The sequence below is a fragment of the Lepisosteus platostomus genome, chromosome 3 (assembly GCF_059453375.1).
Source record: "Lepisosteus platostomus isolate fLepPlt1 chromosome 3, fLepPlt1.hap1, whole genome shotgun sequence".
In the NCBI taxonomy this organism is placed as follows: domain Eukaryota; kingdom Metazoa; phylum Chordata; class Actinopteri; order Semionotiformes; family Lepisosteidae; genus Lepisosteus; species Lepisosteus platostomus.
In genome coordinates, this window is record NC_142613.1 from 8,709,590 (window position 1) to 8,779,910 (window position 70,321).

Consider the following 70,321-nt stretch of genomic DNA (forward strand, 5'->3'; position numbering starts at 1 on the left):
TGTGCAAGAGGCCCTGCTCCGTGAAGTGGCTGATGACCTGCTGTGCGAGGGAAAAAGATCGCAAGAACTTGAGAGGTGCAAATCAGAAGCAGCTTTTCATGAAATCTGCCTAGCTTCAATTAATGTGGTGCAGAGGAAGTTCCCAAGACAGAGGCAACTGAAACTGGGACAGCAAAATGGCAATCGTGCAGGCTTCTGGGTACGTGCAGGAATTACGAAGTGTCAAATGGTCAAGGTATTTCCACCAGAATGATGCTGAGCACGTTTGGAGGTAATTGGTTAAGTGGTTTTCAAACAGCAGGAGCTGGTATAATGGGCAGCATATGAACAGTGGCCATTTTGGTCTTCACAGAAGCCCCACATTCACATACATTATAGACAGTTTCTCGTGTGAACTTAAAAATGCTTTGGTCTCTGATGTTTCGATTCGATTGGTGCAGTGCTTTGGAAGAAGGACATTTTGAGAAGGCTTTGGTTTTCCAAACTAGACCTGCGCTTTGGTTGCTGCAGGACCAGCAGTACATGCCTCGTGAAAAACGGTGGGCTCCCTGCTCTCTGAACACGAGCACTTTGAAAACTGAGACGAGAAAAACCTCCTGATCAGAACAGGCTTCCACTACTGTCCTTGGAAGTCGAATACGGAAGGAACGCAGCTCGGTTTCAGGTTACGTCCTCTTGGTAAGTCACAGGACTACCGTGTATGTTATAAATCAAACAAGGCGTCAATGAAAGTCAATACTTGCATAATTTCCTTGGCAAAAACACGTTGGGCGAGCTTGGAAGCCAATGGGATCAAGGCGAAAAGGAGGCGTGAGGGAGGTGTGGTGTGAGGGGTGGGGAAACCTGTGTATTTGTACTTAACCAGTTCTTTGCACACGCGAGATGCTGAAATCTATCTGTGTGAGTGGGGTTTGGGTGGGGGGGACATCCAAAGCATATATGAACATTTCCGCTAATCACAATCACGGAAAAAACCTGGAATAATGTTGTGTAACACCAAGAGGAATTTGGAAAAAGCACTCTCCCCTCGTATGGTGTAGAGTCAGCGATTGTGTGCTCCGTGTTAATTCAATTAATTAATCTCTTGTGGATGTCTCAATCAGCAGTTTTCTAAGCCTGGGTTCAGACAGCCTTTTGTTCTGTTTCGCTGTGTGTTTCATGAATGAGACTTTTGGGGTGCTGTTTGATAGGTCATAGTTAAATTGTTCCAGATCTTTAAAGGTTACGTCTAGCTCTAAATCCTGCGGCACTGGGGCTGCACAGGACCAGGGACAGGCCTGCTTTAGGTGGTTCTGGTTCCTATAGCATCGTGAAAAGGGCAAGCTAGCCATCCATTCATTTTCTAACTGCCTACTCCTGTATAGGGTTACAGGGGAGCAGAAGCCTATCCCAGAAAGCAACGGGCACAAGGCAGGATACACCCTGGACAGGAGGCGACAGTCCATAGCAGGGCACAGACAGACACACACACTTACACAAGGGCCGATTTTCCCAGAAGCCCATTAACCTACCAGTATATCTTTGCACTGAAAGAAAACGGAGCACCCAGAAAAACCCCACACAAACACTGGGAGAACATACGAACTCCACACAGTTATTAGCAATGATATCTGCTTGTAGTCAAACAGCAACTTTGTCAGCATGTCTGCATGCAATACAGGAGATTGTCTGACAAGAATCTGATACAAATCATATAAACATGTATCAGGTATTTTAAATGTCTGTCTCTGCTTCAGGTTAAATTTGTAAATGAGGTGGGTTTGTAAAAAGCTGTTATGCTATTGCTTTTCCTACTAAAAATTACATCTTGTATTGTCATGTAACTGCTAGCTGTTTTACTAGGAATAAATTGACAAGCACACCTTACAAAAAATTGTAAATTCATCATAAGTAACTACTGCTGGAAAGAGTTTCTGGCAATAACAAAAACACACTAACAGATGAAGAAAAGCTGCATGAAATGTGTCATGCAAGGCCATACTTGAGAATACCTCTTCATGTCTAACAGCTGATTTTTGTAATTCCATTATTTTACCAGATAAGTCAATTGAGAAGAAATTCTCATCGACAGGATATGTTATGTCCTGCCTGATTGAAGCTTTCCGATATGTAGCAAGACACTCCTTTAAAGACATTCTAAGCATTGAACAGTGCCCTCTGCTGGACAAATACTATCATGACATCTGATTTTATACAGTAAATGTAAAGCAGCCTGTTGTATAAATTTCTGTCAATACTCCCCACACAGTGAATGGGCAGTAGCACATTGGTTGCAATACAGCTATCAGGAGAACTATTGCTTTTACACAGCAAGACAAAACTGTGCATGTTCATCTCAGATCAAAGTGGAAATTGCCACTAAAACAATACTAACATTACGGCATGTTCCATAGTATGCTATGAGTTCAGTATGCTAGGAAAGATAATGTTGTTTTCTTAATATTTATACATTTACCTTGCACTTTTTGTATATGGGCCTTGCTTGTATGCTGAGGCACTTATCTGTAGATTTCTGACAATGCTCCCATAAAGAAATGCTCAGTTTTTAAAGAATATAAATGTGGGCTTCAAAAACATATTGTATGACTATTCATGGTCTGCTTGCTTTTCAGTTGGCAATATAAGAATTGAGGCTTCAGGTAGACTGAATATTTTTTTAATATCTTTAAATAAAACTGAATAAAACTTTAAAGCAAAACTACTTCTGGACATAAAGAGATTTTCAACTTCAAAATGAAACATAAGAAAATAGTTCTTTCCTTGAATAATGCTGCTTACAAATACTGGCAACATATTCAAAGAATACCGGCTACCTAAAGCACAAAATTGTTTCTGTTAAACACATCCTAACACAGAATTACACATATCAACGGAAGCGTCTTAGCATTTGTAGAAACCATTGCAGAGTTCCTTCTCTAGATGGCGAAGGAAATGTACGTTACATCATGCTGTTATGGACCATCACATGGCATAAAAGGCATGTATTTTTCAACAGAGAATAAAAAGGAACTGTCAACAAAGACAATGACTTTCTAGGATCCTTTTTATCACTGGGGGGTTAATTTGAAAGAGCTCAAAAGGAAGAACTGCCAATGAGAAGCACATGAAAAAAGTCCCATTAAATTAAATGACTTCCTAAATGTTTCTCTTCACGTTGGCTGAAAGATCTCCACCATCGCACTCAAGAAAGATAAGCAGCAGTATCCCATATCTGTATGTACTCACATTTTAACAGAATTACATTCTTCTCCTTTAGAACAACAAAGCTCTGAACATTAGTAGCTTATCTGGATGATGTGCTGTTTCTTTCCGTTTGTTGTTCCTGTGTGCTTCATTCACATCACACCCTAACAAATTTATTTTCTCACTTGTTACTTTTTATTGTCCATTTTAATCTAGAATTCCAGGCCGAATAAAATAAAGATACTGAATTGACCAAAACAAAATAACGCAATAATGACACAAGGAATGCATGAAACAACAAACCTGAGTTTGTGGTCAGGCTTATCCATTGACGGCAAACCTGCTGCAATTGGAGAAACTGTTAGGTGTAATGGATTAGTCACCTTATGATGACAGTTTAGCAGCACAGCAAGTTATAGCAAAAGAACTCTATGTCCCAAGATACAATACTGAGGAACTATCGCTGTACCAGCATTCCACACATCCTGTCTGCCAGTATTGATATTTTTTAAGGGAAGTGGGTCTTGGCACAAAGGCAGCTAAACCCGATCATCCTCCTGTTCCAGATCTCTTGTTGAAGTTCTGAGATGCTTTATTTTTATTGCACTCTCACCTTTAAGAGATCTCCGTTTCCTAGAACTCGAATTCCTAGAATGTAACTGTTCTGATCGGAGGACAGTCAACAGTTTACTCACAGGATCTGTGAGCCGCCATCCTCTTTTGACAGGTATAGTCTGGGGAAGGGTTCCATTTGCATGCCTGACATGCTGAAGACGGAGGCTCGGGGGTGCTGTGAACTGGCTCAGGTAGGGATGGTGCCTCCCCCCAAACTCCCCCCTCCCTCCCCTTCTCCTTCCCTTAGATGCTGCAGTGGATATTCCAGGCCCCGGCCCTCCCCCCGCCGCTGGCCCGGCTCAGCGCTTGTCCCGGCGCTTGTCCATCTCCTCCTGCACGCGTGCCCTCAGCGCCGCCCGCATGGCCGCATCCAGTGCGTTCGCGGCCGCCACCTTCTCCACCACCCTGTCGGGCTCGTCCTCCTGCAGGAGCAGACACACGGGCACGTCCGTCACCCACCCGGCCAACAGAGATCCAAAGTCACAGCCGACACCCGAAGAGGGCTCCGCAGCCGAAACGTCGTGTTTCTTTTCAGCAGGGAATACGCCTTTACTTGTTCCTTTGCAGCCTATGCGTGCTGACCTGCTTGAACGACTTGAAAGTCACATGACTGTTCTAAGGGTGCTGTTAGCCTAGCAAGGGAAATCTCTGATGGCTTCTAAAAAACAAAAAGTGTGCATTCGCATCAATCAAGCCAACCTAGGAGGTGAAAAAGTCCCAAAGGAAACATTTAATAGATAAGATAAGATCACTTTATTGGCCAGATACAATTTCTTGCTTTAGGAATTTGTCTTGTCGTATACCCCAACTTGCTCTCCATAAAACACACAGACAGGGAGAGAGGCTTGGGGTCAGAGCGCAGGGTCAGCCATTTATACGGCGCCCCTGGAGCAGTTGGGGTAAAGGGCCTTGCTCAGGGGCCCAACAGAGTAGGATTCCTCTGTGGGCTGCGGGATACGAACTGGCAACCTTCCAGCCACAGGCGCAGATCCTTAGCCACAGAGCCACTGCACCGCCCAAATTTAATGTTTGGCACTGAAGAACTGCTGGACCTGCTACACATCCCTCATCATCATTATAAAATCCCCATCTATAAAATTGGCTTCATTACTCTCTGCTCTCCTCCCCACTAATAGCTCATGTGTGGTGAGCGTTCTGGCGCACTATGGCTGCCGTCACATCATCCAGGTGGGGCTGCACATTGGTGGTGGTGGAGGGGAGTCCCCATTACCTGTAAAGCGCTTTGAGTGGAGTGTCCAGAAAAGCGCTATATAAGTGTAAGCAATTAATAATAATAATAATAATAATAATATTATTATTATTATCATTAATAAAACCTCCTTAATACTGAACTCCCAGCTCCAACCCATTATTCAGCTTATGTGTGGGTACAGCAGAAGCTGTGAATGACACCCTTCTGGGTTACCAGCTTGTATGAAGTCACAGCAGGGAGACTGTCCAATAGCCCGCATGCCTACAATAAGGGATACTGATGAGATGAGACCCGTGACTTGGCTTCACCTTGTAGACGACGAAGGAAGTGATCTGGCCGCTGTCGGCTTCGTATTCCAGGCAGAACAGCTCCGTGCCCTGGTGCTCCGGTTCCGTACTGGAGCTGCTGTCGTTCGATTCCTCGTTCTCCGGCCCCGCGTTCTGCTCCGAGGCACCTGGGGGGAACAGCACAGAAGATTCGGCTCGACGCTGCCCCCCACCCAAACACTTCAGATCAGAGCAGGGGGACAAGGAGAAATGCTTCTGGCTTTAACTTTACAGCCCCTCTGAACCTGCTAATAACTGGCACAACGTGTTTTTTTTCTCTGCTCATAACCAAGAAGAAAGAATATCTATTTCAAAAAGTCCGTGCTTGATTTTTGAAGAGATTCCATTCAGATTTTCAGTTCATTCCCTTAAGTGTGGGCTTGATGGATGGGGCTCTCTTGCTGTTCTTAAAAGCGAAGTCTGAGAGCACGTTTGTGCAAGGTCTTACTCCTGCGTCGAGGGTGATACACCTGGATGTCCGGGCGACGCGGGCGGCTGGGCGTGTTGCTGTGTCTGCGTTTCTGCTTCTCCTTCGCCTGCTTCACCTCCTTATCATAATCGTCTCTGGGGGAGAGACAGAAACACCATGTCACCTTTGCAGGGGCAGCAACCGGCTTTTACCCATTCTGAATGAACCCATTATTACAGAAACCTTTTCATTTCACTTCTGAAAGCAGACTCCATCTGCAGATAAAGAAATAAACAGGGCTGGTTAGTTCATAGTTTTTGTGTACCATTTCATTTTTGGATGCCAACAAAAATATAGCATGCAACAAGGTTCACATTCCAATTATACCAACAATTTACTTTTTTTTCCTGTAGAGTTTTTAAAGAATAACTTAAATGTGATTTGGAAAATGGTAGATATAAGAAATGCATGGAGGGTAATTATTACAGTAGTACTTGACTTTATTATTTAGCAGACAACTTACAGTGAAATTACTTTCTGGACCGCAGAGACTTAAAAAAGCAAAACAAGCCCTTTTGCCCAATAATTTGAGTGAATTAAGAGCAGTTTATCGATTTTTTTCGTCTTACTCAGGGAGAAACAATTTAGCGGAGCGAGATGCGCATGTGCAAAACGGCTTTAGCAGAAGGCGTAACCTCTTAAGGAATAATTATTATGCTTAATGATACACATGTTATCAGTTTAACTAAAAGGCCAACAAAATTTCGATCCCTTCTACAGTACGTATGTGGCTTTTAAACTATGTTCGTCAAACCTGGCTATCTGGTTCCTGCGAATGTGGTGTAAAAAACCGTGGTTCATGTCTAAACGGCCTCCAGGCTTGCATTTGGTATGCGGGTCGAACCCCGAGCCCACCGATGCTTCTTCTTCTCGCAGCACCTCCATTTTATTTGTACTAGCAAACAGTGTAAAAAATAGCAACCGATAAAAAAATTACGCCAACTTTAGCTGGAGTCCTGGCACTCGTACATCACTAGACGTTCTCATAAAACTGAATGAAAAGACCAGGGCCACTAGCCTGTTGACCAACACAAATATTATCCGGAGTTGCGCAATTGTTAGAGCCTTCTCCCTTCTAAAAGTTGAACTCTTAATTAAATCATGAAATCACTCTGTTTCACATTGATCATTTCTGTACTTTATACCCGTACATATGTTTAGAGTTTTATCGCCTTTGGACGTGTAAGGTATTTTCAGCATGTTGTACCAGATTCTTTTTCGGTTGCGTTATTTTCCTCTTTCCCTCTTGTAGTTAAATAATCCCGCGATACGTATAGTACAAAATTCAGCTTTTTAAATAATAGTTAACAGATACCAGAGGTGAAATAAAGACAATGTTGACAGAACTGGAGCTTTTCACTTCGAAATGAATCAATGTTTCACAATGTTTACGAGCACCCCAGAGTTCAGCGCGGAACTCTGGGTTAGGCTTTAGTTGGCCTTCATGTTGAGTCGTGGTGTGCGAGAGAGTGGTCATTGAATGGTTTCAAACAACCGGGAGTTTTATCAATACATTATTATTTTCAAAAACGTTATCACAGTTATTCATTCATCAGTGTAGTTTTGTGAAGGAACATGGTGTCATTGAAGCGGGAGAGGAATCCGGAGCTGGAAGATGGGGAGGATGATGGTAAGCATATTGAATAAACTACAAGAGGTATACGGAAAGCTGTTGAACGACTGTAGATTTTTCATATGCACTTCTGTATCTAAAACAGAAGAGCTTTTCATACTTTGCAGTTTCTATCAAATAAAGTACTCGGAAGCGTAGGCTGGAAAATCGGCTGTGGAAATGAGGTGAACGATGTTGTAAAGTTTTACAAAATCCCACTTTCCCGACGTTTCGCTGAGGGCTAAAGCCATGGTGCAGTCTGTTTGCAGAGAAACCGACGTTTTGAATTCATTGTCAACTGATAACACTTTTCTAGACCGTGTCTGTTTTGTGTTGCTTTTGAGCAATTTGCTTATGTATGAGAAATTTGGACCACAATCAGACGACTTTATTCTGCTTGTTGGTACTATATTTTAATACCGGTATACATGAGTGTAGCTGACAATACTGTTTTCACTGTGTTTCAACCAGTCCCAGCCAAAGCCGGACGCTCACAGGATGTTGCTGAAGATCACAGGAGTCGACATTGCCCGTATTTGGACACTATCAACAGGTGAGTTAAGAGAAATGCTGACCGAACTATTCATTGGTTTGTGTTATTAATTTGTTTTCAGAGGCATGTGTGGAGGAAATGGTCTGCAATTTTTGTCGAGACTCACTTTTCCTAAACCTTGGAGGTCGCTGAATGGTTTGAGCAACTTTTTTCTCCACTGAAGACCGTTCAGACTGTGCGAATCTGTAAATGGGTAGAGTTCAGAACTCGTAAATGCAGAAAAGGTTAAAATTCCAGATGGGGCACTGCAGTTGAGCAATACACTTCACCCGAGTTTCTCTAGTAAAATACCCAGCTGGGTAAATGGCTGCAGAGACATGTACCTTTGGATAAAACTCCAACCAGATAAATGTAGGGTTTCTTTACACATTGGATCATAGTGATGATCATTAGAGCTGAATACACCACAATACAGAAAAGCTATTGCTGATCTGAAATCAGTCCAGAGAAGTGCATAAAATGGGTATCTTACACTGTTTGTTAAAAGAACTGAACTTTTTCTAGTCTTGAACGGAGAAGACTACGAGGAATCTGCTTCAAGTGTTTAAAATCCTCAGAGCCGTTCTGAAGAATCAAGAGACAAATTCCTAATGCAAGAAATTGTATATGGCTAATAAAGTGATCTTAAAGTCTAACATAAAACAGAGGATACAAGTGGAAATTACAGGGAAGTGCAAATAAAATTGAGAGGTACGGGTCTTACCATGTTCGTCTGGGTCACTTCTGATTAGACGTATGTCCAGCTTTCTGATGTGAGCTACTCTGCTATTTGAGTTGTTGAGCATTCAACCCCATAGCCTCTGCAGTTTGTTCCAGATAGAAGCAGATATTAAGGACACATTTGTCATTCCACATTTTAATGTTGGGACTTTTTATTGTCTTTTGGAAGATGCCGTGGGAGGCAAGCAAAGGAAAGGAGCAGGCACAGTGCCTCCTAAGAGAAAGATAAAGAATGTGGCAGAAATGCTGTTGTAAAGCTTGGTGGAGAATGACAACATACTCTTTCTTTATTTTGTCCTCCTAGGAGTGTGTTGGACTTCGATTTTGAAAAGCTGTGCTCCATTTCCCTCTCTCACATTAACGTCTACGCCTGCCTCATTTGTGGGAAATATTTCCAAGGTGAGTGCAGAGGATCTTGTGTGCCTTTCACATCTCCTCTGTGGACTTGTGATCGTCACAGGATATGCCAGGCTTTGCCTCCTGTGTCTGCCTGGTTGGGCTCTGGTTCACTGCAATCTTCCTCAGGGTGAAGTACTTACTGAAAATGGAAGGATACAGTATAATAACACCATTTTCAAGTCAGTGCCATAAATGACCTCTTAGAACCAATCCTTCTGACTCACGTCTAGGTGATTTTTGCCCGTTTGGGTGGAGATTTTACTATACGTTTAAGCAACAGTTAGATCTGACCGAATCATTCCCGGTTTCACTGGTAAGAGAGAGTGGTCCGCCTTGATTTTAGGAAGTATTCAAGCTTTGCAGTGACTTAGCGAACTTACCCCTGAGCATATGGTGGACACCTCTGTGCGTGTGAAGTGTTCTTGCTGGACGATAATCCTGTGCTTTGGCTGCGCTGTGCAGGTCGTGGACTGAAGTCCCATGCCTACACCCACAGCGTGCAGTTCACCCATCATGTCTTCCTCAACCTGCACACCCTCAAGTTCTACTGCCTGCCGGACAACTATGAGATCATCGACTCGTCCCTGGAGGATATCACGGTGAGGAGTGGGAACTCGCAGCCCCTCTTTTACTTTGGATTTACTGTTCGATTACAAGTTGTCTTCACTTTTGAGAACATAATGTGGTGGTAGATCAGTCAAAAAAAATCAAATAGTATTTTTTTACTGTATATGTGATTATTGTGTAATTTTGTAACCTGCAATGGAATGATATCCTGTCCAGGGTGTATCCCCCCCCTTGTGCCCTTTGCTTGCTGGGATAGGCTCCGACTCCCCTTCGACCCTGTATTGGATGAAGTGGTTAGAAAATGGATACATGTGACAATATGCTCAATTGGCGACAATGTTGATCATGTTTAGGAATGTGCAGGAAGGCAGATGTAGGCAGGATGTATCCTTGCTGCCTTCTTTATTCATTACTGTTTGCCTGGCCAGCAGTGAAGAGTAGTTGTTAAGCTTCTAAACTTGTAAAATGTCTACAGGTGTCTAGAATAAAAACTATATGATTAATGATGGCTGACTAGCAATTAACATCATCTCCTCTTCAGAGCAGAAAATGTATTAACATGAAAAAGAATCTGGATTTCTCTGCGGTACATTGCAACAGAGACCACCAGTGTTGACCCTCTCCGTGTTAAGCAGGCCTGCATGTTATTCTTTTGTTTCCAGTACGTCTTGAAGCCCACTTTCACCAAGCAGCACATCGCAAACCTGGACAAGCAAGGCAAGCTGTACCGTGCCTACGACGGCACCACGTACCTGCCAGGCATCGTGGGGCTCAACAACATCAAGGCCAACGACTATGCCAATGTGGTCCTGCAGGTGAGCCTCGCTTATGAAGGCAGGGAAACATCTGCTAATATTAATAACGTGCATGTTGCTTTGCATGGCTTCTTCCCTGTTATTCTGTGAGCAGCTGCTCACAGGTTATTTTTCTTTCTCTACGTCTGACACAAGCTGGATTGATCAATCTCCACTTGGAGGGTTCCCTCCTTGCCTTTTTAAGCCATTTGTTTATTTAATTTAGCTATTAAATGTATTTAATTAATAGAAAAAAATGCACAAAAGAACTGGTAGCTTCTGTAAGATGCATCTGTAAATCTGGAATCGGGTATAAAAATGTGGGCAGTTTGGAATTCTGGAATGGGGAATAAACATGTTTTGCTCAGATCTTAGAATGTAAAAGTGGTTACAAACCAAAGGAGGTCATTTAGGCCATCTAACTCATTTGGTAGAGCCACAGGTGTGTTTATATGTATCTTGACTACAACATGAAGGTACCAGTGAGACGTTTCTAACGGGTCATCTTTGCATTTTCTCCTTTAATGAGATGAAGCAAAATGTCTGAAGACGTGAATGAGACATATCTGTGTTCTGCACCAGATGTTTTGGCAGTGCTTTTAACTGCTGAACAGGAGTGAGTGCTCATTGATGGTGCAACCAGGCTCTGAGTCAGTTGGTATGGTTGCAGAATTAGAAGGTCCTCATGGTCCCTGTGTTGTGTTGCAATGCTTCTGCAGGCTCTGTCCAATGTGCCCCCATTGAGGAACTACTTTTTGGAGGAGGAGAACTACAAGTCCATCAAGAGGCCCCCTGGGGATATCATGTTCCTGTTGGTGCAGAGATTTGGGGAGCTGATGAGGAAACTGTGGAACCCACGCAACTTCAAGGCTCATGTCTCTCCCCATGAGATGCTACAGGCTGTGGTGTTGTGCAGTAAGAAGAACTTCCAGATCACCAAACAGGGTAAAAACATATTATTATACTTCTCGGTAAACATTGCTCCTGTCCATTAATGTGTTGAGAGCTAAATTGAATGTTTTGTTTTGTTGTAAATCAAGGTAATAGGTTTACTTTGTAGAATCTAGAAGATCAATATCTGCTTCCGATTGTCTGTAAAATAAGTCAGATTAGAATGCATGGTCATTGCCTAAATTACAGATTTACAACTGTGTTAATCAACGACTGAGGTCTCTCCTTGGGGAGGGAACGCACAGTGCACAAGATGAGATCACCCTGGGCAGAACACCAGTCTGTCTCAGAACATGTACACAGAAATGCCCTGTGTAATAAAGCTAGCATGTCTTTGAGAGGTGGGAGATGCAGGTTGAACACGGAAACTGTACATAAAAAGTACCCAACGCTGGAATTGAGACCAGGTCCCAAGAGCTGAGAGCCATGAGGCGGCAGTGCCATCCTCCACACCACTCTGCTGACCAGGAGAGATGATCAAAGTGCTTTCCTAGGGCTGCTCCTATTCCCGGTGTAGGCATGTGACGCTGACGTGGGGTTGTGTGTTTTCTGTCTGCAGGAGATGCTGTGGATTTCCTGTCCTGGTTCCTGAACGCCCTGCATGGTGCTCTTGGTGGAACAAAGAAGAAACCTTGTGAGTTGCACTGGCTCAGAACAGTTGTGTATTGCACCAGGGCATACACTGTGAAACAGGTTAAATCTGAACATCAGTTAGTGGTCTGCATTGTTGTAAAACAGGCAGTTTCTCAAACCTGACACCTTCTGCGTCTTTTAAGTGATGTCATGCATGTGGGTAATTCTACTCACACTAGCTATTAAAGTGTTGATTTTCCCAAATGTCTCCCAATTTACTCTGATGACTTTACCATTCATCACAGTTGAGTCTTACAGCTAATGTTTAGTGTAATGTTGATATGTTCAGTAGGGTTTCAACATTCCCTAGTGTTCTGTGCAGAGAACTGTTGCGAATAGGCAAATTCTCATATACTTGTATAAGAAAGTCCACTGCTCTACTGTTGCATAATGTACTACAGTATTTAGTATGTGTGGTTAAAAGACACAAGTAACCCTCATTATTAAAATAACATTTAATCAACCAGAAGACACAACAGTGATCACAAACTTCTAATAATCATTTAAAACAACATGAATCCCTCCTCAGGCAGGCCTACACTTTCTCTCTATGCCTCCATGATTAGCACGCCCCACTGTAATGAGATGGACAATAAGACTGTCAATGAGCCTGTAAAGTCATCTCCAGCCTGTCATTCTACACACTGCTGACACAGAACCTGGAGTGTTTGTTGATATTGAGATGCTGTGGAGTGGGTGCTTGGGCAGGGAGAGATTCCCTCATGAGCTGATCTGTTCCGCCACTTATTTTACAGTTGTAGTTAACAGCCTTCAGCTAAGTTTCATTCCACTCTGCTCTTCCGACACATGACTTGACCTGTCGACCTGACAGAACTGCAAATAAGTGAATTTGCGAATGTTAAATTTGCAGATGTCGAGATCCTACTGTACTGTTTTGTTTTTAATATGGGCAATACGTTCTATAAATGAAGAGTACTAAGTAGATTTTTTAAATCCCAATTGAATATGTTTTTACACCAAAGAACAAGGTGCTAGACATTGAACAGCAGGTGATGCCATTCTTCTTCATTGCAGCAATAATAACCCAGGCTTTCCAGGGCTCCATGCGCATCTTCTCCAAGAAACTGCCCCACCCTGACTTGGTGAGTTCGACCCCCAGCCACAACACGCAGTGTGTTCCTGGTGGGCAAAATATTGACTCTGTTTGACCTGCCCGATAACTCCAAAATCAACAGAAGGGACTGCAGACATTTCCCTAGTTTTTTTATGTGTCCATGATTACAGTTGTAGTTCTACAGATTGATGCATTTGGGTATTTCTAAAGCTTTAAAACTTGTTAGTTTTAATGCTTGTTTTCCATACGCTGACTGTTAAAAACACCATTGGTGGATCTGGGTAAATGATGATGAACTGTCCAAAAACGAGTGTTCTTTTTTTGGTTTCTCGCTCTGTCTCTCCCTCCCCCAGCCGGCGGAGGAGAAGGAGGCTCTGCTGGCCAACGAGGAGTACCAAGAGAAGATGTCCGAGTCCACCTTCCTGTACCTGACCCTTGACCTGCCCACCGCCCCTCTCTACAAGGACGAGAAAGAGCAGCTCATCATCCCCCAGGTCCCCCTCTTCAACATCCTGGGCAAGTTCAACGGCATCACTGAGAAGGTACGGCGCTGCTCTCCCGCGTGTCCTGGGCGATGGTCCCATAACTCCCAAAATCCGAGCAAACAGTGAAATTGTGCTGACACCTCTTTCTAACAGCCTCCCCAATTTGCAAAATGTGTTTCATGACCTGTGAAGTGCTAAGCACGAGGAGCAAAGTGCTGCCCTCTTTAGCAAGGCTCGTGTTTTATGAAGGTCTATAACAAAAGCTGTTAGTTTTTGTGGGGCTTTTTGTAGGGTTTATGGATTTTGCCACACACAAAAAGGTTCCATAGGCTTCAGCAGCCCCAGTGATAAAGCAGTAAGAAGATGGATGAACAAAATCAAAAACCTTGTGTAAATTTGGAATATAAACCATACTGACCTTAAAATGAGTCTTGGTATTTACATTTGACCATTCTAAGACCAGGGGGATGCAGGTGGGTAGCAGGTTGCCCTCTCCCAAGCACATGTTCTCTGGGTCTTATTGGCAGCTGCAAGTTATCCCTTTATCGGTGGGCCCATGATGCACTGGGGACCCATTCAGGGTGAAGCAGGTTTGTGGGTTCCTGTTCCTCACTGAGCCCTGTGCTTTTTACTAGGGCAGACTCTGGCTTTCTGATAACAGGTGAGTGTGTAATAGGGTTGAGATACTTACAGGTGCAGAGGCAGTGTAGCACAGTACCGGGCTGGTTGTGGGTTCAAGTCGCTGCTGGAGACTCTTGCTGGTACTGCACACAAGGTGCGCCTGTCCACTCAGCTCTATAATTGCTTGGGGGTCATCCCCACAGTGGACCACCATTCCATCCTGGGTGAGGGGAGGGGGCATGTGCTCTCTAGTCCATTTAACTCTACAGAAACCAGGATGAGCTCTGTCCTGATGAGCTGCAGTTCACCTGGTACAGACATTACCTTTCTTTACTTACTGGAGCAAAGTGTGAAACTGCACTTGTGTGCTGTGCATCTAATATGTTCTTTGTTGTGCTCAAGAGGCAGTCGGAATAGGTTTTATCAGTCCAGCCCAGTGCAGTGGCTTTCAGTGATGTCTATTTTCTCCCTTCCAGGAGTACAAGACCTACAAAGAAAACTTCCTGAAGAAGTTCCACTTGACCAAACTACCTCCGTATCTCATCTTCTGCATCAAGAGATTCACCAAAAACAACTTCTTTGTGGAAAAGAACCCCACCATCGTCAATTTCCCTATCACGTGAGTACCTGTCACCTCCGGCCGCTTGGGCACTGCACTTTCCACGGAGATAAGGTCGTTCGCAGTTGAACACCCTGTAGCCTGTTTCATTCCGGGCAGGGCAGAGATGAACTTAAACCTGGAGAGCATCTGAACATCATTATACCTGCGAGAGATAAATCATATGAACAGGGTATTGCATCATGTAGCCCCCCCCATAAAAAACCCTCTTTTTATTGAAATAAAATCCTTTTTAAGAATTTTTTTTAAACAATTCAAAACATGAACATTTCCGTAACTGCATCAGTTTTGCAGAGTATCGTAATGGTTATTTTGGAACTGCACGAAACCGAAATGTCTCTTGGGACCTTCTGAGAACTGTTGAGGGGCTGACTGGCCGGCATGTGTTTGTTAGGAACGTGGACCTGCGGGAGTACCTGACCGAGGAAGCCCAGGTCACGGAGAAGCACACGACCTATGACCTGGTGGCCAACGTGGTGCATGATGGGAAGCCCAACGAGGGAGCGTACCGTATCCACGTGCTGCATCATGTGAGAGCTGCTCTGTCTTGTGAACCGCTCGCAGTGAGGCCTTCTCAGTCTTGAGCCGAGTGTATTTGGTTGCAGAGAGATGTGAAAGATTCTGTACTTCCATCATTCCCCACTGCAGTCCTTTCGTGTTGTCAAATGGAACAGAATACTTCTGAAATGTTGGTGGTAGGGTTAAAAGTTATTACTGAAAAATCATTTAGGAGTCATCATAACCGCCCCCCCACAATGCAGAAGTGTGTACTGTCTCTCAAGCTGATCTGTGCAATGGAAGTGCGTCAGGCAGGTTAGTAACAGCGTGCTGTGGTCTCTTTCACAGGGGACTGGGAAGTGGTACGAACTGCAGGATCTGCAGGTGACTGACATACTGCCACAGATGATCACTCTTTCAGAGGCGTATATTCAGGTAAAACGCCAGACTGGATATGTTTGTGTTAGAATAAAGCTTTTGTGTTTGGGTGTTTGTCTGTGGTTATGTATAAAGTAGTGCTCTGTGCTGTAGAGACTGTGCTGGAGTGGGGGGGTGGCTTGTATCACATGTTGTGACCTGTCTCTTATTTTCCCTCCCCGACAGTATGTGCAGTATACTTGCTGTAATGCACATTTATCTTTTCTGCCAAATGCAATTTCTTGCAAACATGAAAATGTTCTTTTCAATATTCAGATACACATTAAAACATCCAAGTATTTTTCCAGGGCAATATGACTGTTTATCAGTTCCCTGTTTAATTTAACTATCTATCTCGCCCATGTATTTTTTATATAATTACAGTAACCTATCTTGTGCTTTTACTATGCCTAACACTCATTATTAAAATCAACCTTAACTGATTCTGAGCTTGTTCCACTGAGAAGCTCTAATTCATGTGCTGTGACCAGACGTCATTATAAAGTGTCTGTTGCCTTTGCAGATCTGGAAGAGACAAGAGAGCGAAGAGGAAAACAGCCACATGGGGGCGTGAGAGCAGCGCTGCTCAGGTCCACACAGGGAGCCGGGTCTCGGCAGAGCGAGGTCTTTTAGTTTTGTTTTAATGTCATCTATACAAACGATACATTTCTCCACTGCTGGCTTTATAAAACCACACACATGGGTGCTTACAACAGTGGACTGTGAAAGTCACCTAGAGCAATTGTTTTTCCATTTGTTTTTCTCTCTAAAACAATCTTCTTTTAAGGTTCTTACAATTCGGTGCGTCATCTCCACCACCAGTCTGACAGTTGCCAACCGTGTCAGGTGCCCTTTTGTATTTTGTCTTGTCATTATATTTAATAAGGAGAACTCCCCAAAATCTGTAAATAAATTTTGGTAAAAAAAGATGTTTGAATGCCATTTTGTTCTGGGGTATTGATCGAAAGGGGTATTTCACCTTTGACCTTTGTATTGAAGAGGAACTGTCCAGTGGTCATTCTGGTGCTAAAAAACTTCTAGTGATTTATGTAGTGTTTACTCTTTTATGTTAAACTGTGATTTATTGTTTTTTTTTATAAATATCAGTCCATGTGTAAGCCCTGGTTTTGAGCGAGCAGTGGGCTTTCCATTCTGGGTCTTGTTCATCTTGAAAAAATGATGGGATCTGTTTGTGTAGATAGAGTGCAGGACTGATGGACTCACAGGTTCACAGACAGTCCAGTCCCCCCGGGAGTCAGGAATAATATAGCCAAGACTGGACACTTGGGGTCACTTCGCTGTTACAGGGTTCCCTTCCACTTCAGATAAGGGTTCTCCCCACAGAGGACCTTTTTAGATTTCCATCTCGTGGAGAGTTGAGTGATGGTTTTCAAGCTGGGCGGATCCTGACGCTGGGATCTGACGGCTGAGGTTGCGTGTCCTGACGACAGAATGAGATGGCACTTCACTTGGATAACTCAGACGACATGCCCAGGAGGCTAGGAATCCTACCTTGGGCTTGGAAGAGACGGCTCATGATGGCTCATGATGTTTAAAAACATGATTGCCTGGACCAGGACAACCATCAGGCCTTGTTGGTGTTTTCTTCTCCTCTGTGCCCACATGGTCTTGTTGCTATAAATTTATTTACTATAAAAAAATCTTGCAAAGGGCAGCACAGCAGATAACAAATTTGAGTTTGGATTAAAAAAGCTTTGTAAACCGCGTGTAGAAGAATAAAGATGTTTTGTGGATTTTAGAGTTTATTGTAATTGATTAGTTTTACCAGGTTTCCAGGATCATTGTCAGGTCTGTCGATAACTGGTTTTGTTTAAGAGTTTGACATCCTGAAACCTGATTGTGCCAATCAGGATTATAATCAGGCACAAGCATCTCCACTTATTTTTGCTTGTTTCTTTGAAAAGATTTAGAGAAATACCTGGATTCATGTTCTGCCCTCTGTGGTGAAAGAAGAATGTTCTGTTATTAGTGTCACTGTAGATTTTGGTAAGGGGAGTAAAAGCTGTATTGTAAGAAGTGATTTACCATGAAAATCATATATTTTTTAAAATTTCAACACGTTTGAAGCTGACAGCCTTTCAAAGTGCTGCTCAGGTTCATGCTAAAATAAATTTTAAAAACACGTTTGATTTTATTCAACGTAAAACATGTTCCAAACTTTTTTTTCTGTGGGTGCTTAAGTATTTCATTGTGCTCGGAGGATATATTTAAAAGTTCCCTTTAGTACATTGAGGAGGGTGGGTCATGCAATTTGAACTCCGCACAGAAACACCAAGCTTCTCTTTTTCTTTGCTGCTTTCTTCATTAGACAATTACGTGTTATATAGACTGGAAGGTAGAGCTCATTTGAATACTCTACCACAGCAGATTAGAGCTGGTTGGTGAATGTACAGTAAATGCACCACTGCCAAATATAGGCTTCAGTTATTTTCCTGAATACAGAAACAACATGACAACATGTCTGGTTTTCCAGTGGATGAGCACGTATACATTAATTGCAGAACACCGATGCATGCCACAAATTATTTTTAATTGAGCACAAAGAAATAGATCAAATAAACATGAGTTGGCTGCACTTGATTTGAAACCCCGTTTCCCTTTTCCATTAGAATTCTTTACCTTAAAAGAATAAAATCAAAATTAATGTATAACTGGCACATAATTAAAGATAGTACATTTTGACATAGAGCAGTACTGTTTAAAGCATTGCAACTAACTAGCCATCTTAGAAAATATTTTTCTGCCCACATTAAAGTTAAAGAAGTGACTTTGAGCATCTTCCTGGTGAGAGGCATGAGGATTTAGATACTGTGGCAGACTGTAGGATATTGTGATAATTGTCCAGATCTTCAGGATAAGTTAAAGCAACCAAACACTTCCCTCCTCTGCTATGCTGGAGGGTGCAGTTTCTCCTGTTAGCTTTAGGAGGTCCTGGGAAGGATTATACAAAGTCCCAAAGCAAAAAGGGTTTTTTTTTCTAAAGGGACCAGCAGTTGCTGTTATCTAAAAAGTGAAGGACTCATGGTGAGACTGGGTCCCGGGCCTGGACTGTACCCAGGCTCTCACAGGGGGCACTGTGCAGCTGGCTGAGGGCTGGGAGGGGTCGGGTACGGTTCTCTGGGCTGTGACCGCCTGCAGTCAGCGCTGCGTCTCCCTGGGTCAAATGACGCTTTGTGGTGGGCTTGTTGGGGGAAGTACCTCTAAGCTTCATCTCTTGATTGAGTACTAAAGTCCTACTCAATCAGAGTCCTTTCCAAAGTGGGTGGGTGTACAATTAAGACAAAAGAACCATATATCTGTAACCTCCAAACCAACCCCATACAGAATCAGACAGACCCTGTGGATCAGATCCCTGCAGACACAGTTCACTCTTCTCAGAAGTGGGAATAGGAACTCTACTCATCTGTATTACACTGCAGTTTATCATGAGTAGATCCCTGTATTGTACCATGATATTTTAATGCCTACCTGAGGGATATGGAACCTGGCTGTCAACAAAGGTTGATTAAAGCACAGTGGTTCATGCCAGGGGCAGTTTGCGTGCTGTAGTGTCCCTCTTCTGCTCTGTCATACACCGGTTTTTGGTGGGGAGGGGCTTCTATTAGGCATATGTATAAAGTAGAAGACTCTCAGGTTAATTAGCTGGAACAGTGGGCTACAAATCTGGAAAGGACTCTGAGTGAGTTTGGTTTAAAGTCTTTGCATCTTTGCATTGTGCGTTTGTGGGATTATCTGTCTGGCAGAGAATAGCACTAAAACACCTTCATACAAACAAGATATGAAATAGGGTAATAAAGGGTCTTTCCAGTTTGTTTTCACATTCTGAAGACAATTCCAGATGAAAAGATCTATTACTAGTTGAAGTGTCTTAAAGATCTGAAGCTCTGTTTTCGACAGTAGAGACAGTAGACTGGGAGTGTAACTGGTCTGCACAGTTAGAATTGCATCGCTTTATTGTATACTGCTATCCTTTACAAAATGCCCTGTACTTTCATTATTGTATAAATCTGAAGGTTTAAGGCCAGGAAATAGGGACTGTAAATTCCCGCTTTAAAGAATAACAAAGTTATTCTTAATCTGGACATTTTCAGTAATTCACATTTATACTTAAACTCTTATAGGAGGCCAAAACATATATTGGGTCTGGTTTTACATAGTGTGTCCAGCTTATTTTACTTTTCATTCTAAATTTTGCTGTCAGTGGAGAACTAATGATTATTTTTAAATCCTCTCAGTATTTATTTGACAAAAAAAACATCTTGATTAAGTAGGAGCTAGGATTAATTAGATACAGGCAACGGTGATTTCCTCAAACTCGCAATCTGATAGGCCACACTAAAATCCTAAAAGCGTTCTATAATGTCACAGATCCATTGGCAAGACACATTTTGATTTGGTCATCGCTTGTTGCTGTGACGCTTGGCCACAGTGACAGCTGAGGCCAGAGCAGGCGGAAGCTGATTGAAGCCTGGGATCGCCCAAAACCTGCTGGTGCCATCCTGGCGCTGCCAACTCTCCTGGCACTGCCACTGTGAAGGGGCGAGATGTCTAGATCCACACATGAGCCTTGCAGTGGTCCACCGCCTGAAACACAAATCCAGGAGACTGTTGCACACGGCAAAGGGATTTCGGAGCAGATAAAAAAAAAATGCATGAAATCCTGAAGTCCTAACTCTCCCGTGGCGGGAGCGCTACTCACATTGCAGGCCAAGGCTCTCTGCATGTCGGCGCACCAGTAGGACGGTCCCCGGGCACAAGGCTGGTCTCCCAGCAGGGGGGTGGGCTCTGCCTTGGCGCAGGCCTGGACTTCCTGTGTTTGTGAACATGTGACACGCTGTGTGCTTACGGCATCGTAGGCCCATTGAAACACAGACTCACCACTTTCTCTGCTGCAAAATCAGTAGGAACAAACTAACACTGCTGATGGCATTTTTACTTCCTGAATTTGTAGAATGGTAGACATATATTTCATTCTTAAATTTAAACAGCTGTTCTTATCAACTGCCAGCTACAAATACAGTAAGTGGAGCAGACTGGGAGAACAACAGACTCTGTTTCCTTCCTTGCGTTCGGTGCTGGAAGACAGGCCAACAGGTTTACATGTTGTCCTGATGGGGGCTGAGGAGACGTGTGGGATGTTGCAGTTTCTCTGTGAACTGACCACTCACCTGGCACATGGTGTGAGTGTCCCATGGCTTGGTCAGGACTTTCTGCAGCTTGGGTTTGTAGGCCTCAGTGAAGTTCTTGCACTGCAATGAGCAAACACACCACATATGTTATCTCCCTGTCCTAGGGCAGCACTGTCGAATTAAAGGGGGTACTTTCATTTTTTGTGATTTCTTTACTTGTGTTTGAGGTGTCGGTTTCAGCAATACACTTTCACAAATTGGCAGACTCAAAGGACTTGTTTTATTTGTTAATAAGCTGTTTTTGAAATGTACTTTCAGCAGGCATTAAATGAGCACTCTGCATTAACATGTGCAAGCTGTAATGGATATAGATAGATAGATAATACTGTATTAATCCCGTAGGGAAATTGATGTGTTACAGCAGTCCAGCCCAAGACAAGCAAAACAGACATCAGAATAGTTCTAAAACAAAAGACAAACAAGATAAATAAAAATAAATACATGGGTGTGTGCAAAATGTGCTGATCATAGTCACTGTAAAAACAATAAAATATGTGCAAAATGTGCAGAGGTTTATACAGACAGATTGTCCAAAAAGTACAATGGAGTAAACATGCTGTCCATAGAGGAGCAAATGAAGGGCTAACAGTCCTAGCCTAGGGCAGCGTTATACACCCTGACAGCCGCCGGGAGGAAAGACCTGCGGAAACGTTCCCTTGAACACCGTAGCTGGAGCATATGGGATTATGGTTAAGTTCAGGACGTGCTTCTAGTCATGGGAGAGCACTCCTCTATACTGTACATGAATGTCCTCAGCTGATTCACTTTACATCATGTGAAGCAGGCTTAATGCAGGGTTTAATCGTGGCCGTGGTGACTGTGCAGACTGACCGTGGGGATGGAGGACGGATAGTAGCGGCATACGGTGTCCAAAACCAAAGCCGTCTGGTCTTCGGTGGCGTTGGAGCCCAACGTTAGCTGCGTCAAGGCAGTCACACCCAGACAGGCCTCGCAGCTGGGCTCACTGGCGGCAGCTGCTTCAACCAAGAACGGCATTGAGTCCAGATCGGGAGCATTTCTGTCTGCAGACTTTAATTCTACTTTACTTTATTGTCCCAGATGGGAAGTTTGCTTGGGAGGCAGGTAAAAGACACAACACATTGCACAGCATATTTAACACACCATGACCCCATTAACAAATAATAGACATGCAGTACATGTATGATGTGAAAGAAAATAAATATACAGTATATAAAGTAAAATATACAGTCAATCAACATGCCAAAGTAGCCACCCAAGCCCTTCTAATACAAAAATCCTTCGGTGTGACAACAGAAGAGTTGTCGTTTTTATTTCAGATTTGATATATGCTATATTAAGGGCAAGCAGCCGGAGACTCGTGCAAAGTTGTCAAAAGCATTTTGTTCCAGGAAGCAACGAAAAAGTATATTTTGGACTGACAGTCAAGATCCCTCCCTGACCATAGGACGGGTCATGTTGCATACTGTATGCACAGTGCTGGTAAAAGCAGAGCAGGGAAGCCTCCTTGAGTGAAAATGTGGACTCACCTAGCACAGCCGGGCTCTCCTCCCCAATGCAGAGGTAGACCAGGGAGCAGATGGTGTGCGGGGCCAGGTACGACAGCAGGAAATCAATCACCTTGACGCCATACATCTTCACAAACACACTGCACTGCATGGAGAGCAGCATGGGCAGGTGGGAGCAGACTTTTCCCAGCAAGTCGGCGATCTGCTCCTGGAGGACGGGAGGCGCAGAGCAGAGGGGGCAATCAGACGGGGGGGGGGTCATGTGACAAAGATGCTTTGAAAATCATGCAAGGATAAGGTTGTCCGGAAGCACACATCAGGATATTGGAGAGTATTAAATCACTTTCAAAATGCTGAATATCCCTTTGAGCAGGGTGAAATCGATCATTAAGGAGTGCAAGGTGTGTTGTATCCCCCCCAGACAACCTAGATCCAGCTGTAAGTGTTGATCTAAATAGAGAAAAATGTTGAGTCAACCAGCTGCAAGCAGCGCAGAATGTGAATCAATTGCAATCCTAGAGGAGCTTGTCACCAGTCTAACAGTGATGTAAGTGTGTGGGCTTGTCTGAAAAGACTCTGAGATTAAACCTAAGATGCCACTTACAGTTTTGTGTCACGTTTGTGAAATAAATGCACGGTCTGAAATCTGTAAACCGATTTGTCTTCAGAGCTACTGTCAAACCTGTCACCATTCACAGACCGTAAAAACACTTTGCATTTTATACGTTCTTAGAAGCTGGACATTCTTAGAAGCTTTGTAAGCGCCCTCACTCAAATGCATGTTTCTGTTTTGTTTACGAAACAGCACCTTAGGTAAGATCTATCCTACCTTAGTTCTCACCTTAGGCAACACTTCCTCCACTTTCTTAATGAGAAGGACACAGATGGAACACAGAGGCGTAATCTGAACCTGGAAGACAGAGGGGGACAGGCAGTCATGGGGCAGTCTACACCACTCACTGTGGCAGTGGGGCATAGGCTAATTTCCCTGGCGTTCTCTGGGGAGAAGGCCCAGTAGTCTGAACTCCCATAGTTATATCAGTTGGGGTGGACATAACTGAACAGAAGAACAAGAGGGTGCTTGTATTTTAAGCATGAAAAACAAGGCAAGGGAGAGGGTTACGGTTATAAAAGCCTCTGAGGTCAGTTTGGAGTTAAACATGTGAATGAAAATCTTTAGGGACACTTTTAAAAGCACGGCATTATGTATTCTTAATTTCATTGCTCATGCAATGCTGCAATTCAGTGATTCAGTGTTCACATGCTTATTAAAGTATGTGTGCAGCATGCTCACTATCAGGCTGCTGCTCTGGCAGCAGGTGTGGGGTCTCTAGGCTGCTGTTAGATGCAGAAATGCCACTAGATGTGCTATCATTGCACCAGGGTTTGGAGAGAGAAAGGAACAGTGAGCCTCTGTGAGATGCAAGGGATAACTCACATTCCACGACTCACACCTGAAGTTTAAAAGCATCTGAGGATTTAAATATTAAAAAGCTAAGCACATAGTTGTAGCACACCGTGGTGATGATGCAACACAATATACAGTATGTTTGGATCACCAGCACTTGCTGGTGGCTCTTCAATAGGCAGGTCTAGGGGGGTGGTCCCCAGACTGCTCCCCTAGTTTGACCAGACCAGGTCCTGCAACATGGCATTGGCCTCTGGGCTCTCACCTGGGGGTTTGTGCCCTTTGGCATTGGACTGTGGCGCAGTTCATCCACCTTGACGTGACTGAACAGAGACTCCAGTTTTCCTGTGGTTGATTGGCCCTTGCAAATTCCCAGCATCAAACATACATTTCCAGGGTTCTGGCAAACAGGACAAAAGGAGAGAGTGACAACAGCTTTGTGAAAAAATGGTATAAATTCCAAATCTGATCTGAAGAAAGAACTGAAAACATTCCATATATTGTACATATTTTTGAATGATAAAAGATGTAATATCCAGGCAAGCAAAGATAACACCTGACACATACCACGCTATTGATCAGGAAGTTGATGATAAAGGGCAGTTTGACATCCACCTCTTCAATGCACTCCTTCTGAGTTTCTCCTGTGGGCAGGCGCTTACAGAACCAATCTGCTGTTCTTTTCATCAGTTCCTGGAGAGAGGCCATGAAAGGCGGGCATAGAGAGGAAAGACAGGAAGGCAAATAAGATCTGAGCACCTTAGTGTCACACTTTACCCAGGAGGCAATGACCCAGCCAAGTTCTTAAACCCTGGCTTCTTTCAAGAAATGTCTGGATAGCTATGTGGGCTGAATGTTTGTAACCATTCTTATGGTCTGAAAGGAGTTTTCTCCATTGCTCTGTACTTTTGGATAAGAAAAAGAGGTCCTGCTCAAATAATTTTTAGTAGGTGCATCAGTCCCCATTCTCTTTCACTTTGGACGAAAACATCTGCTAATTAACTGTTTTCATTATTATTTAATGTAAATCTTATTATTGAATATTTATTGAATCGTATTGAATTATTATTCAATGGTGATACTGTGAGAAATAGAAAGTTATGACATTTCATTTATTGAGGGCTGGCTGAGCACTGTCTCCATCAGGGATCTCCAGCGCTGGTCCAAGAGAAACTCTTGTACATCACTCACATTTACCTGTCATCGAAAGATCAGCAACACTAATCAGTAAAGTTTCAATGGAGGGAACACTGGTCCTTGAGAGCTGAAGGATATTCTGTTTTTGGTTTCTGAATGATCTCTAAATGGCTTAAATGAACACCTCACCTGTTTAATTTTAGTTTAATTTTAATTTTTGTTAAATTATTCCAGGCCTTTAGAAACTGATGATTTAAAGGATGACTGTGAGGGCTGCTGGACAGGAGCTGTACAGGACCAGGGTTGGAGACTATACATTAATAAAATAAACTGGACAGCAACTGTATGTGAAAGGTGAGAAAACGAATATATAAGAACACTTTTATATTGGAAAAAGCTGCATCAACTTCACACTCCTAATAATACAAAGGTGTATTCAGACAGATGTTTTAGTGGGCTTTACTGTTTATATTACAGTTTCATAGCAACATGCTCAAACCTGCTTAAATCATGGCTTTATTACTCACAAAGCAATGCAGGGTAAGTGCCAGTTTTATCACAAAATCAAAGAAAGAAATGGCACAACAATGTTTAAATAAACTATACATTAGTTCAAAGGAACAAAAGCTGAAAATGTAGCAAGCAAGTCAAATATCTTCATTGCAAAAGACCACTACACAAACAGGCCCAGTGAAAGGAATGCAGGAAAGTATCAGTTTTATCACAAAACCCCAATATGGCTCAATGTTTAAATAAACTATACATTGGTACAAGAGAACAAAAGCTAGAAAAGTACATAAGATCATTGCAAAACTCAAGCCTCACAAATCCTGTTAAAACCAAAAAGTGATGTACAGTAGCTCCTTCAAAAACATGCAGCAGGCAGTAACCTCTCTGTACAGGCGTTTCTAGCTGATAACATTTGGTAACCCTGGCATTTGCAGGCTTATGTAGAAACCAAAAAGACAATACAGTTTGGCCGTAGTTTTACAATCGATGCTGCCCTGCCCAGGTGTGCTCTCAGAGCCAGTTACACCATCTCCCGGGTCACTTACGTTCTGCGGTTAATTTTTCTTTAAAGATTAGAACGCGCATACAGGCGTGTACCTGCCAGAACGCCGCCTTGCTAACTGAAGCGCATGAGCCTGAAATTCATCCCTGCGTTCTGCTGGGAGAGTGTAGCGGTTTCAGTCAGGCCAGAACAGACCCATAGGAGGAACCAAGCAACTCCCTGGCCTGGAGTTAATCCCATGGGATTACATGGTTGGAGCCCAGTAAACTCTGGTAGTCAGGTACAGCACATGGAATTTAGAGGTGTTTTTTTCACCTCAGGGGACCGGAGCGATTGGGGAGCATGGCTCCCAGTTCAAGGGTACAGGTGTCCATGGTGGGGGGTGGGACTGAGCCCCTAGATCTCTGCTCATTACTCTGCACCTCACCACACAGCACCCCAGCAACCCCACTCCTGAGCAGCAGCACTGTGGAAGACACATCACTGGTATAAAAAGGGGAAGGAAGAGGAGAGGAAGAAAGAAGATCAGCGCAGGTGTGTATTACTGTTCCAGATCAGAACAGAAGTGAAACCCTGGGTCGGGCTGTGCATTCTGAGCACCACAGGAGAGACGGGTGAGGAGTAAATCTGAGACACCAAAGAGGGGTCCCAACTGCTTCAGCAATGAAAAAAAAAGCAGTTCTGCTTTTTCTTCAGCCCTGCGCCTGCGAGTCTCAGAGTCACTCATTTGGAAAAACACGCCATAGCTGAAGCCCAGCTGTTTGGCTTGGGTGTTGCTACTCTTCCACTACACACCAAAACAGGACTCTGACACAACAGACACTTTGTTTGCTCAGTTCTGCCTTAGTTACTTGATTGACCCTACACATTTCGATTTCGATATTATGGGTTATCTGGGATGCACATTTTGAACAAAGTAGAGAACCTGAGGTTGGCACATTCCTCCTCACTTGTCCCAAACTACACCAGCGATCCCCCGATTAAACTAGTGTTTGCTCAGTGATGGGCCATGGTCCATATCTGGACAAATCAACAGTTCCAAATGGTTCTTGTGGAAACTGTACATTTTGGAAAGCCCAATGCCATTGATTTCATGAAAAATGTCAGTATTGTACTGAAAACTGCTGGTGTCATTGGTTTATCTAGATATTCTTCCTCCTGTCCCTGGTCAACCACAGAGTTTTCTGTTTCCAAGTCTTTAATCACTGAGAAGCGTGAGTTTCCTATACAACCTGCACGACACTGGCTGTCCGGGGCCAGGGATGAGGATCAGTGCTTTAAACTAAAGGTAAGTAGCCCTTGTTGAAGAAAGTTTCATCTGTCTCAAAGTAAAGCAGACTAATCAGAAACTACAGGTAGGAAAGGGGATGAAATTACTGGATTGCCCAGGGATTTCCATGAGAGGAACAGTCACTGGCCAGGACTGTAACACACAATGCTGCTACATTCACAGTGAATGGGCAGAATGGAATGGGACAAGGATATTCTAATGTACACATGTGCACAAGCATGATTCGTTCTGGGAATTAAGCTTCATGGTCAATCACCAACCTCAATGTCATCGTTAGACAGCATGTCCTGCAAGAGCTCGAAGATCCGGGTGCAGTCCTTACAGCTGTCACTCTCCTGCAGGAACCAGAGGAAACAAACCCCGTCACGATGACATCAGGACTTTTTCTCCATTGCAAGAAAACAAAACTCTACCTTTTCTCAGGAGATTTCCTTATTTTAGTATGAAAGGAAAAACCAACGTACTCATCTCTCTTCGTACCTACACTCTCTCCATTTTTCTTTTTCTATTACTTTCAGAGAAAACAGAGACAATTTTACCCCAGAGCAAAAAGTGTAGAAAACTGGCCTCCCATTTGCAGTGTGAAGAAATGCCTAAAGGATATATGATAGTTTATAAAGGCTCTGATTGGACACTTCCTCAGCCAAACAAAATTCCACATTCACTCACAAATAAACATTTAAGTCTCGTATCTTGCAGCACTATTGTTTTAAAAAACAACTTATAAAAGCGCTCAAGAATCAGGAGACAAAAGCAGAAGTGGAAGAGTTGTCAGACAGCTGTGTTATGAAACCAGATGAAGTGATAGGGCTGGTGATGGGTTCGTTTTGAGTGTATTTCGGAAGGATGCTGTCAGTAAAATAAGAAGGCCATATCCTGAGAACAGCTCGGAGATTTATCTAAATTTCTGAAGTTCCTTTCTCAGCCTCCTAAGCCTTGTAACAGTTCTGCACGATGTCACCAGCAAGGGATGGGCATAAAACATAACTGGCAATTGTAACACGATTTGTTTATTCTTTTTTTTATTTAGAGAGAATTTGTGGATCATAACATGGTCAGAAAGATGTTCCTTTTGCTTTTTGTTTCTGAAGTTGCTGTAAGGTTCTTTTTAACTTTTTAAAGAAAATAATATGATGTGTCTTAATACAAAGAGTTGTGGGTGTAGGACACAATGTGTCAACCCATGTTGTAGACATTGATTTTTCAGAAAGGCTTTTTTCTAAATTAGTGTCTGTCTGCTTCATATTCTAATGGGCATGTATCTGATCCTGCACCTCTAACCTCTAGTGTTTCTTGTGTAATTTGCTATCCTTTTAATTTTTTTCCTACTGTAAAACTCTTTGAGATCATGATGATACTCTTAATGACTTGATAGGTCTTAATTGGTCGCTACTGTTTCCAGGTCTTTGCTCTTGAGGATTCTAAGTTACAGTACACACAAACCCTGGTGAACTGCACTGCTTCAAGACCAAGAGTGAAGCACTGATTTATACGCATGCTTGACAATGTGGCTGGAATTCCATTTTAAAACTAAATTAAACATTGCAAATTCATGAGAAATGTAAGATCCTACTCTTGGTTGAAATTCCTTTGAGTGTGCACAGAGTTAAATAAACTGTTTTTTTCTCATCAAATCATCTTGAAAAAACATGTCACAAAATGGTATGTTTTGCCTTGAGAGCTTTCTTCAGCTGCTGTACTCTTTCCTACAGTATCGTGTTGAGTATCGCGTTGTGCTCCCGACTCACCATCATGGTGTCTTTGTTCCAGACGGTCTCCATGCACTGCAGGACGGTGCCACACTGCACAGCACTGCGGATGTCTTGGCACCAGAACTCCGGGCCCAGAGCACATCCAGATTTCTGGACAACTCCGGCCATAGCTGGGAAAACAGCACAGAAAAAAACAGCCTGATACGTCCTCGAAAATAAAATTCCAGCCAGCTTTCAAGGCACAATCCAAACGTCTTTAAGGGATTTCTTTTTTGGGGGGTTAAACACCAGGCATTGCTAAAATCCTACATTAGCTTGGTGACATGATTCAATCATTACTGGTTTGTATTATAGAGTCAAAAGTGTTATACAGACGACCCACGATACAGAGGGGCTATAATAACAGTACAGTAGAATAGAAATTGGCACGGGAACTGTTGAAACGCCCACCAACCAACCGATCTGTTTGTAGTCAGACCACTGAATGTGCACGATCAGGGTGTGGTCAAGGTGGTAGGTGGTCGATTTGAATGGTCGAGCAGGTAAGTCCTGAACCATTCAAATCAACCACGCCACACACTGGTCATGCACATTCAATGTCCTGATTACAAACAGATCGGGGGAGACTCCAGCCATTCTGTTCACAATTTATTAAATGAAGGGAATATTGTTGGATAAGCTGTAACTACTTGACAATGATCTTCTAAACTTACAGGAGACAATTAATCTTAGCCAGACTGTTAGTAACTTATAATAACTAAGGTTCCATGTTCACCAACACACCGAAACATGACAAGGGCTTTACATTTCCGTTCAGATATTACTGTAAGTCTAACTTTGAAATTAAGCACTAGCTTTGTAAAACTGAGTCCTGTTTTTACCCTTTCGGAGGAATAATAAAATGAGAGGCGCTCAGACGACACGTTTATTGCAATGATTCGTGTTCACTGGCTATGTTGATGCAGCTTGTTTTCTGTAATTATTAATATGACAAAGCGACTTCTGAGATTGTATTAATGAATCGTGTGCCAAACCTAAATGTAATGACTCAAAAAGTAACATTGATCAGGCGTCCATTCAGTCTGATTTATCAGCTTCACTGCGAACAATAATTCTACCCCAGCACTCACCTCCGCAAATGGCTGTAACTTAAGATTTAATTGAAACTTTCATGTAGTGTTACTTACTATACACATGAATTCACTTCGGTTTAAGGACAATTTTAAATTCCCGTCCTGTCTGAAAGGATCCAGGTGAACAAGGTATCATATGGGTACTGTATCTCTAGTTTTCCTTTTCTTTTTACTCAACTAACCTCCATAATAACATATAGATCTATGTATCAAGTTCACGTTTATTTGTCATTCCAGCCATATACAAGTATACAGTGGAACGGAATATCGTTCCTCCTGGTCCACGGTGCAAATACAGGCAGGACACTGACATAGACATTGTAGACAGGATACACATAGTGCAGATAGTGCAAATTACATGGTAAATACTGTAAATAACACAATATACAGTACACAACACATTGAGGGGATTTAAACCCTAATTCTGAAATTGTGCAAGTAGAGGGTGTTGAGGAGCCCTACAGCCTGCGGGAACATAAGAAAAAGCTACATTTCATTAGAAAACGCTACATAAATCTGTGCTTTTTCTAATGCAAACCAGATGTGTGACATTTGTAAAAAGCGGAAGGATTCCTTGCTGAACTTCATTAAACTCCATGTGGAATCTACATTGGGGGTAATATGGCCACTCTTGTAATAGACTGTTTAACAGGTGTGCTGTCTTCAGGCGCGTGCGTGCGAGATTCTGCCCGAAGTAACTGGAAATTGCGCTTTAGTAGAGCGATTCAGCTTTCCACGAGTTTGATTTTGTTATTGAACACGTTGTTTAACCCTTCCAGCACTGATGGTAAATTACCGCTCCCAAGAAAACTCGATTACGTATATTGGAATACAACAAAAACAAGGACAAGAGAAAGAATGTCTCACCACGTTGCAAAATAATAATCTTTCCTTAACTCTTTTCCTCCCAAAGTTGGCTCACTCTACTCTAAACGCAGATGGGTTAACCAAACCCGCAGGGAAAGCCTTTGTCAGAGGAAACAATTCAGAAGTGACAGCAGCCTAAGGAGGTGACATTACACGTTTTTTTTTTCTCTCAGATTTTTCTAACGAATGAAAATGTTAGAATTCTATGGCAGGGACAGGGCGAGATCTAAAGGCAGTACTATGAAATCGAGGCATTTCAAACGCTGGAGATGCTGCTTCTGTTGAATAGTTAATACATTTCCAATTTATTTTAACATTCCTCTTACAAATCAAATCATTTTCTTTAATCTCGACAGAGAAGCGTTTGTGCAAGAAGATGAAAAGAGACACTAAATATAACCTGAGATAAGTGGGTTAAAATACTGAAAATGCAGAAATTGCCGCGCATCTCCCGGTCAAGGGGCGGTTCATCCTTTTGTGCTGTGCTCTCTCCACAACACGGGTGGGTATTCTCAAGGAAATTCAAGCATCACACTGCTGGCCGCAGCACCATCGCTGCCATCACTGGTATCGACAGGAAAAGACTCAGCCAAGATCCCTCGACATACCGAACATGATGATTCACAAGCAAGTCGAGATCAGTCCGACTCACAATTGGATCTTTCACATCTGAAGACGACAATGCAAAATGCAGCGCTGAGAACTGAGACTGAATACATCCACACCTAGCCCACACCACGCAAAGACCCCGTGACACGAGAGACACTCAGTCTGAGGCGCTGCTTGTCGCTTACCAGTGCCGAGAGATGCGAAAAAGAAGAACCGCACGAATTGAGCTCCAGCCATCCTCCGTCTGTCGGGCCGCAAGGACGAGTTAGTATATGAGATTTCTCAGAGGGGCTCTAGCTGTATATATCCAGAACAGCAAGCTTATACAGAATAATGGGTTAGCCTATCGCACGAATATCCGATATGTGGGCGGAGCAGGGCCGAACACGAGCCAATGAGAAATTACTACTGGGTTGTAGTTGGACGGTACTTTATTTGCGCGTAGCGCCGTATTGAAACAAAAAAACGTTGCTAAAGCTCTGGGCTGGCCGCCATCGTCTTCCCCAGTTCATGGGATAAACATTAATCGAACTTAAATGAGCTATATGTAGTAATCTAAGGTGAGGATATATTTTATCAAGTACACACGGACTCCGATTCACTACAAATCGGTCTTTTTATCACACTTCTCAAACGAAAACCATCAACACATGACCGCTATATGTCCATTTCTTCCCTTCCTGAGCCTTACCTGTCAACTGAATACATCATAGTTTTTTCATAATTATCTGATTTCTACCTTGTTAAGTAGAAAACTCTTTCCAGGTTAAAAGGGTACTTTCAAAGATACACATCCCTTAGTCGTATTACAATGTTTTGCACTATTTTCACCACTATTTAAATAAGATAACAATTATCACGGAATTATGTTTAATATATTTTCCTGTTTAACTGGAGTTATCCCTGACCGGAGAACTGACTGATAAGGAGTCATCAGCAGGAATTCACCAGTAGAAGTCGCCAATAGAAATCATTATAGTTTGGAACAGACCACTGCAGGAGAGAGGATTCGATTATATTTCTACCTGTTTAGAGAACATGTTAAGTTAAACTTCTAAGTTTAGTAACATGTTAAGAAGATAAAGATAAAGATCTGAGCTGAATCTACGTGTCAGTCAGAGGTTCCTGGGCATGATTCTGGCGTGTGTCTGTATGGAGTTTGCACGCGTTTGTGTGATTTTGCACTGGGATGCTGGGATGCTGTAGCACTGGCTAGATTTTTTAGGAGTTTAAACTAATAGATTATGAGTTTAAATTAAAAAATAAAAAAATGAAAATGAAAACAGTAATTTAATGGCATAAAAGACAAGTACTGGAGCCATAGCCCACAAGTCTATCGTGAAATATTTGTGTTTTGTGTAGAAGACGGTCAGCAAACATGGATTGTAACAGCTGAGAAATTATACAGTACACTGCTGTAACAGTAGAACCAGGACAACGAATCGGTCAGAATACAAAGAATGAAGAGCAGAGTTCAGAACAGAGAAGAAATATTTGTCCTTCCTAATGTACAGCATGTCTGAACAATTCTTCTAATCTGTGCTAGTTGGTGCATTCAATAGTTATCTTAAATATACTCAAACTGTTCTATCTTGGCAGTGTCTAATATACATCCTCCTTAATCTGTTGAACTCCTGCTGCTGAAACATTCCGGTTTGAAGCTCTGTATTCCCAAGGGGAGTTCTTGGGACTAGTCCGTATGGACTCAGAAGAGGTGGGCATCGTGGTGGCGCAGTTGTTAGCATTGCTGCCTCACAGCGCTGGGGACTTGGTGTCACAATCATAATCCCTCCTCTTAAGGGCGCTCCTGTTCTTTCCTATTTTTCTAATTACGTGCACCTGCCCCTCCTCATTTAAACCGGGCGTTCTCCCTGCTCCGGTCCGCCTACCACCAAGTCGCCCTACGTCCGCGGCTGTGAGTTATCTCTATTACATACACCTTCCACACTACTAAAATTATTGGCAACTTTTCAACTGTACGATTTACAGTTTGAGATTTGCTTAACAGTGCCACCGCGTGGAAAACTACTAAAACACGCAGTGCCGTCTCGTGTGAAATATGTGTAAGTACAACTAATGGGCTGTTCTTAGCTAACATCATAAGAATTGGCAGGATTAACTGGATTCAACCATGAATAATGCAAGTTCTGATTTAATCAGGTGTGCTAGGCATGGGGAATAGTTTATCTTCCAAGGTTTTTGAAAAATAACAATTGGGGAAACGGCAGAACGTCTAGATTTGCTTAAAGGTGTAGGACTAAGTTTAAAAATGTTTTACCTTCCGTCTCATTTACATAAATAACATCCTAAAATGCAACATGTAAGAAACTTGTGAAAGCAAGTGATGGGATAGTTGACAGTGTTATAGAAAGTGAAATCAGGATCAGCAGCTGATTAGCATTATTGTGTGGTCTGTTACGGACACATTGCGCGAATGTGTTACACTGTTGAGTGGGGAGCAAAAGTATTAACTGGCTTGAGAATTGCATTGGGGATTACCACAGTTTCTGAAAAGGCCTGGAATTGAAGCTCAACCGGGTAGCCAGAGCAACCATGAGAGACAGTCGTCGGTAAGTGTCTGTCTTCCTCCACAGAATCTCCAGGTTCAATTTGTGTGAACATCCCATTATGAAAAACAGAATCCTCAGGCCAAACAGACTGTACTGTACTTGTGTACTGCATGACCGGGGTTTGTGATTGCTTTTGCTGGAACTAGTTGGATTTGCCATATATGGAGGTAAAGAAAAATATTAAAAAATAAGAAAGTTAGAAAAAAGCAGGGGGACATTCAATTCCAGCAAACCAGCAAGACCTGTGGTCAGACTGTGTGTGTAAGCCCACAACACAATGCTTAGGGTGAGGCTTGGGCACACTTACTGTATGTACTGGGACGTTTGCATGCACAGCAAACCAAAGACAAAACCAGCAGCAGCTGGGCAGTCGGGAGAATCCCTGTGAATGTCGACCCCTTATTCCAGAGGAGGTGGGAGGAAAGCCACATGCACTGTCCTCTCACAAAGGACTGCGGGAATTGGAGCCAGGATACTTTGAGGCTGTGAGGCAGGTGTGTAACTGTTGTCAATTTAGAAATATGTATGTGATAAGTGAACAAAGCACTTGATTTGTCAGGTTCTCTAAGTCCAGCAGGGGGAGCTGGAGCACCAGAAAGAGTGACACTCCTCTTTAGCCTCTCTTGTGCTGTAGGCTGTGCAGCCATGAACACAGTGCAATATACCTGTCGAACTAAAGCATATAACACTGCTTCTTGGCACTTTCCTCCCACTGGGGAAAAATAATCACAGTTTCAGGTGAAGAAAATGTTCATCACTGAACCCTGGATATTCTCCATCTGTACTGTACAGTGCGCTGTGACAGTAGAGAGATTTGCATCAAACAGGCTGATATCAGGTACTGTTCTCAACACAAGGTTTTCCTTAATGTGTAAATTCACATTACTGGTTATTTCTTTGTCTTCTGTTTTTGAAACGCAAACAGCCAAGAATCCGTGTTCTGATCCTGAGGGGCTGGCGGCACTAGACCCGCTGGAGTCCTGGAGCTCCACACTCCTGCTGGGTTCTGCTCTCTTTACACTCTCGGCGTAAACGCAACTGAGGAGCTTTTGAGAGATGGACATTTGAAGTTACTTCTGAAACCCCAGCAGTGAGAAGGCCACCTCCAAAATGTTTTCTAGCTAAAAACAATGAAAGAATTCATATGAATTGGGCAGTTTGGTAAGATGGAATATTATTAGGCTAACTAAGAGTTCTACTATGCAATTGTGTTCTTCAGTTGGAACGAAAGCCAACAGGCATAGGATTGTCCCCAGGGTGTCTGGCACCCGAGCTGGATGGCCCCGCATTGTGGGGCTGCAGTGGTAGGGCCACAGTTTCGGGAGCCGCAGTCTGCAGGAACATTGAAAACTATCCGATGTGTGGTACAGAACATCTGGCATGAGAAGAATGAATCAGAGGGCCTCAATTGCTAAAGATTGTTAAGCATTGAGCTCCACCTAATCCAATGATATTCCTACGGCTAAAATTTCATAACCTCTTGTGAGTCGGGACCACTGCGCTACTCAACCTGTGGCCACTCCAACCCACCCTATCGCATGATTCCACTGCATGCAGGTCCTACATTAATAAGCATTAAAGACCAACATTCGTGATACAGCAGTTTCTCATTTCTATATAAGACATGGGAATATAGGACTGATCAATTCAGGAACTGGTTGTGTAGGAGGTTTGCAGTGAGCTGCAAGCTGAGTAGTCCTGGTGTGATGGTGGAGTCCGAATGTTGAGGAGGCACAGGAAGGTGGTCGGAGGTGGACATCTGAAGGGCCACAGATGAGAGAGGAGCAACTGGCCCATTACATTCTCTATAGTCCAATAGCCAGTAATGGTTGAACCGGGTATGCAAATCCCTTGAAGAGGAAAGGGCCAATTTAGAGCAGCCTACTGCTCCAGGTGGCCTGAAACCTTACAGGGAATAAGTGCTTTTCTGATGGGTGGATAGATGGGTGTCTGGGTGGTAGTTGTCACAGTTCAGCAAATATTGAAAAAATGAGAAGGGGGACCATTATCTGTGAAGATGCATTTCAAGACCTTCTCAATACTAAAGAAGTGAACAGACCACTACACCACACAGAAATATGTGTCAGGGGTTTTAAGTCTTTTTGACATGCACGCCCTCCCCCCGTTTGTCTAAGTTTGAACTTGCGTCCCCCCCAACCAAAATCCCATCGAGAAAACAATGCGAACACCCGCGTCACACTCACTCACACATTATAATTGATATCGTGTACATGCATGCATTTCAGCGCCTTTCATTAATTTGCTTTAACACTTTAACGCTCGCCGCTGTTAGCTTTAGCAGTATGCCACCGGTCCATTTTTAAGTTTGTAATCGTGGTATAAGGCGAAGTCTAAATTCTGCTGTAGCCTTCGCCAACGAGAATAGACGGCAGGTAGCCTGCTCAGCCAGGGACATGAGCCAGATTGCAACACCCCCCTCTTGTGGATAAATAATGAATTGCTATTAACGACTGAAACAACATGTTCGCTGCAGTTGTTTCATTCTTTTTCATTCTACGTGCGTGTTTGCGCCTAAATGTCTCGTAATCGCCCCACAGGTTGAAAAGCCCTGCAGTAGGAGATGATATATCATGGTCATATCTGACGTTGTCTCTTAGTGGGATGATTGTTTTGATTTCCTGTCATCCTAACAGAGTGAAAGCATGGTGTTTATAAAGGGGACCAGTGGTATTCATTAAGAAGTTTACCAGCATTTGGATGGGGTCTGCAGCACGTATTAGGAACATGCCACAGATTTGACTAGATCTAACGTTTAGTCATGACACTTGCAACAGCTATCTGTTGTGAAACCTACCCTACAATGAGAAATGCATATTTTACTGTGTTCTGTCCTGAATCTGCTCTCTTTTCACTTCCTGGCAGATAACTACAGCCCCTATAACCTTTGCAGATCTTATAGGCAGTGCACTGTTTGCAATTGAAGAGCTTTAAATAAATTTAAGAAATGTATGCATTTTTATCATATAGCATAATGATCATGCCTAGAAAAGTAAATGATGGGAGGTTTCCAAGGAAAACCAGGTTGCAGCAGAAAGCTGGGGAGGGGGAACAGCAGGGGGTGATCCTCACAGTGGACTAGAATTTCCATTTCTAACGCCTCAGTATGACCATAAGGAGCCCTGTGCTGCAGGACCATTAAAATGTGCATGGTACCTTTCAAAGGGCAAGTACGTTAACTCTAGTCTGCTAAGTCCAACCTCATGTTGCATAACCTGACCTCCTTTAATTGCTTCCCCTCTCTTTCTTAAAAGTTACTCCTTAATTGGATTGGCGAAGCAACATTTCACTGTCTCATCTGATCTGCTGTGTAACGAGGCCACTGGCTCATAATGTCATGTATTACCCTAGGCAGGTGCTGGACGTATGTGGTAGATCAATGGTGTCGTATTCCATTCTATTATACTTGTACTTGAACTTTATTGCCATATGTAACCGGTACTGGTACAATGGAATTCTTACTTACAGAAAGTCTCTCGATTGTAAAACAAGTGTAAATAACAAAAAATCCACCCATCTATCCACCCATCCAGAAGCATCTAACTGCTTCTGCCCATACAGGGGTGCAGGGGAGGCAGAACCTATCCTGGTAAGCATTGGGCACAGTACAGCCTGAATGAGATGGCAATCTATCACAGAAAGCACACACACTCTCATAAAGCCAATTAACAGACCAGTATGTCTTGGGCCTGTGCGGTGAAACTGGAACACCCGGCAGAAAATGACACGAACCTGGAGAGAACATGCAAACTTCAAACAGATAGCATGCCAGGAATCAAACCCAGAGCCCTAATCCTGTGTGAAGCATTAATGGCAACCACTGGGCTGCACATATTCTATTCGATTTAATAACAAACTCAATGTACTGTATAATCCATTATAAAGTCAACATTCTGATTCTACTGGAAGATTAATTCAAAATCTCAGTCATATGAATAAATGCAAACTGACAGTGTTTGGACAGCTTCATCTCCATGCTCTAGAACATTATAAAAACTAACTAGGAGAGAAGAGGCTTTATTTCAGCCTGTCATTGGCCCAAAATTACATCAGAGGTTTTAATTGAATGAGTCCTTCTCATGCATGTTCTTTCTCTGTAGGTCATTTTGGGAATCCATCAGCTGCAACAGCAGTTGTTTCTGTTACAAGCCAATTTCCAAACACGGAAGCTGTAATAAACCTATGTGCATAAAGACACAAGTGAAGGGACTGAAGTGGAGTTATAGCTTTGGGATGGAAAATTCTTCTGTAAGAAGGAGATGTGAAACAATATAAAGAGTACCTGTTTTGCAGACTGTTCAAATATGTATTAATTTATAATAATGGGATCTTGGAATTAAATAGGTGCGTTCTTGGAGAACTTGTACTTAACTGAGCAACTAAAAAATTGTGAATGCCTAAAGATGCTTTATATTTAGCTTTTGCAATCTCCAGGAAATTGTTCATTTTTGTTTTTTATATAACTTAAAACTGGAACGAACTTATGGTGTTAGTTATGCTGTTTTTTTTTTAAAACCACAATGCTGACAGGGCAAATTTCCACTTCACTTATTAACTACCTTGTAAGCCTTCAAAATAAGGAATGGCCTGTTAGAAATGAAGTACTGTAGATGTTACTGCATTAAAAAATGAAGAAACTGCACAATGTGTTCAAAAATTGTATTCCAATCAGTCTCCTCTCAGATCTGGGTTAATATTTGGTCCATCTGAACTTGACAACTTTTGCAGTGATGGAACTTTGGAGGATGGTGACCACAAAATTACAGTTTGAATTTCTGCTTTTCAGTTATTGTAACATTAGTAGAAAACGTTAATTGCTAAATTCCTGTTAGTCAACAGGAAATTGCCCCTCGCTGTTTATTATTTGTTCCGACCGCCAAAAAATCAAGAGGAATTCTGTGGATAGAGGCGTTGTAATCACGGCCGTTTCTCTTCTTTCTCTGCTCTAATAAGGTTTCAGACAGGTGGAGTCCAGGCGGATTAGTGTACATGAATATAGTTTCCAAGGTAGAACCTGAGTGTTTACGTGAAGATTAATTTTTAACAAGCCCTTCATGACATTAATCTCTATAGATTGCGCAATGTGCAGCTAACGCAATATGTGGTTGGCGTGTTGACAATATCTTATTGTCTTGTATCCCTATGAATCCAACAGCGGGCAGCTTTTCACACCACTGTCACAGAGATGGGCTTTAAAGCCAGACCTCAAGACTTAAGTCCAGTCTAAATTACAACAGACCACCAAGCTGTTGTAAGCAGCTGAACACTCCGAGATGGCAGATCGTCCCCAGAGAAGATGACAAAGCTGGACTGAATTGTGTACCTTAATTCGTGGCACTAAAGGAGCAGTATGGAAGACAATAGTCCCACTTGCTGTCAGGGAGCTTGAGAGTTGCAATTAGTCAGGGAGCTGGAACGGTTTGTAACTTAATGTGAAGACAAGCATCAGAGTGCATTGCTATTATGTTTACTTTATTGTTAATGTAATATTATTACTGCTGCCTATTAGCTTAACAGGTGCTATATAAATAGATAATGCAATAAAGAAAATACAATAAATCAATAAGTAACAATATAATGACAGTATAATTAAGAGTGCTTTTCAAGACAAACCAGCAGCTAAAGTATATCACCCTGTATCTCACAACTGGTGGCCCACTGAAGCTCAGCACATGTGAGCCTGGTCAGTACCTGGATGGGAGACCTCCTGGGAAGCTATGGTTGCTGCTGGAAGAGGTGTTAGAGGGGCCTGTAGGGGGTGCTCACCCTGCAGTCTGTGTGGGTCCTAATGCACCAGTTTAATGATGGGGACACTATACTGTAAACAGGCGCTGTCCTTTGGATGAGATGTAAAACCAAGGTCTTGACTCTCTTTGGTCATTATAAAATCCCAGGGTGTTTCTCAAAAAGAGTAGTGTCCTGGCCAAATTTCCTAATCATGGCCTCCTGATTATCTTCATCTGTGAATTGGCTTCATCAGTCTGTTTGCCTCCCCAGCTGATAGCTGGTGTGTGGGGAGGGTACTGGCAAACTGTGGCTACTGTTACATCATCCAGGTGGGGGCTGGATGTTGGTGGTGGAGGAGGGGAGTCCCCATTACCTGTAAAACACTTTGAGTGGAGTGTCCAGAAAAGCACTATATATGTAAGGAATTATTATTATAATGTGCTCAAAGCACTTCACAACAGCACACATGGTAATGCACAAAATGGGAGTAAAAGGGGATTGAGCATTGAACGTGATTTCACGGCAATAGTGACAGAGCAAAGTGTGGAGCCTGAATTAGCAGATCTTGGATTAGGTGCTGGATTATAAAAAAATCTCAAAACATTGTGGAGCATCTCAATTTTGCAGGGATCCAGTCTGATTTACAGAGGAAGAGAGTCCTGTGCTGCTGAAGATTGCTCTCAGCACACAAACCACAGAAAGTCTGGCATGCTGAGAGCTCTTCCTTACCTGAGACTCCAGTAAGTCAAGTGGTCAGGTACTGCACAGCTCTGACATGTGTAGACAGGACATCCCACCACAGAGGGGGAAGGTTAGAGCAGGAAGGGGTTTGAAGAGAGGGTGAGCACAAGACATGGCCAATCTCCCAGTAGAGAAGGACCTACTTGGTGCAAAAAAGCACTTAATAATAATGTTTCTTTATTAGCCCTATACAATTTCTTGCATTAGGAATTCATCTTTTCACATACCCCAGCTTTTCTCCATGGAGACACAGACAGGGGAGAGAAGCTTGGGGTCAGAGCACAGGGTCTGCCATTGTACGGTGCCCCTGGAGCAGTTGGGGTTAAGGGCCTTGCTCAGGGGCCCAATGAAGTAGGATTCCTCTGCTGGCCACAGGATTTGAACCGGCAACCTTCCAGTCACAGGCGTAGAGCCTTAGCCACAGAGCCACCTCACTTTTACCTATACAAACTTAATTGTCTAACTTTTACACCTAAAAAACATGAAAATTGTTACAATCATAGTAGAATACAAATGGTTATTAAAGATAAAATACGAAAATCTATCTACATACATTAGCGTGGGTACTGCATTTTTCCTTTTTCACACACTTAATTTAATAAGAATTTCACAATGTGCTTTAAAGACCTTACCAGGCCTTTCCTATTTCTACGACGCACAGAAGCTTTTCTCAGCTTGGTATACAACACTTTGAAGAAAATGTTCAACAGAGGAGCCACTGGTCTGTCCAAATATTTTGTTAGGTACACAAGGACATTTTAGGTGCTTTTTCCCTCATGGTTAACCTGCCATTTCCTTTACAAATAGCTTAATAAGCAAAATAATTGATTAACAAAACTGAATCATTAGTAAAAAGAGAAGAGGAAATTGAACGTTTCAATGTTCCTGCAAAAGATTTCTGGAACTTCGTACTGTGTGGGTCTTAACAGGGCTATGAAAATGGTATGTGAAAATAAAAGTAAATCAAATGTTTCTTAATCAAATCCCATTCTGGCAAATTGCCTCAGATTATGTTGTCTATAAATTACAGTAATCTTACAGTACATGCATGATGTAGGTCAGATGCACCCTAGTTTTGTGGGGGGCAGTAGGGGTTTTTAAGCAAGTCAGATCTGATGTTCCTGCTTGATTTCTCTTACCGTGCTGTGTCTTGGAAGACATCCTGCTTCATCTGTCACACCACTGTAAGCAAGGGGCAAGCACTGAGGGCTTGTGCCATGTGTTAAAAACAGCCCATCTCCCTTGGGAGCAGGCAGAGAGATCCTTCGAGAGGCAGGCGAAACAAGTGTTGAATAAAAGATCGCTGACGCTGTTTACTTTGAGAGTGACGACCAGAAAGAATTTGCTCTTACTGGATCAACAGCTGTAAAGTAACACAACTGTCTTAAAACTCTTTACCTATACAGATCTCATCCAAAAACAGAAAACAAAGTGAACTTTGAAGCAGAGAGAACACATTTTAAATAGCTTTTCTCTAGAGAGGAACACTTGATCAATGTAAGTCTGCCTCGTGTTTCCTCAGATGTGTAAATTAGTGTGGTCTGTCTTCTTGTGTGTGTGTTTTACATCATACTGTTTCTATTTATGTTCAGTCTTAGCCACTTTTCTATTTCTACCTCTTTTCTATTTTATATAGTTCTATTTCACCTCTTTGGTAAAATGTCAGTTTCTGAATATACTGTAGACTGTCAGAGTGAACCTGTTTGAGGAAACAAATTAGAATCACTCACTCCTGTGGATCCCATCAGAGAAGAACTAGGTATTGAATTCTGTGTAACAGTAATATGTGTCCCCTCTGCACTTCCTGGGAAACTGTGGGTGCTTTTCTTTTGTTTTGAATGCACACGCACTCCAGGGCCCACTATTCACATCCCCACTAGCAAAAATGACAAACCCTGGGCTCAGTGCAGCAGTGTTCAGCAGGAGTCATTGGAGTCCAAGTAAAAACAACTTCACAAATTAGACTGTAAATAATAGTCCTCAGGAAGGGCTCTCCCTGAATAGTCAGATGTTGTTTGTCTTATGAGCAATGAGAGACTCCATGCAAGTTACACAAATAAAATAATGCATTCCTGAAGAACTGTGCATCCCGAACACAGTTTGATTGTATCTTTATCTCTGGAATAGGTGGTAGATATGAATAAGCAGCAATCAAAGCAAAAAACCTGGAAACACATGCAATGCAATATGCCATTAGGGAGACATCTGACACAGGTCATAACCTGTTCTTAAAGGCCATCAGAGTGAGATGAGCAGCCATTCACCATGTGGAGCAATTTTTCTACGTGAGGTATGTAATACAGTATAAATTGCTGTGCATGAAGAGCTTCTTGTTTTTACGTGCAAGAGGTGACTGGTGGCAAAATAGCATTTGTTTGAAACAGCTGTGACACAGAAAGAACAACCTTTTCCAACTCATTTTAATACTTTCCCTTGTTGTGGGGAGTGGGGAAAAATAGTACCACAAGAAAGAACAATCGTTGAAAATAGGCCAAGTGAGATAACCAGGCAAAAATCAAATTGTTTACAGCTCTTTTGGGCAGTCTTTCTCATTGACATGGCACTGTCAGCTTCTTGAAAGTGAAGAAGAAGAATAGTTTTATAAATTTATTGGGGAAAAAAGTAATATCAAGAATAATGTTTTAGCACTTTGAGACTCTTCTGTGAGGGAATTTGAATCATTCACAAAAAGAAAACAGTGTGTCCCTGTTTTTTTCATTGTAAAATGTAGTTGCTAATCTATTACTTTTACCTAGTTCCTTTAATTATTAGTTTTTCTTTAAAACTAGTTTTCTTTTTAATTTAACTGTGGATGCTCTTAGGGTTAATGCTCAATACTGTGGTACAAACCCAACTGGGTTTTTGTTCATCAGAGGATATTTTTTATGAAGATGGTGGTAACGGGTTTTTAAATCCCTGTTGTTTCAGATATACAGGAATGAAATTATCTGAGCACACAATCAGACAGGAACACACATCAGCTTGTGGAACAATGTCCTTTTGTTTTGGTAGAACAACTGACTGACATGTACAGTGTTTCATTAAAGCACAGTGTCCTGACAGAATAAACTAGGCAACAATAACCTACTATTTCACTGAAAGCGAGTTTCCACACACAGGAGCCACTGTTTGGTTGTGTTGCCCTGTGTGCCGGATGTGGTGGGGTATCAATCACTCCCTGTATAACACCTTGGTCCAGGTACTGCCTGGTGGGGAGCTGCCTGCTCTTCCACTGCTAAGGACTTGCTTTCCCTCGTTCCCTGTCCGGATCCTCACACGCGTGCTCTTAGGGGGCTCGTGTCTGCTTTCTGTGGAATGTGTGGCACAGGTTCAATGGCTTAATTCCTTTTCCACTCCACTGCTGTGTGGCGCAATGTACGTCGGCCGGAGAAGGCCATCGATGGGAGAGTGGCAGGGGTTTGTCCTGTGAAATAGTGAGGTTACTGGGCAGCAGTTAAATAACCAAACCAGATCTGTTTTTCCGCCATATTAAATGCCTTATTGGTCCCAGCTGGCCACTGGCTGTGCTGCTTCAATTGCATCCTTGGCAGTCAATGCCACTGCCCTTAAACTGGTTTTGTCCATCCGTTTGACCAGTCAAGGGCTTGAGCAATGACTCACAGTTGCCTCATTTAAATGAGACTGCTTCATGGCCTCTGGTAAAGGTAAAATAATAATTAATGTTAACTGTGCTTGTCACTCAAACCGCCCTGTAGTTTCCACTGGCAAGTGAAGGGAGGAGCAGTTCTGGTGTTTTCAGCACTATTCATCCTATTCCGGAAAATATGTCTCAGACCTGTTTTTTCATTATGTTTCTCTTCCTTTGACGGGTTACTGTTCTTTTATGGAAGCTCTATTTTTCAGTGATTATTACAATAAAACAAAGATAAGGATGATTGCAGATGGGAAACGTCGCTAATCTAACAAAGTTCGAGACGATACTTCCTTGTGGGGTTGTCAGTTCAAGGTTTTGCCAACGAAGAGATAAAACAATAAAGATAAGCCAACCACAGAATGAAAGGGAAAGAAGAAATGCAGTTACTTGATTTTGGGGAAAAAAAGGAAAGTGAAATAGATTCACTAATTAATAGTAATTATGTTATTGAATTATTTATTGAACCTTATTTAATAGTAATTATTTTATTAAGTCAATGATTGCAGCTGGTTTCCTGTCAGTGGATGAACTAGTGATAATGTGTGTTTACAAAGACAAGTTTAAATGGGACATCAAAGTTAAGAAAGGTGGGAAGAGGTCAGTGGAAAGTTATTGAAAACCAGCATTTGTCTGCAACGTTTGTCTGCAGTCTGTGAATTGCCCAGGATGTAGAGAACAGAGAAAACAATAGGACTGGCAAATCCATGAAGGAACTGTGAAGAGACCATACAGAAAAACCACTGTGTGAAAAGATTTATAAAGTCAAATGCAGCAACCAACAATGAGAACCAATATCTTATCACTTTGGGTATGAACATTTATTTCTCACACCCTGTGAAAGTCTAGGTATTATAAACATCTAGGTGCTGTAAAAGTCTAGGTATTATAAACATCTACAGTGGGTGCTGTAAAAGTCTAGATGCTATAAAAGTCTAGATACTACAAGAGTCTTGGTACTGTAAAAGTCTTGGTACTATAAGAGTCTAGGTATTGTAATATGCAATAAATATACAAAAATTAAATATGTTTATTTTTACTTAATACATTAAAATAATGTTAGTATCTAAAATGTATTCTGAGTCCAGAGCACAGACCCCAGCTCTGTCAAGAGGGGAAATGAATGTATGCACTATGCACTGTGAAAGCATCTTCAATTTCTTCAGTTTGCAATGCATGGAGTCCACCAGACAACACTGAAATGTGCAATAACTGAAAGGAAGCTGAGCATCGAGTGTTCTGAAAATAAAATTCTTAGAAAAATACGTTGAAATGCACACAGCATTTCAACATTCTGGAATTGCAAACTTGAAGGTCCCTCCTGAACAGAGCCCAGGCTTTACTAAAAACATGCCTGTTTACACAAGACACTTCCTTCTTGGTTCATTTTAATATAGAAAAGTGCTATTTTTAGAAATTATTTAGAAATTTTAGATTCCATTGTGAGACATTGTTGCATTCGTACGTTCTGAGCCCATGAATTATGTATGATATAGGAAAAACATGGGAAATGTGCACAGATGTTCACATTTTTCAGTATATGAAGGAAGCAGACACCTTTGTTTAATAATTTTATTAAAGACGTCAATAGTTCAAAGTCCTTTAATTCCTTTGACTTTCACTAATTCAGCTGTTTTTTTTTTGTCTTCACGTTTTAATCCCTAAAATCAATAACAGTAGATAAAACTTTTATTTAGGTACAGTTGATAACATATATGCACAGAGAGTGTTGTTCATAATAACTTCCCACAATTAACAGCAAGTTTAGCAACAAAAAGGTAAATGGTTCTGCTAAAAGATTAGATTACTTTAATGAAATATACATTTTATTGCTTAACTTATTACTCATACATTGTAGTACTGCTTTCTTTCATTAAGTAAAGTGGGGAATGACTTTTAGCACACATACTGTATGCAGAAAGAATAAGTATTTTCCAAAATATCTAATAAACTAGTTGTTTCTTCCACTGTTTTGTGTTTTGTTTTTACAGTAATTGTGTTATCGGTATGGAGCAGCTGCAACAAATTTATACCAAATTTAGACTTGTAATTCTGCCAAGTTTCACTGCAATCTTTTTGGAACTCAACTCCAAGATTTCTGACCTGGTCTCATTCCAGCTCACATGTAACCCCTGTCATGAGCCCCCTGCACTGGCAACCCACTGAATTTCACATGCACACGTACTGTACAGGGGTTCATGTGCAGTAATGCTTAGGGCAGCATTATGCTTTCAAATCTTGCATGGGTACTGCAGTACTTCTGGAATCTGATTTTTCTTTTCTCTTGCTACAGCTCTGTCCTCAATCAGATTCATGTTTGAACTTAGTAGAATCCATTTAGCCATCATCTCCCACCTTGATCTCTATATACCTTCAGACAATACTCATGCGGTTTGATTAGTTATGTTGCCTGAAGTGAATCAGATGAAATTCCTGAAATGGAAAACCATGCTATTGCAAATTTCTGTAAGCGCTTTGGCGATGTGTAATAGTTTGTTTATTAATTACTAACCTTATGCTCCACAGGAGGTCTCTGTTCTCCTGATCTCGTTTAAGGACACTTGTGGAACGGTTTGACAGCTGAACCACCCTGGACAAGCTCTGTTTGGTTGGTTGTTTAGTAGGTGGGTTGTTTAAATAATTGGAATCACTACTTGATTTTCCATTTCATACCCTCCCAATTCAACAATTAACAATTGGTAGTTGGATTGGATATTGGCTTATACACTTTGAGCAGAATCTGTACTAATGGGGGAATGATGCGTCTCCCACAGAAATTAAAAACCGCTGTCGACCTGTCTGCTGTAAATTACGGTATTGGCAAAAAAAATGTGAACTGCCTGGGTGGGTCTATATTCTCATATTTTATACCTAAAATGTAATTATGTGTTTTCATGAAAGTCATAATAAAATATGAGGATAACCTGATTACATTTATAACTTTAAGACATAAGATATGTTTGAATCGTGAAATTAACAAACTGATCCAACGGTAAATATCAGTAAAGACTTCTGTATGACAGGACATACACCTTAAACAAAACCACACTCTCCTGAGCCAGTCAGTAGAGTTCTTCACTCAGCTGCCCAGTTTCCAGTTCTACACAAAAACACGATATTTTTTCTTTGTGTTCTTGTCACGGCAGCATGTGGGGTGTCCTTTGTTGGGATATGAACAGCATACTTTGGGTGAAATGTGAACTTTGGGTGAAACAGTCTGTGTCTGTCTCAAGGCAATGGGTTTAATTGCATGTCCTCCTCCTGTACACAGCCGATTAAAACATGCAGGGCAATTTCTGGGATGAAATGTATCTGACAAAGCTCCTGATTTTTCTGCTCAGTCCATTGTTATTAATAAAACATCAATTCAATAGTTGGCAAAGAACCTGTCTTGGAGATTCCTTCAGGGAATTAACACTGGAATGGAATTAACAATGTATAGCCTGAGTAACATGATCAGATCTGGTTACAAGAAAAAGAACGAAACAACCAGCGTCGCATCTAGTGGAACTGTATTTGACTGCTAAGACACTGAATTTTTTCAGCAGTGCTGATGCAGTAGCATTGTCCGGACAGAAGACAGATCGTATCAGAGGAAATCAACAGACATAAGAGATAAGCAACTAACATGAGCAAGCTGAAGAAATGTTTACTGCACCAATGACTACAAAGACACAATGTTGTGCATTTGTGTTCTCTTTCGTTACTGCAGTTTCCTTATAGTATGGAGAAAAGCCTAAAATGAAATTAAATTGAACTTTTACACATGCGCAGTTATAATCTGTTTTTCTTGGCTGCTTCTGGAGCCAGATCAAACACTACTATAAAATGGAATAACTTTAAAAAGCAATATATTCTTCCTCACTGACAATCTATAGTTATTTAATGGCCACCCTGAGTCTTGCTGGATTGATCTTTGAGTCATTTTGCTAATCAAACTGGAAAATAGGACTGGATGTATACAACTCCAAATTAATTTTTCAATTTTACAGCCATGCACAGAAATATCAGCTATGCCAAGGCTAATATTTCTGTGTGTTGCTTTTAGCTATGCAGAATGTTATGAGAAATAACAGCAGTTATTGGCAATTTCACTGCCAAGGTTGTAACAGTGGATTGTAAAACCAAGTGTCACTAGATTTGAGATAAGGATGCAAAACATCAGTTCAAACTATCTGACATCACAGAATAAAATATTAACTACACAGTTTGGGGTTGTATTTTTGTGCTCAAGAGAATGATTCAAGTAAGGAAGGAGGAAATATTTTTTTCAATAAGCAATGCACGTCTCTCTTAAAGGGGGCTGTTTATGTACAGTACCAAGTCAATGTTTTCCTACACAGGGGGAGGGGCCACTAGACAGCATAAATAAAATGATGCTCTTCAGGAAGTTCTGCAGAGAGGGTCTTCAGGAGTGCAGGTAAAGTATTCTTTTAGCTACATCTAACTGTATGTTATGACATGTTAGCTGCTGAAGCTTAACTTGCATTTTATTTTACACCTGTGTGTTTGTCTAATATTGTGTTTTTCCCCCCTCACAGACAGGAAGACATCAACACAGTTTCAGCATATGTTTAGGCTTCCTTTTTTCAGTATGTATTTTGACAGCATATTTAGATTGGTGGGGGCACTGTTTTCTTGCAGCTGAGGATAAGAAAGTATTTAAAAAACTGTTTTTATTTGCATAGAAAGGGATTCAGAATTTGAATCTGAGGTTGTTAATTTTCATTCAGGCTTCCTGATGATCAGGCTACAGTATGATTGGAGATCTTTGTTAACAAGATCTCTTGTGACATTAAACTCTGTTAGACTGTCACTCTTCGAAAGTAACATCCAGGTCAATGGTCTTCAGCTCTGGAGAGTGGCCAGTACTTCACAGATGAAGGTGCATAGCCGTGTTGAATCAAAGGCGGGAAATCGCATTAATCGTTATTAACTAAACCGGCAATACTTTCAATTAAGTGAATGAGAGGTGAAGTGAAATAAAAAACTGAAGATCATTTTAGCTTTCTGGGAAAACGGGTAGTGATTCCTGATTTTAGTATTCGTTAAAAAAAATAGGTTGAGTGCAAACTCTATTTCAATCAGTGATAAACCATCATTCTGCTTTTCCTACAGTGTTTGACTGACACTGTACAAGCTGCTGCCTAGCGTTTATCCTCTCAATGATGAGCGGTTTCATCACTAACCACTAATTGTGGAGGAATAGTTCTTAACTAGTAAAGAAAGCTGTCAAAAATTAAGCCCCTCTGCAGCTGTATGACAGCCGAGCGAGTCTCGATTGTGTCTCCTCGGCAGCGGATCTGTAACTGGTTCTGTAATAAGACCTCTCCTCTCCTTGTCTTGTGTGTTATAGAAATGTTTTCCATTTCGTGTCTGCTTGTTCTGGCGGTTTGGCTGACTGGCGTCGAGAACTCTTCTACTGGTGAGTGAATCACGAAAACAGAAGTCATCTTGCAAAAAACAACGACACTACGCAGGTTTTTAGCTTTGATTTCTTTACAAGGTTATAATATTTTGCTTTCTCCTTTTGTGGTGATCTTCCCCAACTTGTTTCTGAAATAAACACAAAACTTTGGCTTTACTTTAAAAACCCTTGATACTTCATCTCATTTAATGATTAAGAAATGGTTTGTGAATTCTGCCCTGTAACCAAACCAGAACGGCAAACGTAGAAAATACCAATCCCCCCCAAAATACAAGCTGGTATCATCTTCTTTCAGAGTCGCGTCTTGATCGCGCTTTCATCAAGAGGGCTGTAGAAGATGCCATTCGCACTGTCGACGCCGCCTATAAGTATTCGCGAGAAGCGTAAGTGAAACGTAAACCGATCAATTTTCTTTCCTGAAGTAACAAATCCCATCCCAGCAAAAACTCCCACTCCCGCCAGAACAGCGTGAACAGCTCCAAGCCTTAACGACAAAGGCGTTGGAAACTCCGTAGAACTGCAGCCCAGTACTGGATCTCCAGTCGCTGCCGGAGGAACAGAGAGTGGCCTTTGTTGTATAATGTCTCATAACACTGTTTTTGATGTAGATATTTTACTAATTATTATTGCTTTGGCAACGCTGTTATTCGTCGGCATTACCAACAGTGGTGCTTTTTTAAAACAAAAAGAATTTGAATTGAGATACACCAGGCGTTTTTTAAAAATATTACGCCTAGAACTAGAATTGCCAGTGGCAGCGAACCCCAACTCGGCACTGAAAAATTCGCTTTTAATTAGAAGACGCAATGTAGGGGGATCCTTTTCTCAGAAAACGAGCTTAGCTCCGCGACTGTCCGGATGTAACGGACGGCACATTCCTGAAAAGCCCTCCAAGACCGGCTTGAGAATCGACTCATAACAAAAAAGAAAAATTCTTACATGTCGAAATTATGTTTTACGGCTTCTATGTAGTATATTGTGGCTGGCATATCAGTGGCTTACATCAAATCCAGTCATACAAAATAACCAAATTTACCAGTTAAAACGGTAAGGAATCAGCAACATCTGTCATTTCTTCGTTAACCAGTCTAGGTCATTCTAAAAATATGAATTAAGCCAGTATAACGACAACTGTAATGTGACATGAGAACCGTCCGCAGGGACGTGGCCAAGCTGCGGGAAAGCTTCTCGAAGCCCTCGGATCTCCTGGCGTTCCTCAAGCGCCCCTCCCGCGACACGCGCTCGGCGGTGCGCTCGGCCGAGTACATGGAAAACGCCTTGAGACTCATCCAGGAGAGAACCCACCATCTCCACAAGCGTGCCATCAACGCCACAGGTCAGCTCCAGAGACCGAGAGAGCACCGTTCTGGGTACACCAGAGAACAACGCCTCTTGCTCTTAAATGGCGCACATACAGTACGTCATGAATTCCTTGAGAACGGAGTAAGAAACAGATGTACCGTAGGAGCAAGCCTTACATGTCAAAGCGCCCTCTTAAATCAAATGTGTAATAAAAAAAAGATCTATTTTATTTTCCCTTCAGTGACGTAGAGGGGATTTGCAGGGTTGTTTTTGTTTCTTTAATAAACAAAGGCTTTTGACTTGAGCTTTCCCAGACAAGTCTTTAACTTCACTGTGGCCTCGCTGCTTGTCCTCACCTGCCTGTCTGCAGACCTGCTGTCGAAGGAAGACCTAGAGACGGTTGAAAGGCTGACTGGCTGTGCTGCCAGGGTCCAACCCCCGTCCTGCTTCACCACCCCCGAGGTCAATGAGTACAGGACCATCAACAGCGTGTGCAACAACAGGTCAGCACTGGACAGCTCCCCCTGCCCAAGCTCGCGCCGCCCACATCGCTGTGCCTTGAAGCCCTGCCAGCCTTTCCTGCAGAGGGGGCAGTTAGCAGGCATTCACTCTGTGTGCAAACGATACATGAAACAGATCTCCCTTTGCACAGCTCTAAACAAACCAGCCCGACTTGTCAGACTTGTCGTGCTTCAATTTAAAAGCAATCTTTTTTTTTTCAGAAACGAATTGCTCCTTCTTTTTTTGCCCATAACACTGTGCACTCACCCTCCTATTGAAAAGATAATTCAGTAAATATCCATTTTCTGACTGCTTATCCCAGCAAGCAACGGGTGCAAAGCAGAATACACTCTTGAACAGGACCCCAGTCGGTCGCAGGGCACACACAGACACACACTCACACCAGGGCCAATTTCCCAGGAGACAGGTAACCTACCGGTATGTCTTTGGACTGTGGGAGGAAATCGGAGCACCCAGAAGAGACCCCAGCAAACACGGGGGGAACATACAAACTCCACGCAGACAGCATCCCAGGAACTGATCCTGCACATTATACTATTACAAAAAAATAATAAAAACATTGCACATCATTCTATTGCACATATACAGTATAACACATAACAACATGTAACACTTATAACACATCACAAAAACATATTGCACTCAAGTGGGTTGTAAGAGTCAAAATTGTGTTTATCCTTGGCATTTGCGTTGACAACTTTAATGGGTAGTGGAACAAAGGAATGTTTGTATCTGTGTGACTTACATTTGGGAACCCTAAAACCATTTGCTAGAAGGAAGAAGTTGATATTCAGAGTTGAGGATGTGGGATGGATCTGATATCATTTTTCCTGCCTGTTTGATTATGGATTTTTCAAAGATTGTCTGCAGGGAGGGGTGCTGTTTCACTCCCATGACTTTCAAAGCTGTCTGGATGAGGCGGGTAATTTGCGATTTAAAATGAACTGATAGATTACTAAACCACACTACCTGATAATGCTCTCGATTATAGCACGGTAGAAGAGTAGCATTACCTCCTGTCGAACCCCAAACACTCTTAGTCTTTGCAGGAAATATAAGCGCTGCTGAACTTTGGAGCAAACACTCTCAACATGAGTAGACCAGCACAGGTTATGGTCTATGTCTACACCTAAGTATTTATATGAGTCAACCTGAGTGATAAGTTTGTTGTGGATTACTACCTGTGAGTGATCACCAACTGTTCTGGGATCGAAAACTATTTCTTTTGTTTTATTAGCATTCAAAATTAGGCTGTTGTTGTCACACCATTGCACAAATCTTTGGATTTCTGACATGTACAGTACACAGATGAGCTGCTACCTCTATGCATTAAGCCAAGCACATCTGTATCATCTGAGAATTTGAAAATGAAGTTGCTTTGACTACTGCTTGTACAATCACTTGTATAAAGTGTGAACAGAACTGGAGAGCTCACACAGCCCTGAGGGGCACCTGTGCTAATAGATCGTGACTCGGAAAGAGTTCTTTTGACCCTGACATACTGTGTGCGGTTTGTTAAAAATGAATGGTACCATCTTATAATGTTATGGTTAACGGACATTTGCTTCAGCTTACTAATCAATAGATAGTTTCGACCCTCTTTCTCTCCTGCTCTGTCCTTTTGTTCGCCAGTGCTTCATATGCCTGCTCCCATCTCCACACCTGGAGAGGCTCAGCAGCTGGAACGTGATGTTTCTTCTCTCTACTTTTCAGCGTGGAATTAACCTTTTCTTGAACCTTTTGCAGGAAAAACTCTCGTCTGGGTGCTGCGAACACTGCATTTACCCGCTGGCTGCCTGCGAATTATGACGATGGGGTTTATATTCCCCGCGGCTGGGATCCCTGTAAAACACATAATGGATTTGTCCTTCCACTGGTAACTATCAGCCTCTCTCCACCTTGCCTTCTGCACTAGATTCTGCAGTGCCTATGGACTGTCCAGAACACCAGCACACCTTGCCCTAACAAAGGGGATCTCTTTAGGATTAATGTTTTATATTGCCCATTTAGCGAGTGATGCATTATGCCATTCACATTAGGACACCAACTAGGACTTCGTACATTCAAACGCTACTTTCCCTGCAGTTTTTGGCTGTACAGTTTTATTTTCCCCAGTCATAGTATGAGACTGTAAGCAATTTGTATCATCATATCCATATGTCTTGTGTAAGTATTTGTTGATGTGGCACAGTAGCCTGGCAGTTATCACTGCAGTTCTTGGGTCCTTGGTTTCAGCTGATGGGTTGCTGGGGGATTCTGGCCTGGCACGCCTTCTGTGTGGAGTAGTGTGTCCCATTTGTCCATGTGGGCTTTTGTAGGGCTCTCTGGTGCTTCCTTCCAAAGACATGCTGACTAGGTTAAATGGCGCATCTAAATTGACCATGTGGGCCTGTGTGTGTGCCCTGTGCCTGTCCAGGCTGTCGTCCTGCCTCAGGCCCTGTGCCCATGGGATAGGCTCCAGCTTGCCACGAATCAGGGAAAGGGGGCTTCCCAATAATGGCTGGATCTCTTCACACTTGGGAAGATGTCTTTTATGAAGTTATTGTCCCATGGGTACGAGTGACCTGATCACAGGCTCTTTATTTGTCCCACAGGTCCGTGAGGTCTCCAACAAGATTCTGAGCACTCGCAATGAAGAAATTGAAATTGATAGCGTTAACACCCACTTTATGGTCATCTTTGGTCAGTGGACTGACCACGACCTCACGCTCACTCCCTTTTCTCCCAGCATCCGCTCCTTCAGCAACGGCATCAACTGTGATGAGAGCTGTGAACGGGCAAGCCCCTGCTTCCCCATCAAGGTAGTGTACTGTGCAAGCCCTCCTGCTGTACTGAGCCTCCCCTGCAGGGGGCAGTGTGATTGTCCCATGACAATAACGTTCTACTGAAAGCAAGTCAGGAGCACATTCTGCTCAGAAGCTAAAAGCTTTGAAAATCTCCTGATTCGTTGGGTTCCCCGCTTTGCACTGGGACTGATCACTTCGATTTGTTTGTCTACAGGTCCCCAAAAATGACCCCAGAATTAAGAACCCCGCTGCCTGCATCGCTTTCTTCCGCTCGGCCCCAGCGTGCGCCACTGGGGACAGCGCATACATGTTCGGTGATCCCAACGTCCGCCAGCAGATCAACTCCCTCACCGCCTTCATCGACGTAGGCCAGGTGTACAGCCCTGAAGAGAGCTTAGCCAAGGGGCTGCGCAACCTGACCAATGATCTGGGCTTAATGGCCGTCAACCAGAACTTCACCGACAATGGGCTGGAGCTCCTGCCCTTCACGAACGTGTCCAGCAATATGTGTGCAACCCGGAGGAAAGGCACCAATAACAGCGCATTGAATGAAATCCCCTGCTTTGTGGCAGGTGAGTCCCACAGTGTTCCATACTGGTACCCCTGTCCAGTTGTACCCCATGCAACTTGTGGTCATTCGTCAGTCTGCTTTCTGCGTGGGTGTATTGTTTTTACTTCTTAGGTCATAGTTATATGAACTTATACGTTAAGCCAAACACTGGTTTTCAGTTTATATATGATGAAAGATGGGCAGCAAGAACAAAGAAACGTCAAAGTATATCACAGCATTGCTGCATCCTGGAGCTTTCCGAAACTCAACCAGAGCTAATTGGCAAAAAAAAAAAAAAAAACAAGGGACTTTAGATATCAACCAGACCACTTAGCAGTCATGGTCATATGGCTGATGTCCTTCCTCCAACGCAGGTGATGAACGAGTCAATGAGAACATCGGCCTGACTGCTGTCCACACGCTGTTCGTCCGGGAACACAACCGCCTGGCACGTGCCCTCCGTGCACTCAACCCCCACTGGAGCGGGGAGAAACTCTACCAGGAGGCTCGGAAGATCATGGGAGGGTATCACCAGGTACGGCACATGATATCCGTAGCTACACCAGAGACACACAGCTCTGGTCCTCAGGGGTCTCATCCAGGCAGGTATTGAAAACCGACTTCAAAATCCTCATGCTCACTATAGGAGACTCTGGATGGCCTGCCACAGCAGTACCTGTCTGAGCTATTATTGCCCTACTCCCCACCTCGCAACCTTCACCTCTCCAATTCTGGTCTCCTATCTGTCCCCCAAGTCTGTCTGCACTCTATAGGTGACAGGGCCTTCTCCTGTTATGCCCCAATCCCCAAGGATATCAGAGAGTCATCTTCTCTAAACTCCTTCAAATCCAGACTCAAAACCACCTTCTTTAGAAGAGCCTTTACTTAACTGGTTCTGTTCTCTACCCCTCTGCTCCTACTGTATCCAGTACCCCCGTCTATGGTCTTCTCTCTTTCTGTATTCTCATCTTGCATATCTTGTGTGTTCTTTTTATTGCTGTTGTCATTCTGTAAAGCACTTTGAGAAGCCATCTTTAAAGGCGCTATGTAAAGTAAAGTTTTTGAATTCTTATTATTATTCATTCTAGGTGTTATCATTCTTTGATGACTTTCTAAATGTGGGCCATGTCTAAAAAGTTTCAAAGTGCCACTTGCAACTCCCGACGTGAAGTGTTAAAGATGGAGTTGCCTATCGGCAACAGCTCCTCAGTAAAGTGTAAAAACGGTCCGAAGAGTGGAGAGTGAAGAGTGCCTGGGGTTGTGCATTGCAGTCTACGTTCCCTTTCTCATCTTGGTGACCTTTCTGACCCCCCAATAGGTCATCACCTACCGCGACTATCTGCCGCGCATCCTGGGGGAGCGCATGATGCAGCTCCAAGTCGGCCCGTACACCGGCTACGACGAGAACGTCGACCCCCGAATCTCCAACGTCTTCGCCACTGCCGCCTTCCGCTTCGCCCACCTCACCATTCAGCCCTCCATGTTCCGGCTGGATGAAAACTACAACGAGCACCGCCAGTTCCCCAGCGTCCTGCTGCACAACGCCTTCTTTGCCAACTGGAGGCTGGTGTTCGAAGGTGCGCTTGTCCCCTGACCTCCCCTCCCACGGCAGAACCCAGCTGCGCCAGCTGTCGTGATTTCAAAACTAAGAGAGTCGCTTTGGTCTTTTTTTTTTTCCCCACTCATTAACAGTCTAGGCCTTGAATTTCTGCATTCCTTTGACAGTCCTGTATATTCTGTGATTTTCTGGAATTCCGGAGTTTAGAAACCTACAGAAAACAGACTCAAAAGTTCTCTGAGAGAAGTTAAGCACGTGATCATTTCAAATTAAAGACGATGTTCTGCGTTTTCCTGAGCTGAATGCTTTTTGGAAGCAGACCTGCACGGTTTGACAGTTATCGTGATTTGAAAGCGAGGATGACATTCAAAAAAAGAAGTTTAATAAGTTTTGATATTTAATAATATAAAAGAATATGTCTGCAGTAGGGAGGACAGTGATTTCAGCTAACCTGCCACTAGAGGTCATTAAGGCCTCTGTTGTTTGTAAATAGTCACACTGGTGGTGCACTGACTGGGTTAGTTAATTGATGAAGTTCACATGGGGTTAATCTGGAATAGATTGGTATATAAATGGATTTATAGTGACAGATGGTGTTGGGCTGGTGTAGAGCAGGTCTCTGTGTTGTGTAGTGAAGAGCCTTGTTAAGTAAGACGCATAATGAGTCTCTTGTCTTTGTCTTTGTGGTCCATGTGGTTTCCCACATGCTCAGGCTCATAGCTGCCTGCTGAGAGGCAGGCCTGTCGCAACTTCCTACTGGCTACTTAGTATGGTAAGAGAATTTCACATGATGCTTACCTTCTGCGATCTCTTGCAGGTGGAATTGATCCTCTGATCAGGGGTCTCATTGGCCGTCAAGCCAAACTCAACACCCAGCAGCACATGTTGCACCAGGAGCTGAGAGACAGGCTCTTCGAGCTGACCAGCCACATCGCCCTGGACCTAGCGGCCCTCAACATGCAACGCTCCAGAGACCACGGGGTGCCAGGTGAGACCCTGCCAGCCCTGCAGCTCACTGTGATGAGGATACAGTGAGGAATTCCTGATTGCTGCAGAAGCTCTAATCCCATGCACAGACCATCAGCTTCTGTGTTGGTCTTTTTGGTTTTGTAGTAGATATTGCTTTGGCACCAGTGCTAGGCTGTAGGTTGTACTGTCAAAAACCAGTTTCATGCTGGTTATAACAGCTTGGCGGAGAGCTAGCCTAAGACAGAACATGCACTGTGTACAATGGGTGGGCTGTGTTATTCTGTTCCTGAGCTCAGTTTAAATGCTGAGTAGAACTGAGAATCTCATCTCAGTTAATTGTATGGAGATTAAAACAGGATCTGTTCTAATCCCCGGGCTACTGGTCCTGAAGGGCAAGTGTGTCTCTAGGTTTTCTAAGATTCTTTAAAACAGGAGCACCTGAAGACCTGTGAAAAGATGTCAAACTGGTTCAATTAAGCCAGCAATGAGCTGATTCAGAGCCCACCTGGACTGACTCTGTAGACACTGTGGCCCTCCAGGACCAGGACAGAAGGTCTCTGCTTTAACTCATATGCCTGCCTGTGGTTTTGTCTGTATGAACAGGGTACAATGCCTGGAGGAAATTCTGTCGTCTCTCTCAGCCCAAGAACGTGCAGGAGCTGGGACTCGTGCTCAACAACACGGACCTGGCGAAGCGGCTGATTGACCTGTACGGGACTCCAGACAACATTGACATCTGGCTGGGCGGCATCTCCGAACCCTTCGTGCCAGGGGGGAGGGTGGGCCCACTCTTCGCCTGCATCATCGGCACACAGTTCCAGCGGATCCGAAACGGGGACAGGTAAGCCGGATTTCAGAAATGCGCTGCTGATTAGTGGCGACTGGGGTGAGATCCTGAACAAGGTGATCCGTGGCTGTCATTGCAGGTTCTGGTGGGAAAATCCCGGAGTGTTCACACAGAGGCAGAGGGAATCCTTGAACCGTGTCTCCTTGGCAAGGATCATCTGTGACAACACCCGGATTAGAGACGTACCAGCTCAGCCCTTCCAGTACCAGCGGCGCGGATCAGGCTACACCAATTGCGGGCAGATCCCACAGTTTGACCTCTCCCCCTGGAATGAACCAAGTGAGTCTCCTTCCCAACTGCCTTTACTCTGCTTCCATAGAAAACTCCCACATACTCCTTTGATGTAGTTGGTTGTGGAACTGAACTTGCACCCTACCGCCATGTAGCTTTATTGACTTGTCTGTTTGTTTTTTCTTCATCCTTCGAAGTCAATCTTTTGCGTGATGTAATTTGGAACCAGCAGTTACTGTATTATTTAAGGTTCCCCGTGGTTCTGACCTAGAAGAGAACGGTCCTTCTCATGCATTCCTGGTCTGTCATCTCTTTTTGCCACACAGTTTGATAACAAATGGGTGCAGATTGACTTGTGTCACTCCAAATTCTGTATTCTGTAGGGCCTCCATGTTCTACTGTCTCATTCCACCACCCTTTGTATTCCAGTGGTTCACCTAGTTCCTGTATGAAGTGCTAATGCAACTGCATCCCGATTCCTGTTTTGCCCACTTACAAAAGATGCCTCCTGTCACTACAGGCCAGAGTTGGCCATCAGCGCAACAGGGATTGAGAGTTGGGACCTCTAAACTATAACATGTATTCCCTGCTCCAGTTGGAGGATGAGTCTCCCAAATGTTTAATAATGTTAAGGGGCCATAAGGAAGACAACTGGGCATCTCTAATTGGCTTTTCACCCTCTACCTGCCCCACCCTAGCCTGCTTCCCTTACTTCTCATGGTCCTGGATATTACTGTGACCGTTTTGTTCTTGTTACTGTCATATTTAACTTTGCAGACCCGGCGAGCAACAGCGTTGTTGAGACAGAAGATTCCTTTTCTGAGCAGAGCTCAAGATCTCAGGTTAGACAACAGTCAGAAACACTGACAAAACTCTACCTGCACTCCAGTCTCATAATTCCTGGTCTTTATTGTTTTGCAATTATAACGCTTTGTGCAACCTTACCAATTGTTCAGCGCACATAAAACCATGCACTTTTTAAGTGATTTACAGTATGTGCACAACTCCAGTCCTAAAGGCCTACGATCTGAGAGGATCTGCACTTCTGTTTATCTGTTTGAAAAAGAGACCTGGAATTAGTGATAAATTGTTCAGGGTCCAGCTAATGATTCATTTCATTTGGTAATAAAGACCTCAGAGCTGTGAATCCTTAGTACTAATCCTAAATGAATGATTCTTGAGTTCTTGTTCAACTTTTTGTGTGAAATGAACAAAAATTTTGTTTGTGCTTTGTACACTTTACAGTGCTCTGTACCACATTCTAGACAATGACAACCAACCTGTTTTATGGATTTTAATCTGTTTGAACCTGTTTTATGTTTGGCCTAGAGCTATTTACTAGAATCATTCCCAGTAAATTCACGTTTTTATAGTTGAAGTTGTATACTTCGACTATGAATTACGTTTTAATAAGGCAATTCAAGTTTTTATAAGACAAAGACATAAGGCATTGTCTGTCAGAATCCCAAAATGTATGATCTCAAGTTCACTATTACTCCAGGAAAAAAAGAAAGAAAAGCGTTCTGAAGCATTTGCTTCTATTGTGTAGTGGTGTTGGTACACTAGAATGTGCAGAACGAATATGAATGTACAGAGTGGGGAAGAGATCAGCTTTATTCACAGATTTCTTATGCTGATCTGTCAACACAGGCCAATGAGATAACACTGGAGCACCAGGGCTCCCAGGACACTCAGAACAATCTGGATGCCAGGAACCAGGAGGACCCAGCAGAAATCCTGGACAACCAGGTAAGAGGTGACTGGCGGGCTGACTGGTATGGCATGAACACATCAGGGCTGACTGTGGCCATCCTTAAAGGAAGAGTTGCAGTGCTAAAGATGTCATTGCTTCGTCCAGTCTCCCTGTGGGTAACAGCCTAGGGATGGTGCTGGAATGAGTAACCCGCCTGTATGAAATGTTACAGAAGTAGCAGCTTGAGAAAACCACATGTCTCAGCTCTGATGAAAGCGGTGCATTGTGAAATCCAGTGCTTCTGTGTGTTAGGAGCCAGGCTGTGCAGGAATGGCATGCTGACTTAATGCTGCTTTCAGGTGCCAGAGGGCAACCCGAGAAAAGAGGACAACCAGGCCTAAGAGAGCCCCAGGGCAGGGGGGGGGGGGAAGACGCTGGACCTCCTGGGCGCCCTGGTGCTGCTACACAAAAACCTGCCTTTGCTGACAGACTGGGCTGCAACACCCCCCATCCCAGGGCCAGAGATCACGGACAGCTGGCAAGACCATCAGAGCAACCGGATTAGGATCTCCACCAGCACCGTCCCTCCTCCTGCGTGCTGTGCAGAAAAACCGGGGAGCAGCAACCTCCTCTTCCACTCTGGAGTGGGCGGGGTGGGGTGGGGTGGGGGGTAGCATCTGCAAGCGGGGCTCCATTAACGGCAATAGCGCAGCTTCTTCGCTCTGCCTGCTCCTCACTGTCTAGACCTGCACAGACCTCGTCTCTTCCCAAACATCTCAGGTGGCTCACCTTCGCCACCATTGGTCTGGACAGTGGATACAGCAATTTAATCGCTCCTGCTAAGCCAGGAATGGTCATCTATGGGCCCTGTTCACTACAGGGAGATGGTATTGTCATTTCAAATGATCTTGGGACTAATGAAATGACCCACCTGCTTGAGTGCCCCAAATGAATGTGTTCTAAGTCTTTAGAACTGGTGATTTGAGAGTGACCCCTAAAACCCTATGGACCGTGGCTGGCAGGGACCATGGATGTCCTCCCCTGATTAACTATGATGAAGGCGTAAGGTGAAATTGACTAGGAATCTCTGAAGCAGAAATAAAGAGACAAGTCCTTTATAGTTTCATAAGACAGAGTATTGTGCATATTTAGCGGCTTTGTGTTTTTGTTACCTGTGTCTCACAGAATATTAAATACCTTCCAGCACTCACCTCAGCCACACTAACTGGATCCTACCTGCTTTCTGTTTGACCATGTTTCCACGCCTTTGGTTTAAACATCGTTGACATCTGTGGCGGTTTCAGACCAGCTCACCTTAAATGAGCTGAATGGAGCCGATGAGTGGCAATGGAAAGATAAAAATGCCACTTAGGATCCTGCAGTGAAACGCGCCGACTGAGGCCTTATGACGCTACGTGCTTTTCAAAGCCAATCAAATAAATATGGATGTCATCTTGAGATTTAATTTTAAACTGTGCTTTAGTTTCAGCTTTCAGCCTTGGACATTGTCATTGCCATGCTAGCCCATAGCAGCTTTGCTTTGAAGAAAATAAACGTTTTGACATATAAAGGAGGCTGGTGGCTATTTAGACAAAGTCCTTGCAAAAATAATTCTGAGTCCCAGGTCTTTTGCCAAGTTTACTCAGCTGAGCTGAGAGTTCAAGAATTTTCAATGCTATTCTTATGGGTGCTTTAAAAATATTTTTACTCATAAAGCCTGTTATGTGAAACACTCCTTTCTCCCTCAAAATGACAGCAATTCACTAAGTTTAGTGAGTGTTACAATCCAAACTGCTTCCAAATTAAATATCTCAGGGCTGTTTAAAGTACAACTTCTATGAAATCCTGGTGTTGTACTTGTGTACTGACTGTATTTTCCTGGCAGAGGGAAGGAAAGGCAGATTCATTAAACCATTTGGGATTCTATGAGCCTGGAATTAACTATGATTTGTGGGATTTTAGGAATATTCATTTAGCAGATTATTAACAGAAAAGTTTACATCAGGGACTCGATTTGCAAATTGCCAAACTGAATGATACAGAATTTACTTTTTGTGTTCATGGCACTTGGGAAAGAGCTGAACTGTGCATATAATAGTTTGCACTGTTTCAATTAAGAAAAACACACTGCATCATTTGTCTATTGCTTTGTTGCTTTCTGTTTTTATTTCTTATTTTTTAAACCATTCTCAGTCTATCCGGTCATGCAAGTGTCTGATTTTGAAAAGAACTATATGTCTGGAATTTTGTTTTTGCATGTATGAAATCTGAAAAGGAATCTAAAAAATAATAATGTAGCCCGCATTGAAATTGCAACGCATGCAAATATCTAATGCTAGGAAAACACCAAATAAAAATGTCCGTGATCAAAGTCGTTTCATTTATTAAATATCCCCCCTCCCCCCTTAGTGTTTCAACATTAAACTACAGTCTCTACCTCAGAATAGCCTGTTTCACAAGGATTATATTTATTATTGAATTTACTTCTTCGGTGTAATAAATCAAATGGCTTGGGAGTTTAGTGCTCATTGGAAGATTGCGTGGGGCGTGCTTGTAGTGAATTTTAAAATGTCATGGTACTGAGTGAGGTTTGATGGAGGGGGTTGGGTAACACGGAGAATGATCAGGTTAAAAACCGCCTAAGTAATGATGGACTGCTTACTGAGCGTTTCCTCAGAAAACACTACACATGTGTGGCCTCAGTGACACGGGTAGAGAGTTGCTCACATGGTCATTTATTCTGCAGATTAGTTTTAGGTTTTGCCCTGAGCTGCTTACCAAACTCATTCCCAGAAAATAACCAGGACCCCAGGCGCTCAGACTTTTTCTGGCGCAGGGCAAAGTCTGGTGATTGGCCAGGCGAAAATACGTTAGCGTTACCTGTATTAGTTTCTGCTGGGACTGAAGACGTTTTGAACAGCGCAGTACACAGCAAACGTGCTTCACATATACTGGTTTACGTTCGCCTTGTAAACCTGCAATGATTAAAAACAAATATAACAAGTACAAAATAAGACGCAGAGCAAAGGTTTCCGCTATCAAACGAAAAGTTCGAGTCCGCGATGCCGCCTGTTGACCACAAGGTGGCACTAACACACCTCTTGCCTGATCCTTCACCGGTGCATCCAGAGTGGTAACAAGATAATCCGGCACATGGTAACAACACTACTAGTTTTTAAAATATTGTCATAATTTATTACCAAGAACGTAAGCTTAAAGAAAAAAAGTAAATGCATTGGATTAGTATTTAAGGATATATTTCCGAGAATAAAAGCAATCAAAGTATCATTGTATTACGTGTCTGCTTCACGAATACTAGCTGACGCGTTTGTATAAAGAAAAATGAATGAGCGGGCCATACTGGTATGCGCTAAATTGCAACTTCTTTTAAAATCATCTTGTTTTTATACTAGCGCCTGTTTACTAGACTATATGGATTTGACAAGAGAAAATCCAGTGCTTTCGATTAACTGGACTCGCTAGAGTTTTTTGGGTTAAACTGAAGCTGCGATCCCACTGGGTATTCAGAAGACTTGTCATGATTTGAAAGCTAATATGAACTGCTGCTTAAAGACATAAAATGTGAAATAGTTTTCCGCGTGAGTAATTCTATGCACATTAGTGATGGATCGATTACAAGTTGAGCTTACAGACGGTTCGCGTCCTATCATTTATCCTGTAGTATTTTCCAAGTGAAGACGGGGGTAGGGAATTAGTCTTAAATTTGTGAAACGGTTTGAAAATGAATTAATTCGCATCTGTTTTCTGCGCAGACTCCTTCCTGTTCTTTTTTTCTCTTTCAAAGGTTTTGAGAGGCCGCCGTGTTGATGTAAGTATCGAACCTGATATCCGGTTAAAGGATTTCTATAAACATCAGCTAACAGCAGTTCTAGCTATCTCTTAGACGGAGGAGAGAAGCACAAAGTTGGTTGATCGGTTTTTTTTTTCGTGCAGCTGCAGACATCCATTAAATCAGATGCGTGATGCTAAAATCTGACGCGAGTGAAAATGTTAAGATTTCTTTAGGCCGTGTTTTGGGTAATTTTATTAAAAGCTCCCGAAACCACGTCGGCATTAACGTACTTCGAGCATTTCGCGCGTGGGGATGGGGTAAGGGGCTTTCACATACTCTCAGGGGAAACTCACGGGCACTTTAATAAATAAACAAATAGATGGTTTCAATAAAGAAAAATCAATACGGCCAGCCCAGATTGTATAGGCCCGTTGTTCTAGGCGAAGCTTGGCTGGTGGCGGGGGGGAGAACCAGCTGCTTAAGGTAGACCTGCCCCCGGTACCGCCCCTCAGCCCCTCAGCGGACCGGAGTGCCAAGTCGCTGCGATTCCCCTGGGGGGACAGAGCGGCACACGAGCTTCCATTGTCCACCTTAGCCCTCAGTGGTCCCCCCACCCCCTATCTCATCACCAACTGACCGCTGTCGTGGGCTAAATTGATTAGGCTTTCATTTCACACGCTGTGAGGGTTCTCGCAGTTTTAACTAATCCCCCCAACCAATCCGGAGTTTAGATGTATGCTAAAGATAAACGGAGGAAAAGGGATATATATATATTTAATATACACAACTCGCAAATATCTCAGCCGTCTTAAACCCAGTCTTTTAATCCACATTGATCAGGATCTTCAACCCAAGGTAAACTGTGAAATGACCATTCGAACTAATAGTGGCTAATCCATCACATTTGCCAATCAAGTCTAATTGGCTTATTGTCAGATGTTCCTCTCTGTACATCCTTAAAGCTAACGCGCTACTTTTTATTCTACAAAGTACAGTTTTCAACAACCGTGTGCTTTAAACATCTGTAGGATATCACTGTAGGACTGAGCTTCTGCATAAACGGGAATAAAAAGAAAACAGAGTTCAACGTTTAAGACTTTTAGAAAGCAGTGTAAAGAGAGAGTGATTTGATTTTATTAAAATATTAACTTATACACAAAGGTGCTTTTAAAAGCTGTTGATTGCAGTTACACGTTTCTTGCGTGAGGGATATCTTCTTATGATTAAAAAGATGCTGGGAGAATGTAATGGTAAAAAGCCCCCAGTTACAGTGATCTATGCTGTGTGTGTATAGGTACAACTGTATGTAAAGTTATACATTACCTCTTAAAACGAATATTCCCCAAATTCTTATTTTTTAAGTAATCCCTTAGGCATGCAACTTGTAACTGTAATTGATTACTTTTTAAACATATCTTTTCCCAGCACAGCCTGTTCACAACCATAGTGTTTCTGTTGTACTACTCAGAACAAACAGGACAGGTTTTTGAAATTAATAATTAGTAACACTAGACTCCAATTTTCTAGTGGAACTAAAAATACACGTTTTTTTATATTTCCACCTCAAATATAATAACTAGTATATTTTAAATCTATGTGCACCAGTCCAACTGTCCTTGTTAGAGATGAAGTCACTTGCACACCTCACAAGACAGCAAACAGGGTTCGATTCCTAGTCTGACCTGCCTTTCTCCTCCTGAAAGGTGCTGCCTGCTGGTCTCTGTTGAGCTACCGAAAATTATTTGCGTCACTTTCTCCTCTGGAGGGTTACAGTAATGCTTATATCCTGGTAATTGCACCTTTGATACATTATTGATGCATTATATAATTCACTGGAAACTGATTAAATACTGTACATAGTCCCGTTTGTCCAGAAATATATTAAATTCTTGACTTACTTTGGCTGCCTTGTCTTGCAATGTGACACTACTTCACTTTGTCTTTTAGTTAACCTCTTTTTAACTATTTCTTTAACAATGTCGGCCCATAAGTGGATTGCGGATGTTATGTTTTTTTCACAATGTTTCACATCTTGATTCAAGACAATGAAGACAAGACCTAAAGTGCATCAGAAGAGGTTAACGAGGTGATTTGCAGTTTAGAATAATCATTACAATGATATTCATCCTCTGGTGCAGTACGGTACCCTGAACATGGTACTACATGATTTCGTAGAAAAACGGAATGTTGGGCTTTGGAGTAAAAAAGGAAATGATAGTCAAAAACTGGTTAGTTGTTTGATTTTAATGGAAGTGCACAGGTTCTCTTATTATTTAATTTTTTAGGCTGTGTAGTTCAGTGGTTGGTCTGCATATCCAGACTCCAGCCTGAGTATTTGGCTTGTATTCAATTGGACTTGTTAAACGTGTCTCAGGGATCCAGTTCTACCAACACTGACTCATCCCAGCTATTGAATATCTATCCACACGATTGTCAGCAACAGGCGCAAGGCAGGATACACCCCGGATGGGACACCAGTCCACCTCAGGGCACAGACCCTCACACTGACACCAGGGCCAATTTTCCCTGATGCCAATTAACCTACCAGCATGTCCCTGGACTGCAGGAGGAAACCCACGCAAACACAAATATAATAAAAGCAAAAGCAAATTTAGAAATCGTATATTTTATTTTGTGCCTCTGCAGAGTTACCTGTCTGAAATGAGAAAGATCGTCGACTGGCATTGACTCCCTTACCCAGACTAGGAAAAGCCACATGGAGAATTAGTGTGCTGTTAGCAGTATGTTGGCTATGTCTTTGGTATAATGGCTCCAATGCTGGGAGAGGGTCTGATCAGCTTGGGGCAAACTTCCTCCTTATGGGCAAGGTTGAGAGGTGAGCAGTGGTGAAACTGATTCCTTGGCATTTGTCAAATCACAGCAGGGAAGATGCTCTAGGACCGTTAAGCAAGTATAACGACATAGTGGACCAAATGTGCTCGCCCTGTGTTTAATCTAGCTCTCGGTCTCTGAGGTGATGTTATACCCTGACACTCCAGTCAAAGTTAGATTTTTCTTGCTAAATACCCAAGTTCTAATAAAAACACAGTGCGTGTTCATGTTACTCTTCTTGTATTTTTTAAATGGCTAAGGTCGACCTGAGTTCAGAAGGGATCAATTGCTGACAGGGCATTCAGAACCTGCCCTGATATATCATTATGTCCGCTAAAGGTGATTCTCAGAAAACTCCCCTTTATCGCCTTGATGGATTTTAATTCATGCAATTATATTTTTCAGGCAAACATCCTGATTTCAGTAGGGCCATGCCTAAAAAAGTAATAAATGTAAAATGGGTGTAAATGTCTCATCTAAAGCTCTTCTTTTTACAGAATAGCACAGCTGATAAGAACTTAATTAACCTCAATTAGGCCAGTTGTAGGAGGGCAGGTCATACTAAAACATTCCTGTTTAAACTATTGTTTTCACAAAATAGCACAGTGCAGGATGGACTGAAAGAGTTTTGAAGAGAGGGATATTTATGGACCATGTGGAAAGTTTTGTGGAGCAAATCTGATATGAGACCACCTCCATCGCTCCAAGTGCTTAGTTAAAACTGCCACAGGTTTTCGAAGACAAAAGGAATTATTGAGCACGTAAGAACATTCCAGTATCACAATATGAGCTCAATGGAATACATTAGAACAGAGTGGAATTAAAAAAACAGATAACCTGCCTAGTCTAGTTACTTGCCTTCTGCAGCTTTTGACCTCTGTCCATTCGTAATGCCAGAACTGGCTCTATCACTATACACCATTCTTCCCTGTGCTGTTCAGAATTACTTCAGAGCTATGTGAAAGGGTTACGCGCACAGCTTGTAATGTACTCTTGTCTTCCTTGTGAAAAGGAGAAAGACAATATTAGAGGAGCGTCACTTTCTCTCAATTCACAGCATCTAAAAAAAAAAAAACGCTGTAAAATAAGTACCTCGCATCCCAACAATTGCACTTAACAACGGTACCGGATCGATTTCAGAAACTGGGTGATGAGGAGATTGACTGCGGGCGTGGGTTGGAGGGGGGTGGCAATGGATTGGGAAAGCCCGTCTCCAAACATCTGTAGCTATTTAACGGTTTCGAGGTTAAGTGGACATGTCACTCAGGCAGGGGGAGCTGAGTGGCGTGGATTCCGCGAGACTGTCCCTTTAATTGGGGGAGCAGCTGACCTCGTGGGCTGGCAGATGGTCTGTGAGGGGAGATTTGCATTCATTGTTAGCCTGGATCTGTCTGGAGACAATACCCCGGCAGGAGCAAGAAACTTTCCTTTTCAAAAACCCCGAAACGGAAATTCAGGGAAAAAAACGGAGTTAGGCGATACATACAAGAGCCTTTTTGTATGCGCGTGTGTACGGTGAAAAGCCCACTAACAGCTGCCCTTTGTCGGTATAATTAAGTTTTAAAATTGTCATATCAGCTATAATAATTTCCATACAGGCAAGCCTGCACAGTCTGATCCACCCACCCCACAAATCTGAAGAGGCCGTTCTTGAAAGAGTTGATTTTTAATCATTGTGACTTGTTCCGAGATTGTAGTAGGACTGGCATACGCTGTTGATCAGGAACCAACTACTCGTTTAAAACTGTTTAAAAATGACAGCGATGCCGTTTGGAAAAGTTGTTCTCAGCTGATATAAATGGATTATGACGGCACATTGCTGGTATTTTAATTTGATATTAAACGGTATTATTTTTTTGATTGCTTTGTTTCTCCTTCGTTTCACGTCTCAGAATAAAATGAAGTTTTTCAGAGTGGGCCAAGTCTGTAATACGTAAACGCTTTGAGGAATTTTGTGATTAAACGGACACATCACACCTAACGTGTTAATATTAATTCATTTAATAACATTAAAAATAATAACAAAACGCAGTGGCGCACAACACATCTCAGTTACGAAAAGTGAGTTGGAAAAGGCAGGTTGTTGTCTTATTGTTTATGTGATGTTGACACAAAAATGTGTTGTTCTCATTGAACTCAATTTGTGTTGCACAACACCATTCCTCGTCAATGTTCAATTGGGTCAGTGTCAGTAAGAAACACCTCGTGTTTCCGTATACAGTGTAGGTATATGCAGCCTGCTCGCGGTATGGGTGTTCGAGTTATACTGTGTACTATTTTTATTGTACTCAACTTGCCTAGAATAGCAATTGCACTTTACACGGGAACCCAGCAGCGATTTGCCTGCACGAGTCCGCTTGCAAGAACATCTTGACTTGTTTATCAGCGAGCAGCGATCGGGTGACGGGTAATCATTGCTCAGACTCCTGACACTGATACTCCGGCATCTTTTGAGACAGATTTTAAGGAACCTTCGTCGTTCATCGGGGGACCTGGGCTTGTTACCCGTCTCGCTCAGCGCCTGCTATAAACGGGCAACTGCCTGCGACTTCACGGGCACTCAGTAAGACGAATGTGGGATTCTTCCGGCCCGTAGGTTAAATAATTGCGTTGTCTGTCATTTGCCTGTGTCCTCTGTATTTTTTTTTTCTCTGAAGCGGTTCATTAATTAGCATTTTACAGTTGGCTTCATCCTCGGCATCATTATGCTCTACATGTAAATGTCACCCACCTACAGCCTCCCCCTTATCGTCCCGTTAAAATTGACTTGTTCCTTGGAAAGCATACAGCACGGGTGAAGAGCGGATATAATTAATAAATAGAAAAGGTCCGACGGAGGGCTGGGCCCAGTGATGTTTAACAGTTATTACAGAATCAAACTGTGTGTGATCAATTGTAAACGGTGACGACATGAAGGACACTCGTTTTTTATTGTGTTGTAACACCGGATCGCTCCGATAAAGGGATGGGTAATAATTAAAAACGGCAATGAAACAGCGATAATCCGAACGTGGCTTAATTGGATTCCATTAGCTAAATTTGTTTCATGGTGATACCAGGGAGCAGATGGAACTCAAGTCTGTTTTCGAGCGACATGGATTCTAGACACTAATTCTTGCTCTGTACGCCGGAGAAAGTGCATTAAATATAACGCAAACTTGTGTTAAAAATGGCAACGACACGATTTCATGCTTAAAATGAACATCGCTTTTCGTACCCAATAATGACCTGCTTCGAAAACAGATGCGTGTTAAAAAGATTGGATGTTTGTGAATTTTAACAATAAATTGCTTTGTTGCAATCTGAACAATTTGTATATCGCTGGGATTTTCAGAAGACTCATTTCAGACATCGAAAGGTGCTTTAAAAAATCATAGCCTGAAAGGGATTTCATTTTAGTTTTGAAAGATTTTTGAAACGGGCACATTTCTCGGAGATTTTTAGTTTGCCTTTAATACCTTGTTTTTTCCCCCATTAAAAATCGTT

At 42.7% G+C, this 70,321-nt stretch overlaps 4 protein-coding genes across 5 annotated transcripts; 2 read left to right on the forward strand and 2 right to left on the reverse strand.

Moving 5' to 3' along the window:
- Positions 1-2,640: 2,640 nt before the first annotated feature.
- c3h2orf68 (chromosome 3 C2orf68 homolog) lies at positions 2,641-6,842 on the reverse strand. Its single transcript, XM_088624266.1, has 4 exons — positions 6,561-6,842; positions 5,786-5,901; positions 5,320-5,465; positions 2,641-4,220 (listed from the first exon to the last, which is right to left on the reverse strand). Exons 1-4 carry the CDS (start codon positions 6,689-6,691, stop codon positions 4,098-4,100), a joined length of 516 nt encoding a protein of 171 aa, XP_088480392.1. The 5' UTR covers positions 6,692-6,842; the 3' UTR covers positions 2,641-4,097.
- Positions 6,843-7,231: 389 nt separating this feature from the next.
- usp39 (ubiquitin specific peptidase 39) lies at positions 7,232-17,502 on the forward strand. The gene is made up of 13 exons (XM_088624263.1): positions 7,232-7,436; positions 7,890-7,971; positions 8,996-9,090; positions 9,553-9,689; positions 10,320-10,472; positions 11,171-11,396; positions 11,962-12,036; positions 13,071-13,138; positions 13,464-13,652; positions 14,693-14,835; positions 15,230-15,365; positions 15,682-15,768; positions 16,274-17,502. Exons 1-13 carry the CDS (start codon positions 7,382-7,384, stop codon positions 16,322-16,324), a joined length of 1,497 nt encoding a protein of 498 aa, XP_088480389.1. The 5' UTR covers positions 7,232-7,381; the 3' UTR covers positions 16,325-17,502.
- Positions 17,503-18,282: 780 nt separating this feature from the next.
- LOC148674273 (prosaposin-like) lies at positions 18,283-31,959 on the reverse strand. Of its 2 annotated transcripts, none has more exons than XM_088624265.1 (11): positions 31,802-31,959; positions 29,044-29,177; positions 27,556-27,630; positions 24,423-24,548; positions 24,121-24,255; positions 23,289-23,357; positions 22,469-22,655; positions 21,792-21,934; positions 20,940-21,020; positions 20,471-20,581; positions 18,283-20,355 (listed from the first exon to the last, which is right to left on the reverse strand). In XM_088624265.1, the coding sequence occupies exons 1-11, from the start codon at positions 31,851-31,853 to the stop codon at positions 20,320-20,322; spliced, it is 1,149 nt and encodes a 382-aa protein (XP_088480391.1). In that variant the 5' UTR covers positions 31,854-31,959; the 3' UTR covers positions 18,283-20,319. The 2 variants fall into 2 exon arrangements, with proteins under 2 accessions (XP_088480391.1, XP_088480390.1); XM_088624264.1 differs by having other exon boundaries at positions 23,277-23,357.
- A 16,663-nt stretch (positions 31,960-48,622) lies between these two features.
- On the forward strand, positions 48,623-62,581 carry LOC148674274 (eosinophil peroxidase-like). The gene is made up of 16 exons (XM_088624267.1): positions 48,623-48,744; positions 49,681-49,749; positions 50,048-50,135; positions 50,913-51,088; positions 51,425-51,557; positions 53,323-53,452; positions 54,171-54,377; positions 54,577-54,934; positions 55,287-55,447; positions 56,231-56,489; positions 57,288-57,458; positions 58,043-58,280; positions 58,366-58,565; positions 59,295-59,359; positions 60,168-60,266; positions 60,570-62,581. Exons 2-16 carry the CDS (start codon positions 49,683-49,685, stop codon positions 60,609-60,611), a joined length of 2,394 nt encoding a protein of 797 aa, XP_088480393.1. The 5' UTR covers positions 48,623-48,744; positions 49,681-49,682; the 3' UTR covers positions 60,612-62,581.
- Positions 62,582-70,321: the final 7,740 nt, after the last annotated feature.

What these genes read in the sequence shown, in the direction of transcription:
- c3h2orf68 (XM_088624266.1), bottom strand. Translation starts at nt 6,691, where the DNA reads ATGGAGGTGCTGCGAGAAGAAGAAGCATCGGTGGGCTCGGGGTTCGAC. An exon ending in GTATCACCCTCGACGCAGGA is followed by an intron (nt 5,466 to 5,785) that starts GTAAGACCTTGC and finishes TGTTCCCCCCAG; the next exon opens with GTGCCTCGGAGCAGAACGCG. An exon ending in CTTCCTTCGTCGTCTACAAG is followed by an intron (nt 4,221 to 5,319) that starts GTGAAGCCAAGT and finishes CTGCTCCTGCAG; the next exon opens with GAGGACGAGCCCGACAGGGT.
- usp39 (XM_088624263.1), top strand. Translation starts at nt 7,382, where the DNA reads ATGGTGTCATTGAAGCGGGAGAGGAATCCGGAGCTGGAAGATGGGGAG. An exon ending in TTGTGGGAAATATTTCCAAG is followed by an intron (nt 9,091 to 9,552) that starts GTGAGTGCAGAG and finishes TGCGCTGTGCAG; the next exon opens with GTCGTGGACTGAAGTCCCAT. An exon ending in ATGCCAATGTGGTCCTGCAG is followed by an intron (nt 10,473 to 11,170) that starts GTGAGCCTCGCT and finishes ATGCTTCTGCAG; the next exon opens with GCTCTGTCCAATGTGCCCCC.
- LOC148674273 (XM_088624264.1), bottom strand. Translation starts at nt 31,853, where the DNA reads ATGGCTGGAGCTCAATTCGTGCGGTTCTTCTTTTTCGCATCTCTCGGC. An exon ending in CAAAGGGCACAAACCCCCAG is followed by an intron (nt 23,358 to 24,120) that starts GTGAGAGCCCAG and finishes TCTGTCTTCCAG; the next exon opens with GTTCAGATTACGCCTCTGTG. An exon ending in GGAGAGCCCGGCTGTGCTAG is followed by an intron (nt 21,935 to 22,468) that starts GTGAGTCCACAT and finishes TGGTTGAAGCAG; the next exon opens with CTGCCGCCAGTGAGCCCAGC.
- LOC148674274 (XM_088624267.1), top strand. Translation starts at nt 49,683, where the DNA reads ATGTTTTCCATTTCGTGTCTGCTTGTTCTGGCGGTTTGGCTGACTGGC. An exon ending in GCGTGCCATCAACGCCACAG is followed by an intron (nt 51,089 to 51,424) that starts GTCAGCTCCAGA and finishes GCCTGTCTGCAG; the next exon opens with ACCTGCTGTCGAAGGAAGAC. An exon ending in ATGGATTTGTCCTTCCACTG is followed by an intron (nt 53,453 to 54,170) that starts GTAACTATCAGC and finishes TTTGTCCCACAG; the next exon opens with GTCCGTGAGGTCTCCAACAA.